At 34.7% G+C, this 72089-nt stretch overlaps 1 protein-coding gene, 1 long non-coding RNA gene and 1 pseudogene across 3 annotated transcripts; 2 read left to right on the plus strand and 1 right to left on the minus strand.

Annotated features, from left to right (window-relative positions):
* Positions 1-37445: 37445 nt before the first annotated feature.
* Positions 37446-41206, plus strand: LOC139858609 (uncharacterized). 2 transcript variants are annotated; one of them, XR_011763011.1, is made up of 3 exons: positions 37446-37890; positions 40029-40173; positions 40783-41206. It is a non-coding gene; the product is annotated as an uncharacterized lncRNA (long non-coding RNA). The 2 variants fall into 2 exon arrangements; XR_011763010.1 differs by having other exon boundaries at positions 37447-37890; positions 40012-40173.
* A 2742-nt stretch (positions 41207-43948) lies between these two features.
* On the minus strand, positions 43949-50570 carry LOC139858057 (epoxide hydrolase 2-like; annotated as a pseudogene).
* Positions 50571-58110: 7540 nt separating this feature from the next.
* Positions 58111-59218, plus strand: LOC139860291 (uncharacterized). Its single transcript, XM_071849056.1, has 3 exons — positions 58111-58171; positions 58578-59100; positions 59172-59218. The coding sequence occupies exons 1-3, from the start codon at positions 58157-58159 to the stop codon at positions 59216-59218; spliced, it is 585 nt and encodes a 194-aa protein (XP_071705157.1). The 5' UTR covers positions 58111-58156.
* The last annotated feature ends 12871 nt before the right edge of the window (positions 59219-72089 follow it).

Genomic DNA, 72089 nt, shown 5'->3' on the forward strand with positions numbered 1-72089 from the left:
AAATCTTTAGCGAATACCTTGCTTCTGACTCCAAACTCTTATGGACAAATTTTCTTCACCATCCTTCGATATTAGAAATTCCAAGATATCATCGTATCTTTTATTATAAATATCCTCCATATTTCTGAAGATATTTTCATAACTATTCTTATCTGAAATCATTAATCTCTTCGTGCTATTAGTGTTACATCATAAAGAAACTGTTAGTTTCTATATTCTGTAAACTTTCGAGCTTAAAATATGAATGTTATTGAAGTAATGTTGGTAACTGATGCATGAGTTAGTATAATATAATGACACTTGATCAACGTGATTATATTACAGTAAGTCATGCTGAGTTTCTAATGGAACGTGATGATTCACGGATCTTAACGTCATCATGTGCCATGTTACATAACTCTTTCATTCTGATTAACTTCTGAACATATCAAGAAAATATATTCTTGATAGTTCTATTCTCAGTGATTCTGGTAATTTGACAAATCAGATCGTGCTACTATGTTACTTTCTACTTAGGACATTAGGATTATTCGAAACTCCATACCTACAAATTCTGGACCATTATTCGCTTGATTTAAAGTCGAGAAGAGAAAACAAGAGCATGCAGCTCCAATATATAGGGGAAAATATAAAGCCCAACAATAACACCGAAATTACAAACCGTAGATATTAATGCGTATAGCAATATAAAGACACGGGAGAATTATTAAAACAATAATCCCTAGAGCATAATAGAAATAAATAGATTCTTCCGGGGGAAGTTGGAAAAGAGGAACGATCATTGCGATAGTAAGAATAAGAACAATGATCAGAACTAGATTAAGCATTTTCATAATCTTTTGAATTTGGGAATTGAGTATAGGAGTGAAAAATAATAGAACGGAAAAAGTTTAATTTATAATGGAAATATCAGACAGAGTAATCGAGGCAGATCACCGTATTTAATTATAGAGATCTTAATTTTCTTATTCGCCGAAGAATCAAATCTTTTAGATTTCGAAGATTTTCTTCAAATCCCTTGAATTCTGGAATTCAACCAAAACAACGTCAAAAATTAGGACGCATCCTATATTCTAAATTCAATCGTGACTACGTCAAAAATTAAGATGAAACTTTTCATTCTTTTGTAATAGCTTCACTCGTACTCTTCAAGTAATCGAAATATCTTATCCATATTTCGCAACAGAAATAAAACTCTATTTATCAGCTCATATTCGTCCGGAAAACATTTTTATTGTTAGCCATGACGACCTCACTCAAATTTCGAGACGAAATTTCTTTAACGGGTAGGTACTGTGATGACCCGGGAATTTCCGACCAAATTTAAACTTAATCTTTATATAATTTCGACATGATGAGCAAAGTTTGTACTGGAGAGTCTCAAAAATTTTAAAACTATGTTCATATAATCAATTACCCTTTGACAGTGCCCGACGATTCACGAACAAATTTGTGTAAATAAATATGTAAATATATATGTATAAACAAATTCTATACATAAGAAATATTAATTTTATTACCATTAATTTCACTATTATTATCACTATTTGTATCATTAATATTACTATATAAGGTTTATATATAAAACATGACATATACAAGTATTACTATTAATATTAGTATTATTATCATTATTTATTCTACTGTTATTACTATTATCTGTTTCATTAATATTAGATATTAAAATTGGTATAATTAATGTTACTATGATTCTTTATATACTTAAAATACAGATATATAGATATACATGAAATTTGACATAAGGTAGTGTATTATCAAAATTATTAATATTATTATTTTCAAAATATTAAAATTGATACATGAGAGTTGTTATATTATTATTTATTACTAAAGATATTTTTTTAGCATTATTAATATTATTATTATCTTTATAAGTATCATTACCATTATCCTTAAAACCATTACTCTTATAAATATTCTTAGAAAATAATACAAATTGTTAATTGTATCATTAATCATATTATTATTAACATTCTTATTGATGATTATTAATAACTTAATAAAAATTATCATTTTGGGTTATTACTAATATCGTCATATAATTATCATTATTTTTTTTATTTATTATTATAACTATCATATTAATAATGATTAATATAAATAATATTTAATAGTAATAATATTATAACTAATGTATTATTAATTATTAAAAACAATAAGTATATAAATTACATATAAAATCAAAAGGGTACATTCCAATCCACATCCCAAATTGTGTTATATATAATTTTTTTTAAATGTCTGATGTGATTATAAATCATTGTCAAACACAATTATAATTATAAATCAGTAAATAATCACGATGGAAACAAAAATAATAGATATTAGAATCAATCATACGAAGATTTGTTACCTTTCATTTTCTGCTTTCATTTTTTTTTTTGGATTGTTCAGTTTGGATTGGTCGACTGCACGTTATGATCTACCTTATCTTCAGTTATCAATCTATATCACTTTTTATATATTTTGTTTATTTTATTTTTTTCATGTAGGATTGATTAAGCCTGTCAAATTTTTATCTGCTATAAACCACCAATTAAGTTATGATATTTGGAAAGAGTCATTCAGTCTTTCCTTATCATTGTCAAATAAAATTTTTACAGCCCTTTATCTGCTTGAATTTAAACAATTTTTTTAAAACAGTCGAATACCTCTGTTTGAAACCCAAACTGCAAAACCACGCTTTTGAAACAAATTCAAAAATGTAAAAATGCAGTTTGGTTAGGAATTAGCTAGTAAATCTTTCTTGAAAATCCACTTTCCAATTCTTCGAAACGAAGACGAATTTTTGAGTCAAAGTTCAATTTTCAAAAGTCAAAATATTTGTTCATCGTGAAATTCATAATCTTGTTGAAGTTTCCAGTTAAACTGATGATTCCAAAAGTTTTTAAATATGTTTAGAAAAATATTTCATGTTGTAACCTTAAGCTATAACCTTATCAAATTGCAAAACATATAATTTTTTTTTGTTACCCAACAGTGACGGGTAGGAGAAGCATATATATATATTTTTTATTTTTATTTTTTTTTATTTTTTTGGCTTTTGAACTAATTTCCAGATACAAGTCGTTGTAATTAAATTTCAAGATTTAAATCTTGATTGGAAGTTGTTTTTATAAAAATCAAAACCTGGTCGATTACGTTTTATTTAAAGAAGAAGAACAGAAACGTTATATAGGTTAAGAATATTAAGCGGCTGGAATAATTCAAGAATAATGTAACGGTTCAGCGGTATGGTGGGTGTTTGATAAAAGAATAGTCCTGAGTTTGAATCTAGGCATCGATGGTTTATATTTTTTTTTATTCAAGTAACTACACAAGCTTTTGGGCCACTTACACTTTCTTGGATTGTAACTTGGGCTTCATGAAAACAAATAGATTAAAATGGAGTTGGGCTCTAGTTAAAAGGGTTTTGCTATTTGGGCTTCAAGTGTTATTGAACTCATATTAAGCCTACATGTTTCTAAATGATATATTTTCTTTATTAGTATTTATTTAATTTAATTATTTATTTACGTCATTAGTATTATTAGTATTATTATATTATTAATATTATTAAAACTATCATTTTTATTAAGAGTATCATTTTTATTATTATCACTATTAGAAAATTATCACTTTTTATCAAAATTATTATTATTATTATCATTATTATTATTTTAACAACAATATTATTATTTATATATAATTATTGTCATTTTTAATACTAGTACCACTATTATTATCATAATAACTATTATTATTATTATTATTGTAAAATAAAATAACTTTTTATTTATTATTATTATCAACACTATTTTGTCACATAACTATTAGCTATATAAAAATCATAGTTACCACATATAACACAACTATATTAATACCTATATAATAAATATTAATAAATGTAATTAACTAGGTTATTAATGAATCACATAATTAAAATAACAATTAAATCACTAATGATATATATAAATTTGTTCGATTACAATTATGTGTGTTAATATATATAAATAATATAGGTTCGTGAATCCGAGGCCAACCCCGCATTGTTCAATATTGTCGTATGTATTTTTACTACAAAATACATTATGGTGAGTTTCATTTGCTCCCTTTTTACTTGCTTTTGCAATATATATTTTTGGGACTGAGAATACACGCGCTGCTTTTATAAATGTTTTACGAAATAGACACAAGTACTTAAAATTACATTCTATGGTTGGATTATTAAACCGAATATCGCCCTTCAAGTCTAGTAACCTAAGAATTTAGGAAAATGGCCCCTAATTGACGCGAATCCTAAAGATAGATCTATGGACCTTGACAAGTCCCATTCGGGGTACGAATGCTTTAGTACTTCGAGATTATTATTATACAGACGAGAGGTTCTGCTTGGGGATATTCTATACATTTAAGTTAACGTCGGTTACCAGGTGTTCAATTCATATAAATGATATTTTTGTCTCTATGCATTGGACGTATATTCATGAGAACTGAAAATGAAAATCTTGTGGTCTATTAAAATGATGAAAATGATTATTTATGTTAAACTAATGAACTCACCAACCTTTTGGTTGACATTTTAAAGCATGTTTATTCTCAGGTATGAAAGAAATCTTCCGATGTGCATTTGCTCATTTTAGAGATATTACTTGGAGTCATTCATGACATATTTCAAAAGACGTTGCATTCGTGTCGTTGAGTTCATCAAGATTATTATTTAGTCAATTATAGTTAGATATATTATGAAATAGTATGCATGCCGTCAACTTTCGATGTAAATGAAAATTTGTCTTTTAAAACGAATGCAATGTCTGTAAAATGTATCATATAGAGGTCAAGTACCTCGCAATGTAATCAACTATTGTGAATCATTTATAATCGATGTGGACTTCATCCGGATGGATTAGGAAGGGTCATTAGAGATGACTTCATTAGTTATACTAGTTCGGAAACTTTGTCTCACAGGTTGTTATTCACCACCGTCCCAGCTTACTATCCACGAGTACTATAAAGTTTCCACCACTATGGAAATCATTAACCACTACCGATGTTACACCGGTGATCTTCACTATCTACCACATCTTGTTACTATCACCAATACTCTAGATGAGTATCGTCATCACTACTTATCACTATGGTTGCGTACTACTCGTTATCCAAATTCGTTACTCTTTTCATACCTAAATACATTATTGTTTGACTTGAACCGCATTGACGTGAACAACCGGTTATACACTCCCCTCGGGGAAACGCATCTTCAGAGTTGCGCAAATTCTTTCGATTAAATACGAGTCACGTTAGAGATGCCGTTACACTTTATTCATTTTTAAATCTTCACAATTACACGAACTTGATTCTATGGAGTGATGTGGGAATGGAGGTATGAGTTAGCGTAATATAACGACACTCGAACAATGTGGTTATATTATGGTAAGTCATACCAAAGTTCGAATGACGCGTGATGGTGATTGGACTCGATCAACCCAGTCACCACCATGTGCCATGTACATGACTTTATATTTTTATTTTGAACATCCGAAAACTCCGTGAATATTGTTAACAACCATACCAAGGACACACCTTTGGCTATTGCCAAACTATATTGATGCTTCTGAATAAACGACTAATTCTTCCAACCTCAAAACATATGTTACACGTGTATACTATCTCGTTTTCGCACTCTTTTATCGACGAACTAGAAACGCTTGATATGCTTACATCGAGGCGGAAACTTCTCTCGCATTACACTCGTACTTCCGTGTAAGGAAATCCTTTATCTAAATTCTCAATGGAGAGAGAGAATCTTCACGTTATACAAGTATTCGCCACGAGGGTGAATAATCCTAACAAATGTTTTTTAGAAATCGATAAGAAAATTGTTCTAACAAACGCCTTTCAGAAATTGACAAGATGGGAAGGACTTGTACAACTATACATTATAGGAATTCTATCTCAACACCGTGTGCCATTGTCATTTATTTCAGATCGAGATGCTCGTTTCACTTCTAGACTTACAAAAAGCCTTAGGGACACATTTAAACATGAGTACCGCGTACCATCCACAAACCGACGGACCAAGCAAACGTACGATTCAAACCTTGGAAAAACATATCACGAACTTGTATTGATTCCTCTTACAATGATAGTTATCATTCGAGTATTAACGCCGCACTTTTCGAAACTTTATATGGCCGCAAATGTCGTTCTCCTATTCATTGGCCGACGTAGGTGTCAAGCAAACCACCGGAATCGAACTCATTCATGAAATAACCGTTAAGATCATTCAAATCCAAGAAGGACTCAAGACGGCCCGTAGTCGCCAAAAGAGCTATGCTGATGTTAAACGTAAGCCTCTCGAATTCCTGGTGGGTGACCGCGTAATATTAAACATCGCACCTTGGAAAGGTGTAATCCGTTTTGGAAAATGTAGAACGCTAAATCCGCGATATTTTGATCCTTTTGAAATCTTGGAGCGTATTGGACCCGTTGCTTACCGTTTCGAACTCACAACTCAATCGAATTCCGTTCATCCTACATTTCATGTATTAAACTTAAAGAAGTGTCTTGCCGAACAAGAACTCGTTATTCCTTTCGATGAGCTTATTATCGATGATAAACTCCACTTCATAGGAGAACCGGTTGAAATTATGGATCGTGAAACCAATCCTTTAAACGAAGTAAAATTCCGATTGTCGAAGTTAGTTGGAACGCTATAAGAGGACCCGAGTTTACGTGGGAAAGACAAGATCAAATGCAAAAGAAGTACCCTCACTTATTCGTAGAATTTGCAACGCAAGGTCTCGACGAAGAAAAAACGACTACTACTTCTAACTAAATTTCGGGACGAAATTTCTTTTAAGGTGTAGGTAATGTAATAACCCGCCTTTTTCCATTAAACTATTTTTAACGCCGTCTTTTTTTTAATAATATCTTTCTTAATCTAAATTCGTATCTTCCATTGATTAGCATTTTAATATTTCTCGTTATTTAATTATAACATCTCTCGTTGCCCTAGCGTATTTAAAATAACTCATTCGGTTAATTCACGCACCCGCTTTTAAACTCGATGGACTAAATTCGCCATTTAACCAAAGTGGTAACTAGTTGAACTAGTCACCACCTCCCCTCCCCACCATTCATTATCCACCACCCTTTTCAATTTCTTAATACTTCCATTATTTCTCTCAAACTCACAATACAAAGAATCATCATCTAAATCATTTCAAGGAAGCAAACATCAAAACAATTTGTACTTTTGTAATCCTCTCATCATCCTCTACGTTTTGATACTAATTTCACTACTTGGGGTAAGGTTTCTAAAAACTCTAGATTTCTCTAATTCATTTTATAGACTTAAAAGTGTGTTAGTTAGTGTCTATGGCTCAAGTCTAACATGAATATGTGATTCGTTTGCTCGATCTTGTCATTTTGGTGTAACTAGCATGAACTTGAAAATGGGTGTATTTAATCTTGAGTTTTGGTTGATTAAATGTTGATTAAATGTTAAAGTTCATGTATTAAATGTGTTACTAGCATCATTAGCTACATTTTGGTATGTAGGTTGACTTGGAAAAACATCACTAACAAGATTATTGATTTTGTTATTCTTGGTTAGGGTTTGATAGAATTTAAAATGAACTTTTGATGCCTTGAATGCTATGAGATGTTAGTGGTAAGTGTTTAGTTGTATTTTATGCATAATTACCTACGAAACGGCATATCATATGTGTGCGTTCAATTCCCGAATGATCAAAATACAATTTTGAACTTGGAACGTTAATAATGAACATTAAATGATCATTCGACGAGGATTCAGTTATTGTAAATGATGTTTTTGTTTGATGAAATATGTTTATTTGTATTCCTCATTAAATTACCTTTCCAACGATATAAGATACGTGTTTTGAATGTTTACGGTTCATAAATTGTAGTTGAAAGAGTTTTGGTTCGTGCACATGAAAAATTCAGCAAAACAGCTCCTGAGAACATCACCTTCACGATCGCGGAGCCTAACACACACAAACCCTCACGATCTCGTAGCAGGGCCTGAAAGGTCTGAAACTGGCTGTCCAAATTCACTTTGCATTTACACGTTTTCACCCCCGCTTACTCGCAACTCCGATTAACATGAAACTTGGCCAACATGTTTATATATGATTACTAATTGAAAAAAAATTGTCGGACACCCGACCCGACCCCGTTGACTTTGACTTTAACCAAGTTTGACTTTTAGTCAAACTTAACCAAAAGCTTATGCAATCTTTCTAATTTTCTTTTATACTTGATTCTTGCATGAAACTTGACAACGTGACTCACATACTATATAATCGAGTCATAACGAGCCATAGGACTAATTGAACACATTTCGACCGACCTTGTGTCTTATCTGATATTGATATAACTTACTTGTTTAGGTCAAGGCTAAGCAATTTTCATCGCACAATGTTTAATTACAAGTACTTTGGCATGCAACTACGGTGAGATCATAGTCCCACCTTTTCAATAAATTTTACTCTTTAAATTATGGGATGAGAAACATATACGTATCATACTTTTATGCTTTGAACATAAGTACGAAAACAAACATTCCACAGCGAGTTACAAAAAAAAAGCCTCAATTCAATTATCATTAGTTACACTTGTAGGGTGTAAACGTGAACTTATGTTGTGTGGATCCATACGGGCTTGACGCGCCCTCATTCGGATGGTTCGCTACCATTAGCGGATGGAATATATATTCGGGTATAGTGTATGTTCTAACACTACGTAACAGGGTACAAAACAGTTAAGTCTTGATAATTGGGTGCTCGCGAACGTACAACAACTTTGGAATGCAAACGATTTGGATAATCAACTTATACTAAATCTTGTGGTTCAAAAACAACGTTTACAAATACACCTATGATTTCACCAACATTTTTCGTTGACAGTTTTCTATATGTTTCTCAGGTTCATACTTGGCTACTTGGTACATGATTCCGCACACTTTGATAACTTGGTTGGGTTCAAGCATACATGCATACGCTAGTGATAGCACCTTTGGATTCAAACTTAAATCATATATACATACGCTATTTAGAGCAACCATGATTTTCAACTTATATTATGCCGCAAGTTATTTCATTTATACTTATTAACTTTTGTAAAATTATACATGTTATCGAATCATTTGGTTTACTTAAAACTTTGCAAGTCCTACACGTTTCAAATGAATGCGACATAATTTTGGTCAAACGCGTCTCATTTAGGGACTATGACCATGTAACGGGACCTAAATTGACGGCGCCGTCAATGGCGATTTTGTCGGGTCGTCACAGAGACAATGCGTAATCGTTTAATACCTATGAAGGTTGAAGTGTTTATTTGGAGGACAAGGAAGGGACGGCTACCGGTGTTGACGGAACTAGATAAACGTGGTATTGACCTTCCTTCGGTGCGATGTCCTATTTGCGATGAAAATGTGGAAACGGTAGATCACTCACTAGTCTTGTGTAAATTAGCTTATGAAATTTGGGTTAAGGTATACGATTGGTGGGGATTAGGTAACGTGTCGAATCTAAGTGTTGGCGAAATGTTCCATGGGAACTCGAGCACTAATATGTCAGATTTAGGTGCTAAGATTTGGCAAGCGGTAGAGTGGTCATGTGGGTACCTCATTTGGAAAAACCGGAACCAAATGATCTTCAAAAATAAGTGTTGGTCTACTCCGATTGCATTGTGTGAAATTTAAGTTAAAAGTTACGAGTGGATCGCGAAGAGATGCAATGCAAAACCTATCGATTGGCATAATTGGCTTCATAATCCAAAAGTTTTCCTTGATTAATTGTTGTGGTTTGTTAAGTTTGTAACGACCCTGGATTTTTCCAACGTTTACTTATTAATAATAATTATTATTAATACGTGTGATTAAACGAATGTATGTTATTACATTTACATGTTGCCATGATTGCCCGTACTTGACTTTAATTGCCCGAAACATCCTTGTGACACGCGAAACTTACACGAATAATATTTTCAAGTATTATTTACATTCATGATTAGTTTTATTAATCATTTTAATTAACTATGGTTATTAGTCAATTACTTGGGCTTTAATTGGATTTAATTGTTACTTACATGAAACTTGGGTCTTTTAATTGTACATGGGCTTAGAAGCCCACCCTACCCATATTAATGGACTTAGTTAGCCCACTAACACTTGTAAGTATCACTTTTAAAATGAACTAGTTAGTTTAAGAGACTTGGAATCTAGTTACTACACAAACCCCATGAAATCAACTCCATTAACCAACTTTTTAAGCTTTAACATGCATAAACCTCATGGACATTTCCTTCCCCCCCTTTTTTTTTTCTTTTGAACCGTCAATTGGAAAGGGAGAGAAAGAGATCAAATTTCTTTTTTTTACTTATCTACTTGTTCCATTCTCTCATTACAACAGTACACTTTTACTTGCATCTTCATTTCTCTCTTTTCTCTCTAGACTTTGTAAGTAACAAGGACCTTCTTCTTCTTTTCTTTTGGCCTAAAAACCGTAGCAAACCATCAATTATCATCATCATTTGTTTATTGTTTTGATACTTGTCTTTGTTAATTACTTATTAGTTGTTACTTGTTTCATATTGTTGTTGTTTACTTACTATTTTCTAAGAAGCAAACTTGTTAGTTTGATTCTTCATCTATCTTGTTCTTACAAGACATACAAGAACAAAACTCTTTAGTTTATGTTCTACATGTAATACTTTAAAAAGAAAGAAAGTTCATAAGTTGTAAAGTCATACTTGTAATTCATGAAGTAAACTTAAAGTTTACTTTCTAAAGATCAAGACTTAGGCTTGAATCTTTAAAGTATGAACAACCCATGAACTTGTTTCTTGTTTATTTAGTTCACTACTTCATTTACTTGCACTTTAATTTTGTGATTTTGGTTGTTGTTGGTCAAGTACTACAAGTTAGTCTTGATCTCATTTCTCTTGAACTAAAAGTTAACTTTACTAGTTCAAGAACATGTAAATGAAACTTTTTAATTATAACTTTGTACACTTATGTTTGATCTAGACTTTTGGGTCTAAGATCTTCAAGATCTAACTAAGAACTATGTTCTACAACTTAAGATCTTGTTTACATAAGTCTACTTTCAAGTTCATAACTTAATATTACTTTTATAACTCATGTAGGTGTTAAATCTAAGACTTTGATGCAACTTTGGTTCATCAAACTTCATACAACTCTTAAGTGAGTTGTGATATACATCTTAGACTTACACTAGTGTCACGATAAGTCAAACTTGCTTAATATTACTTTATAGTTCATGTATGTGACAAGCCTAAGATTTTGATGTAACTTTGGTTCATCAAACTACATACAACTCTTAAGTGAGTTGTGCTTCATGTCTTAGACTTACACAAGAGTTATGATGGTCAAAACTTGGTCAAGATGAGGTAAACATATCAATGAGTTGTACACTTGAAGCTATATGCATCAAGGATGAGAACCATGATGAACATCAAGCACCAAGACCACCGGAACCCACTATTTTTCTGTTTTCTGTCTTCTGCCTAATGTTTTCTGGTTTCTGTAACAGACCATTACACTTGGGCTACTATAAATTTTATTTTCAGATATATCTTTTCGAGTAGATAATTTTTCGTTTAAGACTCGTCTTCATCCGAGTTACGGTTTAGGATTTATGGCCCTCCGATCGTTACTATGTCCTTTAACGTTGTGCAGAAATTTCTGACCTACTCGCACTTAGACCATCGCCATGGTCAAATGAAGATGATTTTGCTTCTGTAAATTTTACCACAACTAAAGGACTCATATACGGAGCCACGACCACTAGTATCACCTTATTTCAGTAGGTATAGAGGCCGTGGTGACTGACCGAACTCAGCCTTTGTTTTAAACTCTTTTCACGAACGAAACTTACTTTACACCTTTTGTTAAATGATGAATGATGATGACCCTTAAGACCTTATTTACATATTTTTAAACCTATTCAGACGATTTACTGACTTAGTACTATTTGACTTAGGTTGAGGACCCGTTTGGACAACCTTCATTACTTGCTTACTTTCCGAGTCATACTTTACCGCTACTTTATCATTGTGAGTTATAGCATTCCCTTTTTACTTTAACTTATTTTGGGAACTGAGAATACATGCAGATTTTATGTTTTACATACTAGGCACGAGTACTTAAACTTATATATGTGTGGGTTATACAACGGCATAAACATTCCCTTTAGCTCGGTAACGTGTAATCATTGGTTTTTGAACCATGAACGCGAATCTTAGATATGGATCCATAGGGTTTAACATCCCCACTCGGGCTAGTAGCGCTAGCATTTAACGAGTGTTTAATACTTCGTAAACATACGCACTTGCCAAGTGTACTTTCAGGGGGTATAAACGTTAAGTTAGTTACAAAGTGCCCACGGTTAACATATACTTTATCATACTGTTTTGAAACGCTCTTTGTAGCACTGAAATCTCGTGGCCTACCTTACTTACTGTTATACTTAAACTATAGCTCACCAACCTTTGTGTTGACGTTTTTAAGCATGTTTTTCTCAGGTGCTTGAGGTTAGCTTCCGCTGTGTACTAGTCTTGCCGTAGACACCCGCTGCTCTTGTGTTATCACCGCATGAACTATTTATCTTGCATTCAAACTTTAATACATTTGAAACTATGTTTTGTAACGACCTAAGGGTCTCATACATTTATTCATGCTTGCTATTCGTAGAAGCATACTGTTGGTGTAAAACATTTGATATCGATTATGACATCACCTTTTTATCGTGAATGCAACTTCTTTTATTACAGCATATAGTACTTAACCTTGTAATGATCCTGTTGTTGATGATTCGTCCACGATGGTTTTGTACGGGGCATCACATTTGGTATCAGAGCCTTGGTTGTAGGGAATTAGGTTGCATTAGTGAGTCTAAGACCGACCCGAGTAGGATTCACTAATAGGACTAATCTACAACTTGCTAGTTTACTTGTTTTCGCTGAACTTACTGCATGCTGCTGCTTACTTTTACTGCTATATGCCGTATGCTATTACATAATTTCACTACTGCATGATATTACTTGCTTTCGATTGTATGCTACTTCTGTACGATTCGTTATTATTGTCATGCTACTTATTGTTATACATGATTTAAACTGTTGGCCTAATACGTGCTTGCTTTATGACTTACTGACATGAAAAAATTTATTTTTCCTTGTTTAGATGTCGGATACTCCACCTGCTATCGTTTTGGGCAGTCCAGACTCGTCAGCCACCCCACCTGCTGCTGCTGCCGACACACCTATCCCGCTACCCACGAGTGACCCCGGCGCTTTATCTTTCGGGACTAGCAGCCAGGCGCCTGCCCCAGTGGTTACTATTAGCGAAGCCCAGGACTCTTCGGAGATTCCAGCTCCATCTGCCCCCGGACCCTCAGGATCACAGCCCCGCTCCAGTGAGATTGTGATTCCCGCGGAGTTCGGGGAAGGTCCATTCCGTAACCGGTATCGCCATTGGTGCCGACGCACCCCTGATGGACGTCTCATTCCGATCGGACCCGCTAGGTACAGACAGATGATGGCCGCTCAAGGACGGCCAGTTCAGCCACCCGTACAGCCACCACATGATTCGGACGACCCATCATCTACTGATGCTTCATCCGACGACACCTCCTCAGACGACTCCAGTGATGATGAGGACCCTGCTGATGTAACTATACAGACATCCTCCACCCCGCCGAAGAAGCGGTACCGTTTTTACGGCATCGTCATTCCAGGGGTGAATGGAGGTCGTGCTTTCACTGACGCATTTGGTCGGCGTCGTAGGGTTACTGCTCGTAAGCGGCATGTGCCGTACCCTGCCGACCCACAAGTGCGTAAGACACCCCTTTACGTACTGACTATTTCTGGAGCCGGAACATCTGCACCCCGTTATGTGAGGTCTGCACCACCCGCACCACCTGCCCCACCATCTCCCACTGTCGAGGAATTGACAAGGGAGGTGGAGATCCTCCGAGCTCGGCTAGCTAAGCTTGAGAAGCAGATGTCTCAGGTTATGGACATCCTTCACCCACCTTCACCGTAGGACTTTTGTATTTAGATTTCATTGTGTAATCTAGTTGTAGTTTTATGTTTCACTTATGTATTGTACGAACTTATTCAGATGTATGAAACTTATTATTATTAATGAATGGAACTTTGTGTTATTTAATTGTTGCACGATGTTCTATTTACATTACTGTACGATGATTCTGTGGTATTTGTACCTAGATGTGTTACTTAATAAGCATGTGATGTGTTGATTCCATGTTGGTTGTTGTATATTGTATTATTATATATTGAATGCTGGATTTTGACTTGAGTCAAAAATTTTGTTTAGAACACCATGGACAACGGACGATCAACACCTACCACCGCCCAAATTGAAGAGATGATTGCCGAAAGGGTAGCCGCAGCCATTGCGGAAATGCAACCCCAAGCTCCACCGCCACCACCACTGGTTATCCCACCCGTCCAAAATGGGTGTACTTACAAGGAATTCCAGAGCTGTAAACCACATAACTTCAGCGACACTGAGGGACCGGTTGGTCTCACCAGATGGTTCGAGAAACTTGAATCAGTATTCCGAGTTAGAAACTGTTCGGAGGACAACAAAACCAAATTTGCTTCTTGACAGCGCGCTCACGTGGTGGAACACAATGGCACAGGCACAAGGCATTGATGAGGCGTATGCTACGCCATGAGAAGAATTTAAGTGTGCCATGATTGAGGAGTATTGTCCAAGAACTGAAATATAAAAGATGGAGATGGAATTCATGCAGTTGAAGGCCGTTGGGAACGACCTTGATAGTTACAACAGGAAATTTTTGGAATTAGCCTTGATGTGTCCGACAATGGTCACCCCGGAATTCAAACGAATGGAAAGGTACTTCTGGGGACTCCCTAAGAGCATTAAGGGAAACGTCACCTCATCCAAGCCACCAAATGTCCCGGAGGCGATGCGCATGGTGCATACTTTAATGAATCAAATAACCATCGATGAACCGGAGAAAACTAAGTCTGAAGCGGGTACTAGTGAGAAGCGTAAATGGGATAACCACAACAACAACAACAACAACAACAACAACAGGGGAAGGAACTATGATCAAAACTCGGTGAAACGGCATGAGGGTTTCAGAGGAAACAACAACGGTGGAAATCCCAATCCAAACACCAACACGAACCCGAACTACAAAGGAACCTTACCACAATGCAAGAGGTGTTACAAACACCACACGGGGTATTGCAATGTTGTCTGTGAGAAGTGCCAACGGGCTGGGCATATCGGGAAGGACTGCAAGGTCACCACTTTGAATGGGAAGCCGAATACTAATGGACCCAAAAAGTGCTACGAATGCGGACAAACGGGCCATTTCAGAAATACGTGCCTAAACAAGAGAAAAGACGGCGGACCACCCCGTGGTAGAGCTTTCAACGTTAATGCAAGGGACGCACACGAAAACCCCGACTTGGTGACAGGTATATTCACAATCAACAATCTTTTAGCTTTTGTCTTGTTTGATACCGGTGCGGATAGAAGTTATGTATGTAGACATTTTTGCGATAAGATTAATTGGTAATTAGTCTAGTTTAAAAGAGAGTATCCTTGTCGAGGTCGCCAATGGAAAACTTGAAAAGGTTGACCATATTAATCGTGGAGCTATTATTAACATAGCTGGTGCAGATTTCGAAATTGATTTGATACCTATCAAATTGGGAAGTTTTGACGTGATCGTCGGTATGGATTGGTTGAGTAAGATAAGGGCCGATATTATCTGTGGAGATAAAGCTCTTCATATATCACAAGGAAACGGTGAGCCACTGATCATCTACGGAGAGAGATGTACCTCGAAGCTGAACCTCATTAGTTGCGTGAAGGCGCAAAAGATCATGAAGAAGGGACGTTTTGCTGTCCTAGCGCATGTGAAAACGGTAGAAACTGAGGCGAAAAGTGTGGACGATGTTCGAATTGTGAACGAATTTTCCGATGTCTTCCCTGAAGAATTGCCTGGATTACCGCCGCCAAGAGCAGTAGAGTTTCAGATTGATTTAGTGCCAGGAGCTGCACCTGTAGATCGCGCACCATATAGACTCACACCTTCTGAGATGCAAGAATTACAGAGTCAACTACAAGAACTACTTGACCGAGGATTTATCCAACCAAGCTTCTCGCCTTGGGGCGTACCAGTTCTATTTGTGAAGAAGAAGGATGGATCCTTCCGTATGTGTATCGACTACCATGAACTCAACAAATTGACTATCAAGAATCGGTATCCTCTTCCTAGAATTGACGATCTTTTTGATCAACTACATGGATCGAGCGTTTACTCAAAGATCGATTTGCAATCCGGTTATCACCAGTTGAGGGTGAAGGAAAGTGACGTGATGAAAACTGCATTCAGGACCCGTTATGGTCATTATGAGTTTCTCGTGATGCCATTCGATTTGAAAAATGCACCTGCCGTGTTCATGGACCTCATGAATCGTGTCTGCAAGCCGTACTTGGATAAGTTTGTTATCATCTTCATAGATGATATCCTCATCTATCTAAGAGCGAAGAGGAACATGAAAAACACCTCCGACTTGTACTTAAACTCTTGAGGCAAGAGCAACTTTACGCCAAATTCTCCAAGTGTGAATTTTGGTTGAAGGAAGTTCAATTTCTGGGTCATGTTGTGAGTGACCAGGGTATCAAAGTAGATCCCAACAAGATAGAAGCTATCAGCAAGTGGGATACCCCCACTACTCCGACTCACATTCGCCAATTCCTAGGTCTCGCCGGTTATTACCAAAGGTTTATCGAAGGTTTATCTCTGATTGCGCTTCCTTTGACCGCGCTGACTCACAAGGGTACGAAGTTCATTTGGGAACCCGCACACGAATCAGCATTCCAAACTTTGAAAAAGAAGTTAACCACCGCACCTATCCTATCACTTCCTGAGGGCAGTGACGACTTTGTTGTTTATTGTGAGGCATCGAAAAGTGATTTTGGTTGTGTGCTGATGCAACGATCAAAGGTCATCGCTTATGCCTCCCGCCAATTGAAGATTCACGAGCGGAACTACACTACTCACGATCTTAAACTTGGAGCCGTTGTCTTTGCGCTTAAATTGTGGAGACATTATTTGTATGGAACTAAGAGCACTATCTTCACCGATCACAAGAGTCTCCAGCATATCTTCGATCAGAAGCAACTGAATATGAGACAGCGTCGATGGATCGAGACGCTCAACGACTACGATTGTGAACTCCGTTATCACCCTAGCAAGGCCAATGTTGTAGCTGATGCTTTAAGCCGAAAGGAGAGGACGGCACCTCTTCGTGTTAGGGCTCTGAACATCACCATCCATTCGAACCTCAACAGCCAGATCAGAGTAGCCCAAGATGAGGCTCTCAAGGAGGAGAACATATCTCACGAACATTTGAACATACTTGTCTCTCGATTCGAGGTTAGGTAGTCTGGACTCCGATGTTATTCCGGAAGAATTTGGGTACCTTATTATGGAGATCTACGGAACCTTATACTTGATGAAGCACACAAATAGAGATATTCGATTCATCCTGGAGCGGGCAAAATGTACCACGACCTTAAAGAACAGTATTGGTGGCCGAATCTTAAGAAGGACGTTGCAACTTATGTTGGGAAGTGTTTGACTTGCTCGAAGGTTAAAGCCGAGCATCAGAGACCTTCTGGTTTACTTCAACAACCGGAAATCCCACAATGGAAGTGGGAAAGGATAACAATGGACTTCATCACCAAGCTACCAAAGACGGTGGGCGGATACGATACTATTTGGGTTATTGTTGACCGCCTTACCAAATCTGCACACTTTCTAGCGATGAAGGAAATAGATACAATGGAGAGACTTGCTCAATTATACATTAAAGAGGTTGTATCTCGTCATGGTGTGCCTTTATCGATCATCTCCGATCGCGATCCCCATTTTGCTTCTAGATTTTGGCGTTCTTTGCAAGAAGCCATGGGAACTCGTCTTGACATGAGTACTGCTTATCACCCTCAGACTGACGGACAAAGTGAACGAACAATTCAGACCATGGAGGACATGTTGCGTGCATGTGTCATTGATTTTGGAAAGGCTTGGGAAAGACATTTGCCACTCGCCGAATTTTCGTACAACAACAGTTATCACTCGAGCATTAATGCTGCACCTTTTGAAGCTTTGTATGACCGTAAGTGCCGATCCCCTATTTGTTGGGCCGAAGTAGGCGAGAAGCAAATCACCGGACCCGAGGTAGTCCATGAAACAACGGAGAAGATTGCTCAGATTCAAGCTAGACTTAAGACTGCCAGCGATCGTCAAAAGAGTTATGCCGATCTTAAACGTAAGGACTTTGAATTCAACGTGGGCGATGTGTAATGTTGAAGGTTGCACCTTGGAAAGGTGTGATCCATTTTGGAAAACGTGGAAAGTTAAACCCACGATACATTGGTCCTTTTGAAATCTTGGAACGTGTTGGACCAGTTGCTTACCGTTTGGATCTACCAGCACAATTGAGCTCAGTTCATCCTACCTTCCACGTGTCAAACCTGAAGAAGTGTCTTGCTGCACCCGAACTTATCATACCATTAGAAGAACTTACAATTGACGACAAACTACACTTTGTGGAGGAACCTGTTGAAATTATGGATCGTGAGATCAAAACTTTGAAACGCAACAAGATTCTGATCATCCGAGTATGATGGAATGCCAAACGAGGACCTAAGTTTACTTGGGAGCGAGAGGATCAAATGATGCAGAAGTATCCTCACCTTTTCCCGACTCCTCCATCTACCTCAGCTTAAAATTTCGGGACGAAATTTTCTTTAACAGGTGGGTAATGTAACGACCCAGGATTTTTCCAACGTTTACTTATTAATAATAATTATTATTAATACGTGTGATTAAACGAATGTATGTTATTACATTTACATATTGCCATGATTGCCCGTACTTGACTTTAATTGCCCGAAACGTCCTTGTGACACGCGAAACTTACACGAATAATATTTTCAAGTATTATTTACATTCATGATTAGTTTTATTAATCATTTTAATTAACTATGGTTATTAGTCAATTACTTGAGCTTTAATTGGATTTAATTGTTACTTACATGAAACTTGGGCCTTTTAATTGTACATGGGCTTAGAAGCCCACCCTACCTATATTAATGGACTTAGTTAGCCCACTAACACTTGTAAGTATCACTTTTAAAATGAACTAGTTAGTTTAAGAGACTTGGAATCTAGTTACTACACAATCCTCATGAAATCAACTCCATTAACCAACTTTTTAAGCTTTAACATGCATAAACCTCATGGACATTTCCTTCCCCCTTTTTTTTTCTTTTGAACCGTCAATTGGAAAGGGAGAGAAAGAGATCAAATTTCTTTTTTTACTTATCTACTTGTTCCATTCTCTCATTACAACAATACACTTTTACTTGCATCTTCATTTCTCTCTTTTCTCTCTAGACTTTGTAAGTAACAAGGACCTTCTTCTTCTTCTTCTTCTTTTCTTTTAGCCTAAAAACCGTAGCAAACCATCAATTATCATCATCATTTGTTTATTGTTTTGATACTTGTCTTTGTTAATTACTTATTAGTTGTTACTTGTTTCATATTGTTGTTGTTTACTTACTATTTTCTAAGAAGCAAACTTGTTAGTTTGATTCTTCATCTATCTTGTTCTTACAAGACATACAAGAACAAAACTCTTTAGTTTATGTTCTACATGTAATACTTTAAAAAGAAAGAAAGCTCATAAGTTGTAAAGTCATACTTGTAATTCATGAAGTAAACTTAAAGTTTACTTTCTAAAGATCAAGACTTAGGCTTGAATCATTAAAGTATGAACAACCCATGAACTTGTTTCTTGTTTATTTAGTTCACTACTTCATTTACTTGCACTTTAATTTTGTGATTTTGGTTGTTGTTGGTCAAGTACTACAAGTTAGTCTTGATCTCATTTCTCTTGAACTAAAAGTTAACTTTACTAGTTCAAGAACATGTAAATGAAACTTTTTAATTATAACTTTGTACACTTATGTTTGATCTAGACTTTTGGGTCTAAGATCTTCAAGATCTAACTAAGAACTATGTTCTACAACTTAAGATCTTGTTTACATAAGTCTACTTTCAAGTTCATAACTTAATATTACTTTTATAACTCATGTAGGTGTTAAATCTAAGACTTTGATGCAACTTTGGTTCATCAAACTTCATACAACTCTTAAGTAAGTTGTGATATACATCTTAGACTTACACTAGTGTCTTGATAAGTCAAACTTGCTTAATATTACTTTATAGTTCATGTATGTGACAAGCCTAAGACTTTGATGTAACTTTGGTTCATCAAACTACATACAACTCTTAAGTGAGTTGTGCTTCATGTCTTAGACTTACACAAGAGTTATGATGGTCAAAACTTGGTCAAGATGAGGTAAACACATCAATGAGTTGTACACTTGAAGCTATATGCATCAAGGATGAGAACCATGATGAACATCAAGCACCAAGACCACTGGAACCCACTATTTTTCTGTTTTCTGTCTTCTGCCTAATGCTTTCTGGTTTCTGTAACAGACCAGTACATCTGGGCTACTGTAAACTTTATTTTCAGATAGATATTTTCGAGTAGATAATTTTTCGTTTAAGACTCGTCTTCATCCGAGTTACGGTTTAGGATTTATGGCCCTCCGATCGTCACTATGTCCTTTAACGTTGTGCAGAAATTTCTGACCTACTCGCACTTAGACCGTCACCACGGTCAAACGAAGACGATTTTGCTTCTGTAAATTTTACCACAACTAAAGGACTCATATACGGAGCCACGGCCACTAGTCTCACCTTATTTCAGTAGTTATAGAGGCCGTGGTGACTGACCGAACTCAGCCTTTGTTTTAAACTATTTTCACGAACGAAACTTACTTTACACCTTTTGTTAAATGATGAATGATGATGACCCTTAAGACCTTATTTACATACTTTTAAACCTATTCAGACGATTTACTAACTTAGTACTATTTGACTTAGGTTGAGGACCCGTTTGGACAACCTTCATTACTTGCTTACTTTCCGAGTCATACTTTACCGCTACTTTATCATTGTGAGTTATAGCATTCCCTTTTTACTTTAACTTATTTTGGGAACTGAGAATACATGCGAATTTTATGTTTTACATACTAGGCACGAGTACTTAAACTTATATATGTGTGGGTTATACAACGGCATAAACATTCCCTTTAGCTCGGTAACGTTTAATCATTGGTTTTTGAACCATGAACGCGAATCTTAGATATGGATCCATAGGGTTTGACATCCCCACTCGGGCTAGTAGCGCTAGCATTTAACGAGTATTTAATACTTCGTAAAAATACGCACTTGCCAAGTGTACTTTCAGGGGGTATAAACGTTAAGTTAGTTACCAAGTGCCCACGGTTAACATATACTTTATCATACTGTTTTGAAACGCTCTTTGTAGCACTGAAATCTCGTAGCCTGCCTTACTTACTGTTATACTTAAACTATAGCTCACCAGCCTTTGTGTTGACGTTTTTAAGCATGTTTTTCTCAGGTGCTTGAGGTTAGCTTCCGCTGTGTAATAGTCTTGCCGTAGACACCCGCTGCTCTAGTGTTATCACCGCATGAACTATTTATCTTGCATTCAAACTTTAATACATTTGAAACTATGTTTTGTAACGACCTAAGGGTCTCATATATTTATTCATGCTTGCTATTCGTAGAAGCATACTGTTGGTGTAAAACATTTGATGTCGGTTATGACGTCACCTTTTTATCGTGAATGCAACTTCTTTTATTACAGCATATAGTACTTAACCTTGTAATGATCCTGTTGTTGATGATTCGTACACGATGGTTTTGTACGGGGCATTACAAAGTTGCTACCTTAGCATCTTAACTTATCCATATTGTGTAGGAATTGCTTCTGTTTTATCACATGTAGTTACAGAATGTTGATGTAATTACAGCTAGACTATGAGCTTTGTAAACCAAGTTGTAAATTGTGGAAGTGGAAATAAAATTGTTGCTATTCTAAAAAAAAAAAAATATGACTGAGACGCATGAGTTTTTTGTGTGGAGTAGTGGTGGTGTTGATTTCTGGTGTGAGTTGTTAGTGGAATACTGATGTGGCATTTTTTTTTGTTGTGTCATTTGTTTTTATATTATTGATAGTTTTTAACAAATAGAAATAATAATAACGTTTTTTTTTAAATGACAAACGGCTATTTTTTAAAAATTGACCAACAGATATATTTTTTTCTATAAATACTCCATTTTACCTGAAATGTCCCGTTCTTATTGATTAAAAACGTTCCATATTAATTGATTTCGTTGCGAGGTTTTGACCTCTATATGAGACGTTTTTCAAAGACTGCATTCATTTTAAAACAAACCATAACCTTTATTTCATCAATAAAGGTTTAAAAAGCTTTACGTAGATTATCAAATAATGATAATCTAAAATATCCTGTTTGCACACGACCATTACATAATGGTTTACAATACAAATATGTTACAACAAAATAAGTTTCTTGAATGCAGTTTTTACACAATATCATACAAGCATGGACTCCAAATCTCGTCCTTATTTAAGTATGCGACAGCGGAAGCTCTTAATAATCACCTGAGAATAAACATGCTTAAAACGTCAACAAAAATGTTGGTGAGTTATACGTTTAACCTATATATATCAAATCATAATAATAGACCACAAGATTTCATATTTCAATACACATCCCATACATAGAGATAAAAATCATTCATATGGTGAACACCTGGTAACCGACATTAACAAGATGCATATATAAGAATATCCTCATCATTCCGGGACACCCTTCGGATATGATATAAATTTCGAAGTACTAAAGCATCCGATACTTTGGATGGGGCTTGTTGGGCCCAATAGATCTATCTTTAGGATTCGCGTCAATTAGGGTGTCTGTCCCTAATTCTTAGATTACCAGACTTAATAAAAAGGGGCATATTCGATTTCGATAATTCAACCATAGAATGTAGTTTCACGTACTTGTGTCTATTTTGTAAATCATTTATAAAACCTGCATGTATTCTCATCCCAAAAATATTAGATTTTAAAAGTGGGACTATAACTCACTTTCACAGATTTTTACTTCGTCGGGAAGTAAGACTTGGCCACTGGTTGATTCACGAACCTATAACAATATATACATATATATCAAAGTATGTTCAAAATATATTTACAACACTTTTAATATATTTTGATGTTTTAAGTTTATTAAGTCAGATGTCCTCGTTAGTAACCTACAACTAGTTGTCCACAGTTAGATGTACAGAAATAAATCGATAAATATTATCTTGAATCAATCCACGACCCAGTGTATACGTATCTCAGTATTGATCACAACTCAAACTATATATATTTTGGAATCAACCTCAACCCTGTATAGCTAACTCCAACATTCACATATAGAGTGTCTATGGTTGTTCCGAAATATATATAGATGTGTCGACATGATAGGTCGAAACATTGTATACGTGTCTATGGTATCTCAAGATTACATAATATACAATACAAGTTGATTAAGTTATGGTTGGAATAGATTTGTTACCAATTTTCACGTAGCTAAAATGAGAAAAATTATCCAATCTTGTTTTACCCATAACTTCTTCATTTTAAATCCGTTTTGAGTGAATCAAATTGCTATGGTTTCATATTGAACTCTATTTTATGAATCTAAACAGAAAAAGTATAGGTTTATAGTCGGAAAAATAAGTTACAAGTCATTTTTGTAAAGGTAGTCATTTCAGTCGAAAGAACGACGTCTAGATGACCATTTTAGAAAACATACTTCCACTTTGAGTTTAACCATAATTTTTGGATATAGTTTCATGTTCATAATAAAAATCATTTTCTCAGAATAACAACTTTTAAATCAAAGTTTGTCATAGTTTTTAATTAACTAACCCAAAACAGCCCGCGGTGTTACTACGACGGCGTAAATCCGGTTTTACGGTGTTTTTCGTGTTTTCAGGTTTTAAATCATTAAGTTAGCATATCATATAGATATAGAACATGTGTTTAGTTGATTTTAAAAGTCAAGTTATAAGGATTAACTTTTGTTTGCGAACAAGTTTAGAATTAACTAAACTATGTTCTAGTGATTACAAGTTTAAACCTTCGAATAAGATAGCTTTATATATATGAATCGAATGATGTTATGAACATCATTACTACCTTAGGTTCCTTGGATAAACCTACTGGAAAAGAGAAAAATGGATCTAGCTTCAACGGATCCTTGGATGGCTCGAAGTTCTTGAAGCAGAATCATGACACGAAAACAAGTTCAAGTAAGATCATCACTTGAAATAAGATTGTTATAGTTATAGAAATTTAACCAAAGTTTGAATATGATTATTACCTTGTATTAGAATTATAACCTACTGTAAGAAACAAATATTTCTTGAGGTTGGATGATCACCTTACAAGATTGGAAGTGAGCTAGCAAACTTGAAAGTATTCTTGATTTTATGTAACTAGAACTTGTAGAATATATGAAGAACACTTAGAACTTGAATATAGAACTTGAGAGAGATCAATTAGATGAAGAAAATTGAAGAATGAAAGTGTTTGTAGGTGTTTTTGGTCGTTGGTGTATGGATTAGATATAAAGGATATGTAATTTTGTTTTCATGTAAATAAGTCATGAATGATTACTCATATTTTTGTAATTTTATGAGATATTTCATGCTAGTTGCCAAATGATGGTTCCCACATGTGTTAGGTGACTCACATGGGCTGCTAAGAGCTAATCATTGGAGTGTATATACCAATAGTACATACATCTAAAAGCTGTGTATTGTACGAGTACGAATACGGGTGCATACGAGTAGAATTGTTGATGAAACTGAACGAGGATGTAATTGTAAGCATTTTTGTTAAGTAGAAGTATTTTGATAATTGTATTGAAGTCTTTCAAAAGTGTATAAATACATATTAAAACACTACATGTATATACATTTTAACTGAGTCGTTAAGTCATCGTTAGTCGTTACATGTAAGTGTTGTTTTGAAACCTTTAGGTTAACGATCTTGTTAAATGTTGTTAACCCAATGTTTATAATATCAAATGAGATTTTAAATTATTATATTATCATGATATTATCATGTATGAATATCTCTTAATATGATATATATACATTAAATGTCTTTACAACGATAATCGTTACATATATGTCTCGTTTAAAAATCATTAAGTTAGTAGTCTTGTTTTTACATACGTAGTTCATTGTTAATATACTTAATGATATGTTTACTTATCATAGTATCACACTATATATATATATATCCATATATATGTCATCATATAGTTTTTACAAGTTTTAACGTTCGTGAATCACCGGTCAACTTGGGTGGTCAATTGTCTATATGAAACATATTTCAATTAATCAAGTCTTAACAAGTTTGATTGCTTAACATGTTGGAAACATTTAATCATGTAAATATCAATCTCAATTAATATATATAAACATGGAAAAGTTCGGGTCACTACATTACCAACTTCAATTCACACTTCACATTTTCTACAAATTCTAAACTTTTAAAACTCTCTCAATTGTTCAAAATGAGTCCGTTGAATGTTGGCTTATAAGTTAATTATGGAGGTGAATTTAATCGGGAAGTGATGAATTATCAATCTTGCCAACAACAAGAGTATTTCATTGATGCGCGTGAGTATGACTGATGTGCGTAGAGGTGTATACGAAATAGTTATATTTTTACTACGAAATACGACGAAATATGATACAAGTTTACACAAGTTATTTATTTATTTATAGAGTATATATACCTAAACTCTGCTACAACACTATTGGCAGTGTACCTAATCGTAGAGTAGTATAGTTTTTAGTAAGTCCGGTTCGTTCCACAAGGAGAAGACTTATTTTACACTATATTTTAAACAACTATATTTTTACAAAATATATATTTTTATATATAATAATAATATAAAAGGGGGTTTACCGTTTAATGACCGGTTTGTCGATTTTATATTTTAAGTCATAATTAAAACCTAATGAAAAATATAAGTTGCAATAATTAAAAAGTACGATAATTAAAAGTGCAATTAAATACAATGACAGTAAATAAAAGTGCGATAATTAAAAGTGCAATTAAATATGAAATATATAAATTATGCTTATTTAAACTTCCATAATCATGATGTTTGACGTGTTGATTTTAGTTTATTACCATGGGTTAATTGTCCTTTGTCCTGGATTATTCAATATGTCCGTCTGGTTTTTGTCCATAACAGTCCATCGGTCATAAATTTAAAGTGCGAGTGTCCTCGTCAGATTTTCCTTATATCCGAAGTCAAATATTCCAACTAATTGGGGACTTAAACTGTAACAAGGTCTTAATACTTTGTTTAATAATTACACCAGGATATCGACTGCGTGTAACCCAAGGTTTTAATACTTTGTTAACAATTATGCCAAGTATCCTTGTACATAATTCACCCCTGTTTTAATAAGTCTATTAACTATTAATCCATTTCCGTGTCCGGTTAAATGAACAATTATTCGTACATATAAATATCCCGCCCATCGTGTCCGATCGAGTGTATGTGGTTATTTATAGGTACGTCCAATTGTAAATCTTTATATTAAATTAACAAACTATCATTTAATTAAACAAATATAAAGCCCTTTAATAGCCCATAGTCTAATTTCCACAAGTGTCGTTCTTTTGTCCAAACCCCAATTATGGTACAAAGTCCAATTACCACATCTTTAATATTTAGCCCAACATCATGATTACTTCGATTTAAATAAGCATAATAATAACTTAGTTACAAGACATTAATTTAAAAAGGAGAACATAACTTACATTGAGTATTTATCGCGTAGCTTTACACAGACAGAACTTCGACTTGAAAACCCGTAAAATAAACGTTACGCTACCCAAACTTGTATAAATGTAACCACTAAATTAACCTACTCCTACTCCTAAAACTAAATTACATAAAATAAAAATTAAAAACTGAATTTGAAAATATAAAAGAGTGTGTTTTAAGCTCGAGCACAGGCCTGGTATTTATAGCATTTTGGCCTGCTACAGTAACCCATGCGATCGCATGGGTTTTATGCCTATTTCCCATGCGATCGCATGGCCGCCAGATCCAGCTCACATATTTTTTGTACACTAGCTTGTCGACATATTTAATAAATATATATAATATATATATAATTTTATATAATTATATATATATATATATATATTATATTCTTGTGCATAGTTGACTCGTAATTTTGGCTCCGATGTTTCGTACATTTACGCCCGGTTTATGTCTCGGTTCCGGTTTCTCGAACATCTTTTCGTACAATTTAATATCATGCAATTTGCGTTCCGCGACTTGCGTTTTTGTTAATCTTTAGACGTTTTTCTTCGATAAATTAAACCACTTGGAGTGTAACTTGTACGTTTGAGCATTTTGGACGTTTTCGCCTTTTAAATCTTCGTTTTCGACTTTAAATCTTCGTTTTCGAGCGATCTTCGTCTTTCGTCTTCACACTTATTTATTTTAAACAATTACAACTAAAAATAAGGAAATTACAATTAAAAACATTACATTTTGGAATGATATTGCGACTAAATATATGTTCTTTTGGAGCAATATCAATTATCCCTACACTTGAGCTTTGCTTGTCCTCAAGCAATACAGAACTTGAAATTAAATCACACGAATCACTTCTTTATTCTTCACACTTTATACATTAGTGATTTTGATACGGCGGTATAAACAATGATAGTAACGATGTGGTTTACAGTCCCACATGACTATAAAAATTTAGATCCTTAAGGAAATTGGATCTTTATGAAAACATTTGATATTTTGAAAATTCATTCTAGCTTTTACCCTAGATAAGTTTTCCAGAATAACCCTTCACCGGTGTATGCAAAATGTTTTTGTGGGTTTGGTGGGTTTCAGATTTGAAAATTTTAGCTCAAAACTTATGGTTTTGTGTCACCCACTTGCTAACCTTGTATTAGGAAAGCAACACGTCCAGTATACTTGCTCCGTATATTACCTTTCGGTAAACTACCGTCCGGTTGTAAAGGAAAGCGTTGAACAAGCAACTGTTAGGGCGATGTCTAATGACATGCAGATGTTCATGGTCTACAACGTGTCGGATGCAATTACTATCCTTTGTAGGAGCAATAGTAAAGATCACCCTATAATTGTTTTCGGTCTGGCACAAGGTCCTGTCTTCGACCATGCTATGTAACCACCATTCTTACGGTTGACACCCGAATTGGTTCAGGTGACCTAATGAATTCCAGGTGAATTCCTAGGATTTTACGTTCAATGGTAATGAACGCATTGAAAATGGGTTTTCAGAAAACAAATCGGTTTTAATTTGATCAAAATATTTTCTCGTTCAAGCTCGAGTTTAGATATCATCGAATTCCATGAGTTTGTAATTCTCAATCTTTAAAGTCAATCTCAAGGATTGAGTAATATCAGTCTTAAAAGCTAATTTTTAATCTTTAAGGAGATTATCCTTTCTGGGGGTCTGATTCATTAGTCTTATCAAGCTAATTTGCACGGCGCCCTCCCTATTTTACGAGACAGATCCTCTCATGGTTAGGATAAGTCTGACCACTTGGCAACCCTGTTTGATGCTAAGGTCCGTGGATTTCCTGCTGATTTTAGAGATGACTTTTCTAGATTTTTCGTCAACCTACAGCTGGTCTGGACGACAACTTCTTGACCTAAATCAAGAAGCGCGTGTCTTTTTCCGGAAGACTTTACTTCCTTTTAATGATGGAATTGATTCATCGTGTAGATCCATCTTTCTTTCAAATATATTACAGTAAATCGGGTAAAACTGATTAGTATCGTCCAAAACAAAAACACCTGCAATAACTTTACAGAAATATATGATTGATAGTTTTTTAATTGAATAACTTGGTACTTCTCCCCACACTTAGTTTATTTCTTTGCCTTTTTATTCTCTTTTATTAAATTTTAAATGAATTCAAGTGTTTTAGGGTGTTTCTCAATTTATGTCCTTTCCGAGGTAACGATAATTTCGGTATTAACACCTAGTTTTCATCGTTCATAAATATGTATAAACATGATTTTGAATTCATTTATTTGAAAATTTTTAAAATTTTCACAAAATTTGGCAAATAAACTAAGTGCAAACCCGAGAGAATTTATAACCCTTTCCCACACTTGAGATTATGCAATGCCCTCATTTGCATGAAATCATACTATAATTATAAATTCACGAGGGTGATAAGTGTAGAAAAGTGATTAAAAATACCCAGTTTGTAATTACAAAGCTCATCAAATGATAGATGGCGCGCCTCATTGTTAATTCCTTCTTGTTTTATCACACATGTTTTTCTTCAAAAACGGTTGCTTTTCTGAACTGTTTGCTAATCTTTGAAAATGCGTCTTTTACCCTAACTTATTATGCATGTTTATTAACGAGTTATGCACTAACCCGAACCCCGAATTTAACGTTAAGTGGGGTTAGACTTCCCCATACTTAGCTGACGACATGTGAAGTCGGTAGAATAAGTTCCACGAATTAAAATAGTGAGCCAGTTATTTGCATCTCGGGTGGTATAAAATATATCAATGGGTTTAAAGTTTAGACCCACCCGATCGTCACTACTTAATTCTTTTTTAAGTGTAGCTTTTAGTAAATGGATATGTCTCTTTTCTGGTTCTTGGTCAAATGGATCGATATACACCGACATACATATTATAGGGTGGACAATTCCTAATATTTTCTTCCTTTTATTCTCGGGATCAAAGTTTTCACCTCTATTACCCAATTGGGTGAAATTCGAGGTGTCATTATCTATTACAGCTCGTAGTTCATCTTCGGTAGATGACTCGTCTATTAAGAATATTGAGTTGGAAGGTTGTGGCTGGATTGAAGCAAATTCTTCTTCATTAAAGGTCCTTATCGGTTCCTCCACTTTGGTCTCGGGGGTAAAATTTTCAACGTTATCGTTTTCCCAAGAGTACCAATTTGTCACCCTTACTTCTTCTTCATCCATTGATGGATCGATGATTTCGTTGGTAGAGGCTAATGTGTCGATATGTTGTGAAATTGGTAAGACTGAATAAAAAGTATCATCAGGATAGTTGGTGATTTCGGAGCTCTCGAATTCATCAAAATTCGATGATATGAGATTTTCTTGCACATGACTCCTCAGATTAACAGGTGTGTAATCTGATAGAGTTTCAGCTTGCCGATTTACAAACTCTCTCATTTGTTCATTTTGAGCATCAAGTTCTTCGAGTTTGATTTTCATATAATCTAAAGAATTTTCAGGTACATAATTTTCCTCGTCTTCTGGTTGTTGAGTTTGGATATATTCTTTAAAATAATCCCAATTAGAATTGTATTCCTCATAATCATCCCATTCAGGTTCCATGGGTGCAAAATTTTCCATAGGAACGTAATAATAACATTCCCATGTTGAGTGATAATCTCCACAGATTTCACAACCAGTTATTGTTTCATCATTCGTGATCCAAGATTGACCGAACGAATTGTCATCAACACCCGTTTGAGAGTATTGATTAAATTGATTTCGGATGTCATAAAGAGTTTCCAAAATATTCTCGAGATTTTCCATAATGCGCTTATTACCAAATTTTAGCTACAATGTGGTGCATTTACTTAATTATCCTATTGGTTATAAAAATAAAAATTATATAAGTAATCAAATTAATAGACTTTTCTGCTTTTGCCCATGTTTCGAATAGCCAATAGATGCAGCAGGGAGCCAGAACCCTTTAAATTGGAAGCTCACAACTCAGCCACTAACAAATCCAACTATTACTACGAAGTAGAAAATTTGGATGTCTATCAATTTAACCGCTTAAAATAATTTTTCGTTTTGAATTATTAGAGAAGAAATAGAGAAAATTCTAAGTCCTAAAAACTAGAGTGGCGAGAAATAAGAAAGAAAAAGAGCGCGTCAAAAAATGTTGAAAAATAAAAGGTCAAAAAATAATAGGCGTCGAAAAATAAAAATTAGAAAGTAGCGCGTCGAAACTTAAAAAAAAAACTAAAAACTAAGAATTAAAAGTTGCGTCTTAAAATATTAAAGCTTAAAAGAAATACTATATCTCAAATGGCAATAACTTAAAAAGATACTAAAATATAAAAACGGCGTCGCAAAATTCTAAAGCACCAAAATATTAGTCTAAAGAAAAAGTCTTAAGGGATTTTACGGCAAAGCCTAAAATCTAGAAATAAAAATAACTACGGCAAAAACTATATCTTAAAACTAAATACGAGCGAAAAATACAAATATTACGAAGAAACGATTAAAAAGATACAAAATATAAAAATAAAACTTAAAGTTGTAAAAAGCACAATTTTTATAAAAATATTATTTTTATATTATTTATATAAAGTATTAATATAAATATGTAAATAATAATAACTAAAACTTAAAATACAAATTATATTAAAACTATATAATAATTAAACCCTAATAATAATAATAATAATAAAATATTTTAACCTAATTTCGTAATTAATGCTCGGATCAGAGTTGTCAGGTTAACCCATGCGATCGCATGGTTTTACAACACTCGGCTCATGCGATCGCATGGGCCTGGGTGCCAAGTTTTTTTTTTTTTTTTGTTAAGTTTTATATCGTTTTTCTAAAAATTATATACAATTATATTTTTACAAATATATATTAAAAATATAGCGTTTCGCCGATTCCCCGGCAGCGGCGCTAAAAACTTGATGTGCATAGAGGTGTATACGAAATAGTTATATTTTTACTACGAAATACGACGAAATATGATGCAAGTTTACACAAGTTATTTATTTATTTATAGAGTAGATATACCTAAACTCTGCTACAACACTATAGGCAGTGTACCTAATCGTAGAGTAGTATAGTTTTTAGTAAGTCCGGTTCGTTCCACAGGGAGACGACTTATTTTACACTATATTTTAAACAACTATATTTGTACAAAATATATATTTTTATATATAATAATAATATAAAAGGGGGTTTACCGTTTAATGACCGGTTTGTCGATTTTATATTTTAAGTCATAATTAAAACCTAATGAAAAATATAAGTTGCAATAATTAAAAAGTACGATAATTAAAAGTGCAATTAAATACAATGACAGTAAATAAAAGTGCGATAATTAAAAGTGCAATTAAATATGAAATATATAAATTATGCTTATTTAAACTTCCGTAATCATGATGTTTGACGTGTTGATTTTAGTTTATTACCATGGATTAATTGTCCTTTGTCCTGGATTATTCAATATGTCCGTCTGGTTTTTGTCCATAACAGTCCATCGGTCATAAATTTAAAGTGCGAGTGTCCTCGTCAAATTTTCCTTATATCCGAAGTCGAGGTGACACAAAACACAAATACTAGAACGAAGGACTCTTGGACAATTCAGTTCAAGACTCAAGATTCAAAGAAAGTTACAAAGCTTTCTCTACTCAAGATTCAAGTTTCAAGAATCAACTAAGTACTCACTATTCAAGTTGCTTATGCTACTGGCGTGTGGGTATTTATATGACTATACCACTCCTCATGTATCTTATCAAATATTCCAACTAATTGGGGACTTAAACTGTAACAAGGTCTTAATACTTTGTTTAATAATTACACCAGGATATCGACTGCGTGTAACCCAAGGTTTTAATACTTTGTTAACAATTATGCCAAGTATCCTTGTACATAATTCACCCCTGTTTTAATAATTCTATTAACTATTAATCCATTCCCGTGTCCGGTTAAATGAACAATTATTCGTACATATAAATATCCCGCCCATCGTGTCCGATCGAGTGTATGTGGTTATTTATAGGTACGTCCAATTGTAAATCTTTATATTAAATTAACAAACTATCATTTAATTAAACAAATATAAAGCCCATTAATAGCCCATAGTCTAATTTCCACAAGTGTCGTTCTTTTGTCCAAACCCCAATTATGGTACAAAGTCCAATTACCCCATCTTTAATATTTAGCCCAACATCATGATTACTTCGATTTAAATAAGCATAATAATAACTTAGTTACAAGACATTAATTTAAAAAGGAGAACATAACTTACATTGAGTATTTATCGCGTAGCTTTACACAGACAGAACTTCGACTTGAAAACCCGTAAAATAAACGTTACGCTACCCAAACTTGTATAAATGTAACCACTAAATTAACCTACTCCTAAAACTAAATTACATAAAATAAAAATTAAAAACTGAATTTGAAAATATAAAAGAGTGTGTTTTAAGCTCGAGCACATGCCTGGTATTTATAGCATTTTGGCCTGCTACAGTAACCCATGCGATCGCATGAGTTTTATGCCTATTTCCCATGCGATCGCATGGCCGCCAGATCCAGCTTACATATTTTTTGTACACTAGCTTGTCGACATATTTAATAAATATATATAATATATATATAATTATATATAATTATATATATATATATATATATATATATATATATATATATATATATATATATATATATATTATATTATATTCTTGTGCATAGTTGACTCGTAATTTTGGCTCCGATGTTTCGTACATTTACGTCCGGTTTATGTCTCGGTTCCGGTTTCTCGAACGTCTTTTCGTACAATTTAATATCATGCAATTTGCGTTCCGCGACTTGCGTTCTTGTTAATCTTTAGACGTTTTTCTTCGATAAATTAAACCACTTGGAGTGTAACTTGTACGTTTGAGCATTTTGGACGTTTTCGCCTTTTAAATCTTCGTTTTCGACTTTAAATCTTCGTTTTCGAGCGATCTTCGTCTTTCGTCTTCACACTTATTTATTTTAAACAATTACAACTAAAAATAAGGAAATTACAATTAAAAACATTACATTTTGGAATGATATTGCGACTAAATATATGTTCTTTTGGAGCAATATCAATGACTTATCGAAGTTGATTGAGTTTCTTAAGGAAGACCTACCTTTATTTTTTAAACAGGTTTGGTATTTCAAAAAACCCAATGTTCTCGCCTCGCTACTTGAAGATGGCCACGATTGGTTTGCTTTGGTAGGGCGAGCATTGGTACGTTATGAAACAATTAAGCCTTATATTGAATTTAGGGATGAAAGCGAAAATATTGTTGAAAGGAATCAAGAATGTACCTGAATCTCTAAAAGGGTTTCAGCAATACGATATTCGCGATTTCGAAGATTGATCAAGGTGTATGTTGAACATAACCGATAGGAATTAATGTGATCGCTTTAGGAACTAAGTTGTTGTTCTGTTTAGGAAATACTGTAATCGTTTAAGAATTAATGTAATAAACGACTATATTGTAAGGAATCACATTATTAAATATAATATAAAGTACATTAATTTAAATTACTAAAACATAAAATTACATAATTTAAATAAAAAAATACATAACAAATAATTAATTATTCATTAGCGGTACGAAAGTAAGGTGATAGTAAAAGAAAAGAAAAAAGAAAAAAAGAAAAGAAAAGTAAAAAGAAAAATGAAAAATGAAAAGAAAAAATAAATTAAATTATTTAAGGGAAAAAGATAAAATTACATCGGTCGTCCCGAACATTCAAAGAGAGAAAATGACATAATTGCCCTCACATGTTTGGAACATGTTGAAGGTTAACGGGGGAAAGAGACGAACAGTTAACAAAAGGACGACACAAGTTATAAAATGCAAGTTCAGTGACGACGAACGCAAAAAAAAAAAAAAAAAAAACTTTGAGGACGACGCCTATGATTTCGGTATATGTTCAAGGACAACGAGAGTAATTTTGTCATATATTTATTACTATCTCCGATTTGACTTTTCAAAATATCTATTTTTATTTTTTAATTTAAATATTTTTATGTATCTATATATTTAAGGAATTGATATTTCCAATTACATATTTGATAAATCCATTTAAATTATATAATAAAAGTAGATTTAGAAAAAATGCAAGTGAATTTATTATCTCCCACATATTTATTACTATCTCTGACTAGGGGTGTTCAAAATATCCGAATCCGAAATCCGAATCCGAATTATCCGAAATCCGAATCCGAAAATATCCGAAAAATCGGATATCCGAAAACCGGATATCCGATTTTTCGGATTCGGATATCGGATGGAGTTTTCAAAATTTTCGGATATTCGGATATCCGAATATCCGAAATTTCGAAAAGAATCCGAAAAAATCCGAAAATTATTTGAAAATTATCCGAAATATTCGAAAACTATCCGAAATATCCGAAATATCCGAAAAATATCCAAATTATCCGAAAATATTGGAAGTTCTTAAAAATATCGGATATTCGGATAATCCGATATCCGAATCCGAAATTTCGGATATCCGAAAATCGGATATCCGAAATTTCGGATTCGGATTTCGGATGGGGTTTTTTTCTATCCGAATTTTCGGATATCCGAAAATTCGGATATCCGAATTTCGGATATCCGAAAATGAACACCCCTATCTCTGACTACCGTTTGACTTTTAAAAATATCTCTTTTTAAATTTTTAATTTAAATATTTTTATTTACACTGTATAATATTTAATGAAATTTATATGAATGGATTTGATTTTAAATTGTCATTTCATTTATATCTTTCATCAAATATTAGATAAAACAAGCAAAAATATATAAATTGTAAAAAAAAAAAAAATTTGAAAATTCTACATATACTCTACGACGTGGATTCTTTTGTCGTTCCAGGCAAACAAATTGTCATCCCACCACCTCTTTTCACACTTAAAATTTTCACCCAACCCCCTCAACAAACAAACTTATACAATTCCTCCGGGGTATAATTCGTACATTCCAAAAGTTTAAAAGGTAAATTCATTTTTTATTTACATATTAGCTAACACACAAAAGTTATGAATGGTACTAGGGGCATTTTCGACTTTTCACTTTTTTTAACTTTAACTAAATTTCATTTTACCAACACATATACTCTACGACGTGGATTCTTTTGTCGTTCCAGGCAAACAAATTGTCATCCCACCACCTCTTTTCACACTTAAAATTTTCACCCAACCCCCTCAACAAACAAACTTATACAATTCCTCCGGGGTATAATTCGTACATTCCAAAAGTTTAAAAGGTAAATTCATTTTTTATTTACATATTAGCTAACACACAAAAGTTATGAATGGTACTAGAGGCATTTTCGACTTTTCACTTTTTTTTAACTTTAACTAAATTTCATTTTACCAACACATATACTCTATGACGTGGATTCTTTTGTAATTCCAGGCAAACAAATTGTCATCCCACCACCTCTTTTCACACTTAAAATTTTCACCCAACCCCCTCAACAAACAAACTTATACAATTCCTCAGGGGTATAATTCGTACATTCCAAAACTTTAAAAGGTAAATTCATTTTTTTATTTACATATTAGCTAACAGACAAAAGTTAAGAATAGTACTAGGGGCATTTTCGACTTTTCACCTTTTTTTTAATTTTAACTAAATTTCATTTTGCCAACAAAGGCCTCACATTTTTTGAAAAATTCAAACCGACCCCCCAAACAGGGGGTAAAGTATCAAATAACTATTTTCATAAAAAAATCTTAAATAAACTCCATCAAAATATTCAACGGGTCATATCTTCTCGCTCGCAACGAGTTAAATTTTTCCCACAACATCGTAAAAGTCGAAATAATTTTAGGAACACAATGTCACTAGCTATACGCAAAACGGACGCTTTTTAAAAAACGCTAAATATTTAGGGTACTTTTCATACACGTTGATTTTGCGTTAAATTTTTAAAAGTCGACAATTCCATAGCGAAACGCGGAGATGCACATATATTGTTAATTTAAAATAACATTTAAATCTCTCACGGGTTATACCTTTTAGTTCGACTCGAGTTGCGCTTCAACGACATCATCATTAGCCATAAAATAATTTTACTAAACGCATAAAATACATTAAAAATCGAACACCCGGCGCGAAGCGAAGGTTCAATAACTAGTTAATAACAAAAGTAAAAATAGATCATTTTAAGAAGCCTAAACTAATCCTAGTCATCCATTTAATTAACCATCTTAGATCTTAGCCCTCAATTTCTTTCTAATTTTTCTGATGACATCATAATCCTAGAATGATTTGTTTGATTACAAAAAATACCGTTTGAAAATCTGTTTTAAGATTGACATGAATCATAAAGCTACAAAAAAAACCCTAAATCATCGTCATCCACCATCAAGCGCATGTGGATTTTCAAGATATAACTAACATATCAAAGGATTTTAAATTCGTATGGTTAATTCGTATGGTTTGAAAATCTGTTTTAAGATTGACCTGAATCATAAAGCTACATAAAAAAAACCCTAAATCATCGTCATCCACCATCAAGCGCATGTGGATTTTCAAGATATAACTAACATATCAAAGGATTTTAAATTCGTATGGTTAATTCGTATGGTTTGAAAATCTGTTTTAAGATTGACCTGAATCATAAAGCTACATAAAAAAACCCTAAATCATCGTCATCCACCATCAAGCGCATGTGGATTTTCAAGATATAACTAACATATCAAAGGATTTTAAATTCGTATGGTTAATTCGTATGGTTTGAAAATCTGTTTTAAGATTGACCTGAATCATAAAGCTACATAAAAAAACCCTAAATCATCGTCATCCACCATCAAGCGCATGTGGATTTTCAAGATATAACTAACATATCAAAGGATTTTAATTCGTATGGTTATGAAATTTATGATAGATGGATTCATATTTGTTCAAGGCTTTCCGTAAGTAATTCATGGGAGGGAATCACCTTCAAAATCAGGTAATTCAAGTTCGCTAATATTGTTATTTAAATTTGTTAATTGAATTTTGGATCTTTCATTGTTCTCTGATTAAAAGTTTATATACTTAATTGAATTCTTTTCTTGATTGAGTTTTGGGATTTACGTGTTCATTCAACAATACTATATCTTTGTGTTTATATTGTTGCTTGATTTATTTAATTATGATGATGATGATTGTTGTTATTATTATGTTGGAGTATTTTTAATGTCAATTGTGAACTCTCAAGTCTTTTTTTTTTTTTTTTTTTTTTTTGAAAGGCAATAAAATTATATTAATAAGTAAAACTAGCAAGATGCTAGGAAATACAAACTCGAATTCAAAATACAAAATCACACGATTCACGACATCAAACTCGAATCAAACACGAATCGGCTACCAAATAAGTCTAAACACGATAGAACATACAAATCTAAACACGAGTAGATCTACCCACGACAAGATCCGGCTGCAGATACAACTAGACCCAAATAAACCCACGATATGAAGCAAGACCTCCACCGTCTGCTGTACCCAAATGAAACCACAAGAACTTTCACCACGATTAACGCACACGGCAAAAACGAGACAACATCCACGTCCGAAAACACGAACCTGCAACCACGAATCCCAACACCTCGAACACGAACCCAAACCACGAACCAACCAACGAAAATACCTGTAGTCAAAGGTAGGAAGACGGTGAAGGAGAGAAATCTCGAACAAGCCGCCGGCCGGAGAAAGAGGCAAGATCCGGCCAAACCACTTGAATACCCACGAAAGCATTGATTGATAACTCGAAATGAATACACCCGAAATTGAATAACCACGATCTGAGTTCCTGAAATCAGCTACCGAGAACCACATACACGATTTGAACACACCCGATTGAATACACTCGATTTGACAGACCCGAATTGAAATACACTCGATTTGACAGACACCTAAAACGATTCAAAACAGAGAAGGGAAAACAAGGAAAAAGAGTGAAGGACAGGGTTCCTCCGGACCGCCGGAGATAACCGACGGCCGGAGGAGAGAAAGTTAGTGATGGCGGCGAGTAAGTTTAGGGTAGGGTGATAGGGTTTTCTGGTTGTGAGAGAGAGAAAAAGGGGAGTATTAGTTAGTTTTTCAATGAACTCTCAAGTCTATGTGTCATCTTATAATTGATATGAATGTGCAATAATTTCCTCTGTGTTGTCAATTTTAGAAGTTTAAGTTCATTCGAAATTTATTGACAATGATGATGATCTGCCAAATGGTTTCCCACAATGTAACTAAATGTGGTGTGTGGTTTCCCACAATGATTTGCCAAATGATTTAGGGTGTGAGTGTGTGGTTGTGTTTTTCGATTGTTTGCATGCTCTACTTGGATCTACATATTTCTGCGCATTATATCTACCATGCTATCTGTCTTACTCTTGTGCAATACTGCTATTTGTGTCTTCCTTTATGGCTACTTTGTATGGTTGCATCTTTCTAGGCGCACATAACTCTTACAGGTACGTATGCCCGCACTATTTCGTTTTGAGGAGCATTCCTGGCCGGAGGTCCTTTAGGAAGTAATCTCTTTGCTCTCGATTAGAGGGAGGGACGATCTTATCTAGTCACGGGTTCTATACCCGCGGGTGGAGTAGTGACTTCCATCTAATCTGGGGTTCGAGGAATGATTGTCTACACTCCACCTCCCCCATACCCTACATTCGTGGGATTGGGCATTGTTTTTGTTGTTGTTGTTGTTGTGTAACTAAATGCATATGACTTCTTACATTATACTATCCGTCTGAAGTAAGTTTGTTTGTTTGTTTGTTTGATATTATTCAATTATTATTCTTATTATTGTTCTATTTTTTTTTTAATTATTTATTATTGTGTAAATTTAGAGATTGGCTTAGTTTTACAGTAATAATTGTGTAGATATATGGTTATGTTATTAATGATCGAATAATGAGTTTGTAATCTCAAGAAGGACAGTCAATCTTCGTGTGTTGTTCTTTTCTTTGAAATTAGCAGTTAGTGCTTCGCCCTTTATGTTATCCAAGTTATATCTTCAAGTATCAACTTTTCTTAACTTTTATGTTATGAATGTAACAATATGTTATTTGATTTCTGGATTTAATAGACATCACAACTTTATAGATCATTTTGAAGATGATAGTGGGGTAAGATGGTGGCTTTCTTTGATCATGATGAGGTTGGATTGAGTTCGGCACAAGGATCTGGATCTACAGTCAAATCTGATGCCTTATCGAGCATTACAACCTAATTTTCCTCATATTCACAGGTATTAGTAGCTTTATATTTTAATATAATCTATCAATGGATGGGTTGGGTAGTGGGAAAATGTCTGACTTTTAGCCCTGGGTCAAATGGTCAAAGTGGTTAAAAGAAGGTATGTGTTGAAACGTGTCTAAATGGGTTATAATTAAGTATATGTTAAAATAGGTTAGATTGAGGTGGAATCATTCTCCCACTTATCTATGAATCATTAATGTGATTCTCAATATGGTTGAAAAAGTAATTTTTTATTATAGAGAAATAGACCCGGCAGGTCATTGCTAAGGAACTTCTCATTGATTCAATTTTAATTGTAAACAATTGATTTGCAAATATGTTATCTAAACTGACGAAGTCAGAATATATTCTTAGCTTTGTGTTTTTTGAAATTCGTATGTTAATATTTCAGAACATACTCATACCTACAAATGGATAGATATTATTAACGGTGTCATTTTTTATTTGTTTGGTAATTATAGGTGATTGAGTTTGTTTCGCGTTAAATGGCCAAAGATAAGTTTATGTTAAAACGGGTCAAATGGGAGGATCTCATACCCTTCCATCGTGGGATTTTGTGGGATTTGGGATAAAATTGAACACATTCTTAATATCGCAGGAATTGAAGATCACACAAGAGTTGACGAATAACAGGAAGCTGAAACAATATTTATCTATACGAGATATTATGGCAGCCGAAGATGGCGTAGACATAAGAATCCTTATAAATTTTCCCACAATAAAAGAAATCATAAATATTGAAGATATTAAAGAACCATCTAGAGCATCTTACAACACATGCAACACCTCATATAGGGCAAAAAGTCTTTTACAGTTTTACATCGGTCTCTACCTATTGTAGTAAAAGGTTCCAGGTGGCTAAAGAAGCTTCTGTTTAGACGTTGTAAGAACATGAACAGGAAAAAAAAAAAAATGCTTAAATCTGTTTCATCATTGTAAGTGTATAATACAAGTAATAGGTACCAATATTAACGCATGCTATACTACATTTTTATTTCATCATTGAGTATTGTGGTCTACGATTAGAGCTTCCTTCTTCAGAAACGGGAACATTTTCGAGCCAAATAAATTTAAGAAATGTCAAATTATCGACTCTACTGTTTTATCCTCTTTTGATTGGCTTTCGTCTCGTTATAAGAAAGCTAATCTTAATTGGATAACGTGGTTACAAAATCCTTTACTGTCTTTGTAATTCTCTAGCTACTTGCTAGTTTTAATAAAATTTTCAGCTGTTATAAAAAAAAAGCTTCCTTCTTCAGATATGTTGTGGCAATCCGATTGGATTTTAAGTGTATGCCTTTTAACTTTTATTAGGGTACATATCAAAAATGTGATTTTAATTATACTTACCTTAGACTTTAGTCATTCTGATACTATTTTTATAGGTGCAAGTTGTTTAGGTGTATAATGGGTGGGTCTACTAATAGGTGATTTGTGATACAGGCTGAAACAAATATGTTGTCTCACTAGAATCTGGAAGAGTATTTTTCAGCCGTTGAATCAAACTTGATACATATCGTTTTCTGTACTAATACCCACTGAATCAGGTAATTTTAGTATATACTTGCCTGATAGGTAGGTCACTCTAATACGGAGTAATATTTAAAAATATGTTGGTTGTTTAAGGGGTTTGTCAACTTACATTCTGTGGTAAGGGTTGGATAGAGTCACTTTTGATGCATATTGTTATTTTTTAGGTGATCCCCAAGTGAGCAACTAGTTTTTTGGATTCAGTATTTTACAATAACGAACATGTACATTGATGATCAAGTTCTTTGATTTTGAAATTTGGATCGCACCTTTCGTTTGCTAATATTGAATCATACATTAATACACCATTAATTCTAATATTTGTTTTGATTTTGCCAACAACTATACAGCCTCATTATATGATTTCGTCCGTTAACTCGCAACCAAACAAATACTATCATATTAGTTTATCGAGTTTCAAATTTATTCTAGATTAATTAAATAAGCCCCGCGAATTCGCGGGCATTAAGCTAGTTTAAATTAAAAAATAAAACCCACCATAAACTTTAATGACCTTCATCTTCCTACTCGGCGCGATAATATTTTCACCCGTACCACCATTAAACTTGAAATAATTTTGCGAACAAAACGAGACTAACTACGTTCGAAACGGACACTTTTTCAAAAATAGTGCGTACACCTACATCTAAAACGGGACTTAACACATGAGCTGTTTTCCCCTCTGTACATACACAACGCTACGTTAAATATGAATACGCAGGCCGAAAACCCCCGCCTCATCGCACGGGCCGATCCGGACTAGTTCAAACTGAAATAGTAATTCTGAGACAGATAGAATATTACAATAATACATAAGAAATAATTTTGGATTGTTTGAATTGACACATAGTAGGAACCATTAGAGTTTAGAGAAATGACTTTTCTAACGACAGTCATATTATTAACATGAAAAAAGACTTGTATATTTATGTAACCGTAGCAATTGGTGATTGAGCCAATTTGTACGGGTCAAGCTAGTTGGTTTGGTATTGTTTCGAGTTTGGACCAAGATTAAAGAATTTAAGAATGTTCGGAGTGATAATTTGTTAAATGATACTGTGTGGAATAGGAAAAGGCCAAAACTTGACTATTGAATAGCCCCAAGAAAAATTGGTACCGTTCTATGATATAGTAAATGAGCCCAAAATCGGTAACCATGGATCAAACTCAATTACTAATATCGGTTTGTTTGATGACCTGTTAATAAACATCGGGTGCTGTATGCTCAGCATTCAACACATTTATTTGTATACTCGAGAATGATAAATGATGTTGAATGAAAAAAAATTGAATACTTAATCATTTGGTAACCATTCATCAAATCATTCTTGTTCAATATGCTTCTTAAATTATATTATATCCCCTCTTATGGTAAAAAAAAAAAAAAAAAAAAAAAAAAAAAAAAAAAAAAACTGCATTTACAGTGACTATTTTAGGATCAGAACTTAATAGGGTCTCAAAAAAATTTCTAGCACTAATGATATTGGAATGTTATTTTAGTTATTTTAGTGGTTATTTACCTTCAAAAAATTACAATTTCGAAAAATATACGTGGTCTAAGAAGCTAAAATTAATGGTGTCCTATACAATTCAAAGAAAAAAACTATAAATTCAAAAAATATATGGGATCCTACACTTAAATTCAATGGTGTCATGTATAATTTATAAAGTATTTTATACATAAAATTTTAAAACTAGTGGTGTCACGTGACTCCACGAACTTTAACCTAGAGTCGCCCCTCTTCATGTATCTACTCTGTATTAATGTAAAGGGTTCATACGTAAATTGTCCAATCATAATCATTACTCTCCCGTCCTAAAATAATTGTCACGTTTTGATTTTTTAAGTTTTTTTTTTTCAACTTTAACTTTAAATATTTGTTTGTGATATATAATATTGAATGAAAGTTATACAAATAAATACACATTTAAAAATTAATACATTCATATATTTTTAATCGAATAATATATAGCAAAAGCCAAAAAATAATTAAAGTCAAAATTAAAAAAATTGACACTGAAAAGTCAAACACGACAATTATTTTGAAACATATGGGATATTAAATACGATTATCAAAAGGATCATTGTCATTTAGAGCTAGATTTCATTATATCATTTGACATATCGAAGAAGTATTTTACATCACTCGGTCACACATTTGTGCTTAAGTTATAATCTCCGCACATAATTACATTAATGAAGCATAAACCACCATTGATTAGATAACAAAAAGTTAAAATTTATTGAAAAACTCAATAATGTGCTTGTTGGTCTCTTCAGGCTTCTCTTGGTTAATAAAGTGTCTACACCTTCCATCACAACAACTTCATCTAACAATGGGATATCATTTTTAAACCCGCCACCGTGTATGTAGTTCTTGGTGCCTGGCATATGATACGTCACATCTAGGTCCCCGATGATGAACTTTGTTCGCACTGTCACTTTAGCACCACGCCACGCTGAAGTGAGTTCCCAATTCCTATATAACACAAGTAAAAAATAATATATGTAACACATTAAGATTAAAAGTATAATGTAAGTAGTGTTATGATCAACTGACAAAGGAAGAGCGCGATAATAGTTAAGTCCACCAGAAAAACCAGTCTTTTCAATTTGGGTAGCGAAGTATTCAATATCTTGTTCTGATAACCATGGAGACAATGTGATTAGTGTTAGAATAAGTCATAAATGGTCAACTTACCATTTTTAGGTAAGTTGACTTTGGGATCAGAAGTGGTCCACTTCATCATATCCCTTTTAGGAAGCTCACAAGACAACAAGTTACAGCCATGTCCAACGACTACAAACAACAGCCTTTTTACCCTTTATGTAAAAGTGGTTCCATATTGTTTCATGGAGCCTAACTCAAACAGGAAATAGCTGTTGCAATGTTTAGAATATATAGGGCCATTTTATCAGCTTGTAAAAAACTTAATCAAGTTTGTATCAATTCAAGTTTAACCATAAACCGATCAATACAATTTACAGTTTGTTAAATCTATTAATTATCATGGTATCAGAGCTAACGGTGTAGATCATGAGATCAATACAACCGTTTTCTGCTTCAATCATTTACCAGAAACGAAATCAAGCTGCCATGTCGAGAATTGACGGTAGCTCAGAATTAAAACAAGCTGCCATGTCAATTTCTGACGGTAGCTCAACACATAATGGAAAGAGTTACCTGGAAGCTCTTTGTCACCATAAACCGTCACCAGTTGCCGGAATAGAAAGCATCACCACCAACCATCATCAACCACTGCAACAATTGAATTGTGTTTACTGTGGTATGACAAAACACACCATAATCCAATGTTTCAAACTCATTGGTTATCCTAAATGGTGGAACGAGCAGAAACAAAGCAAGATGGTAATAACGGGAGCAGAGACCACCGGCGGCCACCAAGAGGTTACCGGCAACGGCATCTCAAAACCATCTCTAAATTTAAAAAGAGGTACTTCAAACCTTCAATCTTCTTATCAATTGTACAAATCGACCAAATGGGTGAGGATTCAATCCTCAAACCCTAAAATCCCAAACTCCGTTCACAAATCAGTGAAAAAGGAGAGGCCTGATATTGATAAAAGAACGAACAATCGATTCTATTGTCTTGGGGAAACGATCGAAGAAGAAGGATTAAATCCTCCTTTTAGATCAAAATCGCCAGAGATCGATAAAAGGGAAATGAATAACTCGAACCCTAATCGTTTCCATCACCGGACCATAGATGAAGAGTTGAAAAACTCTAATCTAGATCATAAATTCAACTTACCCGTAGAAAAATTTAGTGAAAGGGAAAGTGTGACTGATGAAAATAATATGAACCCTAATTTGGGTGTTACCGGCAAAACGATGGAATATGATATGAGGGATACCCGTACTCTTAAAGGATTACGGGTTAATGGGAAAAGGGAAGTGGGCTCCTTTAAAAATTCGGCCCAACATTATTATAAAAGGTTAAATAAGGCTCAAAATTTTAATGGCTTTGTTATAAAAGCCCAATCCCAAAATCGTATGGACTGTTCACTTAATTCAGTCCAAACTCAAAATCATTTTTTGAATAACAATTTTAAACAGGCCCAACATGATATTTTTCCGGAAAATAAACACTTAAATAATGATTGCTCTATAGGAAAAGCGAAATCGTTTCAGATAATACAAAAACTAACGAATGGATTTTTGACTGCGGTGCTACTCACACCATGACCTTTGATAAATCCGACTTTTATTCCAAATCAAAACCTCGGATTAATAAAATTCAAACGGCCAATGGGGATGTTGTTCAAGTAGAAGGGAGTGGTAGAATTGAAATTACTCCGAGTATGAAATTGTCTAATTGTTTATACATTCCAACATTGTCTCATAAACTATTTTCTGTTAGTCACGTGACAAAGGAACTAAATTGTTCTGTTTTATTACACCCCACCTTTTGTATTCTTCAAGACATTAGGACTGGGGTAATTATTGGGCGTGGTACCGAACGGGGTAGGTTGTACTATGTGGACGAAGTAACCCAACAAGGTACCGTGATGCTTGCTCACGGAACACCTACGAGGGAAGCTTGGTTATGGCATAGGAGGTTGGGTCACCCATCTGCCGGATACTTACATGCTTTATTTCCGAGTCTTTTTCCATCCAATGTTACCTTAAATTGTGAAACTTGTATTTTGGCTAAAAGCCACCGAATTAATTTTAAACCAAGTAATACGAGAAAAGATGTTCCTTTTGCTTTAATCCATTCGGATGTTTGGGGCCCTGCACCGGTCATTGGGGGAATTTTTTTTCGATATTTTGTCTTGTTTATTGACGATCATACCCGAATGACTTGGGTTTATTTTCTAACTCACAAATCAGAAGTTTTTGAGAAATTTTCTCACTTTTATAAAATGATACAAACTCAATTTAATAAAAACATACAAATGTTAAGATCTGATAATGGGGGTGAGTTTGTAAACTCATCAATGAAATCTTTTTGCGAAAAATGAGATTATTCATCAAACCTCGTGTGCTCATACCCCCGAGCAAAATGGCGTAGCCGTACGTAAGAATCGACTACTTTTATAAATGACAAGAGCTTTGTTAATTGAATCCAAGGCTCCGAAAAGTTTTTGGCCCGAAGCCCTTGCCTCCGCTACCTATCTTATCAACCTTTTACGCACTAAGGTTTTCGGCACGAAAACCCCTAAAGATACGCTTCCCAATTCCATACCCTTCCGACTTCATTTAGCATTGAACCTCGGATATTTGGGTGCTCGGTCTTCGTCCATATTCCAAAACATGAGCGTACCAAACTAGATCCATGTGCGAAAAAATGTGTCATGGTTGGCTATGGAATAAATCAAAAAGGATATCGGTGTTACGGTCCCAAAAGACGTCATGTTTTTACCACAATGAACTGTGATTTTGTTGAAACTGAATATTTTTATCATAATAACCAACTCACGAATGAGGGGGAGATGAAAATAATGACACTCTCAGTTGGATGACATGGGTCCCACATCAAATACCTCAAACACAAAACCCTGAACCACCTCAAACACAAGAACCCGAGCCAACACAAAACCCCGAACCTATACAAACACAAACACTAAACCCCGAGCCAACACAAGACCATGAACCCACAGAAACTATCCCACCAAACCATGAGACTACTGAAACCTCCTCGAACAATGAACATCAAACCTATGAGGAACAAAATGACACAAATCCCGATGAAACCACCCAACGATATGTCCTACCTCAAAGAGTCAATAGAGGTGTCCCACCAAAACGATATTCTCCAGAAAAAGAAGCGCAAAGATCTAGATATCCTATGGCTAATATAGCACAAGGAAATCTGTCGAAAGAAGCTCAAAAATTTAATTCCGTAATTTACTCTGAAAATATTCCAACTTCTGTTGAACAAGCGTTAAAATTAAAAAACTAAAAAAAAGCAATGGATGTTGAAATGGAAGCTTTGAATGATAATGACACTTGGGAAAAATGCGTCATACCTCAAGGAAAGAAACCAGTGGGATGTCGATGGGTATTTACGATAAAGTATAAACTAGATGGAACTATTGAAAGATACAAAGCTCGACTGGTTGCAAAAGGGTACACTCAGACATACGGGATTGATTACTCCGAAACCTTCTCACCAGTTGCAAAAATTGATACCATTAGAGTTCTCTTCTCTATTGCTGCAAATGAAGATTGGCCACTTCATCAATTTGATGTGAAGAATGCTTTTCTCCATGGCAAATTAAAAGAGGAAGTCTGTATGGAAGCACCACCTGGATTCACTGACAACTTTAAAAACAAGGAAGTTTGTCGACTTAAAAAGGATCTATATGGGCTAAAACAATCGCCACGGGCTTGGTTTAGGAGATTCACACTATTTATGAAAAAATATGATTTTAAACAAAGCAACTCGGATCATACTCTCTTTTTTAAACAAAAAGGAAATTTAATTACATGCTTAATCATTTATGTTAATGATATGATAATAACAGGAAATGATAAAGAGAAAATTTCTAACTTAAAAACGAACTTATTTAAAGAATTTTAAATGAAAGACTTGGACAGACTTAAGTATTTTTTGGGGATTGAGGTATTACGATTCCAACAGGGAATATTTATCTGTCAAAAGAAGTATGTTCTTGATTTTTTGTGTGTGCAGAAACAGGTATGATTGATTGCAAACCAGCTGATACTCCAATGATTCCAAACCAAAAGTTATATATGGAAGACGAAGCTGATCTTGCTGACAAAGGGCAATACCAAAGGATGGTGGGAAAACTCATCTATCTTGCTCACACTCGACCAGATATAGCACATGCAGTTGGAGTTGTGAGCCAGTTTATGCATCAACCACAAGTTCACCATATGGAAGCTGTAATAAGGATCATCAGATACTTAAAGAAAACAGCAGGCAATGGAGTTGTATTAAAAAAGAATGGGCACCTTGAAGCACAAGTTTATACGAATGCAAGTTGGGCTGGAGAAAAAGGAGATAGACGATCAACTTCAGGTTTCTTCACAATAGTTGGAGGAAACTTAGTTGCATGGAAGAGTAAGAAATAAAAGGTCGTTTCCTTATTAAGTGCTGAATCAGAATTTAGAGGAATCGCAAAGGGAGTGGTGGAAGCTTTATGGATTCGAAAACTCTTGACAGAAATAGGATTCCCTCCAAAAGAAGCTATTCAGATCCTCTGCGATAATGAAGCAGCAATCGCTATCTCAGAAAATCCAGTTCAACATGATCGAACAAAACATGTTGAAGTGGATAGACACTTTATCAGAGAAAAGTTGGATGCAGAAATAATTTCTTTACCACATATAAGATCAGAAGACCAATTGGCCGACATCCTCACCAAATCTGTCAATGGAAGACTCTTCAGCGAGTTCTTGGCAAGTTAAATATTGGAAACCCCACTATTCAACTTGAGGGGGAGTGTTAGAATAAGTCATAAATGATCAACTTACCATTTTTAGTTAAGTTGACTTTGGGATCAGAAGTGGTCCACTTCATCATATCCCTTTTAGGAAGCTCACAAGACAACAAGTTACAGCCATGTCCAACGGCTATAAACAACAGCCTTTTTACCCTTTATGTAAAAGTGGTTCCATATTGTTTCATGGAGCCTAACTCAAACAGGAAATAGCTGTTGCAATGTTTAGAATATATAGGGTCATTTTATCAGCTTGTAAAAAACTTAATCAAGTTTGTATCAATTCAAGTTTAACCATAAACCGATCAATACAATTTACAGTTTGTTAAATCTATTAATTATCAATTAGTGCATCATCATCATGTAAAAATCCTTTTCCTTTCGGAAAACAATTTTGGTTTGGATCTCTGATTGTCAAGAACTTTTTCATTACTGTTTGTATACTCATTTGAGCTAGCTCGCTTTCAAATTCCCCTGGTTTCTGCAAGATAATATATATGAATTGATCTTTAGCTAGAATTCAATCATAACGTAAGTATAATCCGTATCCGGATTATTGTCACATTTAGATAACTTATATACCACAAACAAAATTTGAAAGTTTGCGTTGTAGTCAATTACATAGTATTGATAACCTTTCCAAACTAGAGACCTAGTCTCTCTGTTCCATCTCCATCTCCATCTCATTATAAGTATTCATTTTTTCAATTTAGAGTCTCATTATAATTGTTCACTTTATTATTTAACCAGTTAGAAAAGAATTTAGACGATAGAAATAAAACTTTATTGGTGAAAATTGTATTAGTAAGATTTTTTAAAATTGTGTATTTTTAAAAACTGTGTTCACTAGACACTTTGACCGTGACAGAGGGACTATATTATCTATCTCTAATTGTAATTTGTGCCCATTTTACATCAACTAATATTTGTGAGCAACAGATATTAACCTGAAATCTGGTCATGTAATGATCCTCTCCATATGCACTTTTCAACAATTCAACCATGTCTCCATTTGGGTTCCATGGATTAAACGGCACGCTGAGGTTAACTAAAGCTTTGACTCTATCGGGCCTAAACATGCACAAGTGCCAAGCAATATATGCGCCCCAATCATGACCAACAACAAACACCTTTTCGCCTTCACAAGTGATGGCATCAAGAAGCCCAATCAAGTCGCCCACCAGATGATGAATGGTGAATTTGGTGTGGTCGTTGACCGGTGCACCAGTTGTGTGACCATATCCACGAAGGTCTGGTGCTACAGCTCGCTAACCATGATCGGCTAAATACATAATTTGGTGGCGCCAAGAGTACCATAGTTCAGGGAAACCATGAAGGAACAAGACTAAGGGACCAACTCCCTTTTCGGCTATGTGGATGTTTAGCCCATTTGTACTTATTGTCATGTGTTTTATTCCTTCCATCTTCTTTATTGCTTCTTTCTGAGTGTGAGGCTTGAAAATGGATCTGATTTTATGTCTTAGGTATGGACTAATTTAAGCATATGCTCTTAGCTAAAATAGAAATATGATACCATGAAAGAAGACAAGTGTAGGTTGTAATATTATTAAGCTAAAGCATCTCCAATGACGGTTTTTTTATCTGTCCCATGATTTAAATTAGTTGAATGCTCCAATATTTTATGAATTTAAATTTAAATACTTATTTGATAAATTGGTGGCAATTATTATAAGACTTTGGTAAAACAAATATAATTTTTTTCTCTAATTTGTATGTGTTGGTACTAATTGAAGAATATTGTTAAGTGCATAGCAATTTTATAATTACTAAAAAGTTGTTGAAATATGTTAATTATGTTATAATTTAGTAGGCTTATAACTACCTTTAGTGTCTTGATTCTTGACTGTAGATTTGGGGAAAGAGACGAACGAAAAATAGGATAGATGTTGAATTCGACAACAATAACAAATATAAATTAGAAGTTGAATAATATCAACTTGTATGTGGTAGCATTGCACGTGGAGCAAAACAAAAGCACTAAATTTAATTAGGTTGTGATGATTGACTTTTGACTAAGGGGTTTTGCAAAGTGGGTGTCGATAAGCACAAGAAGGGATTTTTGAGTGTTTTATATATTTTTTTAGCTTATCAACTTTCTGCACCACACACACATATATATACTACATATTTATCACTGTACAACTATTTAACAAAATTGTCTATACATGTAATTTTGTAACACTCCCCCTTGAATAGCAATTTTGTTTTGTTAGAGATCAACAGTAAGTTACTGCCTCGTTAAAAACCTTGCTAAAGAAAACCCAGTGGGAAAAAAACTTTAGCTTAAGGAAAAAGAGTGCAGCATGGAGTTGACTCCCCCTCAAGTAGACATCGCTTCAGTTGTTACATCTTTTGAACATGTCTCATGCCAATGTTATGAACGTGTGTTCTGAAAATAGCAGTTGGAAGTGCTTTCGTGAAAAGATCAGCAGAGTTTTTGCTGGACTGCACATATCTCATTTCAATCTGGTTGTCTTTAATGAGATTTTGAGTGTATGAGAAGAATCTAGGAGGTATGTGTTTTGTTCGGTCACTTTTGATATACACTTCTTTCATCTGTGCTATGCAAGCTGCATTATCTTCATAGATAGTTGTTGGACTTTTATCGCGTTCTAGTCCACAAGAATCAGTTATGAATTGTGTCATTGATCTCAACCAAAAACATTCCCGAGTAGCTTCATGTAATGCAATCACTTCAGCATGATTTGATGATGTTGCAACAAGTGTTTGTTTTTGAGAACGCCATGATATTGCGGTACCTCCATTTAGGAATACATATCCATTTTGAGATTTAGCTTTATGTGGATCAGATAAATAACCTGCATCTGCATAACCAACCAAATCTTGTTTTGATTCGTTAGAATAAAATAATCCTAAATCAGTAGTTCCTCGAAGGTATCAAAATATGTGTTTGATCCCATTCCAGTGTCTTTTGGTAGGAGCTGAGCTGAACCTTGCCAACAAATTAACTACAAAAGAAATGTCAGGTCTTGTACAATTTGTAAGATACATAAGAGCTCCAATTGCACTAAGATATGGTACTTCTGGTCCCAGGATATCTTCATGATCTTCACAGGGACGAAATGGATCAGTGTCAACATTAAGTGATCTAACAACCATAGGAGTACTTAATGGTTTTGCCTTGTCCATATTAAAACGTTTTAAAATCTTTTCAGTATATGTTGTTTGATGTACAAGTAAACCATTAGGCATATGTTCAATTTGTAAACCAAGGCAATACTTGGTTTTTCCGAGATCTTTCATTTCAAATTCTTTCTTTAGAAGTTGAATGGCTTCATGGATCTCTTTATTTGTACCTATGATATTAAGATCATCAACATAAACAGCTATGATCACATATCCGGATGTTGTTTTCTTAATGAAAACACATGGGCAAATAAGATTATTGGTATACCCTTTGCTTATCAAGTAATCACTTAATCGTTTATACCACATGCGACCCGATTGTTTCAACCCATATAAAGACCTTTGTAACTTGATTGAGTACATTTCTTTGGGTTTTGCATTGGTTGCTTCTGATACCTTAAATCCTTCAGGTATCTTCATATATATATCACTATCAAGTGATCCATAAAGATAAGCAGTCACAACATCCATGAGATGCATTTCTAAATTTTCAGAAACTGCCAGGCTGATTAAGTATCTAAAAGTAATTGCATCCATAACAGGAGAATAAGTTTCCTCATAATCAATTCCCGGTCTTTGAGAAAAACCTTGAGCTACAAGTCTAGCTTTATACCTTGTAACTTCATTTTTCTCATTTCTTTTTCGCACAAAAACCCATCTATATCCCACAGGTTTCACATCTTTAGGTGTGAGAATGATAGATCCGAAAACTTTTCTTTTATTGAGTGATTCAAATTCAGCTCGTATTGCTCCTTTCCAATGATCCCAATCATGTCTATTTTGACATTCCATGACAGATTTTGGTTCTGGATCATCATCATCATTCATGATGTCATATGCAACATTATATGAAAATATCTCATCAAGATTTTTCATTTCATTTCGGTTCCATAATATTTTTGAATGTGCGTAATTGATTGAAAATTCCGTATTGACATCATCAATCTCCTCTGCAGAAGGAGTATTGATTTGTAGTTCTTCTTGAACACTTTCTTTTACCTCATTATCAGCTGATTTTCTTTTCCGAGGATTTTTATCTTTGGAACCAATTGGTCTCCCACGTTTCTGGCGTGGCAAAGACTCAAGAATAACATTATTGCCAGTTTTTGGAATTTCAATTCGAGCTGGAGCATTTGCTGCTGGTATATATGATTTAGTCACTCTTTTTGTATCTGTAAATGCATCAGGCAATTTATTTGCAAGTTCTTGCATATGCATTATTTTTTGAACTTCGATCTCGCATTCTTTTGTGCGAGGATCAAGATACATTAATTGAGGTTCACACCATGAAACATCATTTTCCTTATTTTTTATTTCTCCCCCTAATCTAGGGAATAATGTTTCATTAAAGTGACAATCAGCAAAACGTGCTGTAAAAACATCACCCGTCATGGGTTCAATATATCTTATTATTGAAGATGTTTCATATCCAACATATATTCCCATCCTTCTTTGAGGACCCATTTTAGTGCGTTGTGGTGGTGCGATAGGGACATAAACCGCACAACCAAATGTTCTAAGGTGGGAAATATTTGGCTGATGACCAAAAGCAAGTTGCAAAGGAGAATATGTATGACTTGCGCTTGGTCTAATGCGAATCAATGATGCAGCATGCAAAATTGCATGGCCCCATACAGATACTGGGAGTTTTGTTCGCATTATCAATGGTCTAGCTATTAGCTGCAATCGTTTAATTAATGATTCAGCTAAACCATTTTGTGTATGCACATGGGCAACGGGATGTTCAACAATAATCCCAATAGACATGCAAAAGTTATTAAATGCTTGAGACGTAAACTCACCGGCATTATCTAGTCTCACCCTTTTAATAGTATAATCAGGGAAATGTGCTCTCAATTTAATAATTTGAGCAAGAAATTTTGCAAATGCCATATTTCGACTTGATAATAGACAAACATGAGACCATCTACTAGATGCGTCTATTAGAACCATAAAATATCTAAATGGTCCACATGGTGGATGAATTGGTCCACATATATCACCTTGAATTCTTTCAAGAAACATTGGTGATTCTTTTTCAACCTTAAGAGGTGATGGTCTTATTATCAACTTTCCAAGTGAGCATGATGTACATGGGATAAGTGCATCATGAGGGATCCTTTGATCCGCCAATGGATGTCCATGTGTATTTTGTATTATTCTTTTCATCATTGTTGATCCTGGGTGACCTAATCTCTCATGCCACAAACTGATCATTACAGGATCACATAATTTTTCTTTAACTACCACATTTACTTCAGGTACATTTATATGTGTATAATGTAAACCAGAATGAAGTCTTGGTAGTTTTTCAATTACACGATTCTTATCAGTGATACTTAAATATTTTTCATTTTCTGTTGTCACTGACTGATAATCATATCCATTTTGGTATATGTCAGAGAAACTTAACAAATTTCTCTTTGACATGGGAGAAAATAAGGCATTATTTATCAGAAAATTCGTACCATTTGATAACATTAATTTTGCCTTTCCCATTCCTTTTATTAAGTCCACAGGACCTGATATAGTATGTATAGTTCCTTCCGTTGCTTTCAAGTCTGTGAAATATTTTTTAGATGTGAGTATGGTGTGAGTGGCACCACTGTCTGCAATACAAATATCTCCACCATTTGACTGATTTTTTACTCCAGCAGTATGCATCATGAACTTCAAAAAAAAATGAGAAACAAATAATGAGTATATAATTCATCAATATATTGCATTCAAAACATGTTACAAACGATAGCACATAATAAGGAAATATGTAGTAAACTAGATATGGTGTAGATTGAAAATCTACAACCATTTATTTAACGAGAACATATAATAGGATATCTATATATATATATATATATATATATAGATATTAGAAATTTATTCATTAAAGTAGTCACAAGTTGGCTCAGTGATTTTTGTATCAAGGTCATCCACAAGATTTGCTTCTTTTCCTTTTCCCTTTAGGGATTCTTGATACCGATTAACAGAATGCTGATTTGTTCGGCAGTTTTTAGACCAGTGGCCAATTTTACCACATCGGTAACAAGAATCTTCAACATTCTTTGAAGAGCCTTCTTCAACATTGTGATTTGTGGGATTGTATGGTGTTTGGATTTTATAATTTTGTGGATTATTATTTCTTTGTCCACGACCACCACGACCACCACGACCACGACCACCACCACGACCATTACCATAAGGGTGATTTCGAACATAGTTATGATTTTTATTATTGTTATGGTAATTTCCATAATGATGGTTTTGGCCAATATGGCTACGACCTCTTCCACGCCCTCGTCCATGTGCATTTCTTCTTTTATTATTATTATTATTATTATTGTTAATAGCATTAGCTTCAGGAAATGCTAGCGCACCGGTAGGACGAGATTCTTGATTTTTCATCAGTAATTCTTTATTAACTTCTGCAACTAAGAGATAAGTTTGAAGTTTGGAAAAAGTTTTATAATTCTGCAATCTTAAATTTTCTTGCACAGTTATATTTGCAGAATGCATTGTGGAGAAAGTTTTTTCCATCATATCAGCATCACTTATTTCTTGACCACAGAATTGAAGCTTTGAACGGATCTTGAACATGGCCGAGCTGTATTCACTTACCTTTTTGAAATCTTGGAACCTTAGATTTCTCCATTCTTCCCTCGCAGCTGGAAGTAATATTTCCTTTTGATTATCGAATCTACTCTTGATACTTTCCCATAAAACATGTGGATCTTTGATAGTGAGAAACATATGTTTTAAGGTGGTATCAATATGTTTGCGAATAAAAGCAATTGATTTTAATTTATCTTGATCGGAACAAGTATTATTTTCTTTTAAAGTTTCTAGAATACCCAATGATCCAAGATTTATTTCTACGTCCATAACCCATGATGTGTAGTTTGTTCCCGATACGTCTAAGGCATCAAACTCAAGCTTTGATAAGTTTGACATTTTCTATTTTCAGAAAGATGAACAATATAAATCATAATCATAATCATAATCATAATATTTTTTTTCGTAGATAAATAACAATATGCAATTAGAATTAGTTTAGATTTATAAGTAGTAAACAAAGGAATAATGGTATGATTACAAATAATAAAATCATAAGGGAATATAGGTTCATATTATATTATATTATTAATGATATTATTATAATATATATTAAGTTATAATATATATTATTATAATATATTTTTCTTATTTTAACTTTTAAGATTTACTTTTAATAAAAATACAAACTACTTTTCTTATTTTAACTTTTAAGATTTACTTTTAATAAAAATACAAACTACTTTTTTTATTTTAACTTTTAAAATTTACTTTTAATAAAAATACAAAGTACTTTTTTATTTTAACTTTTAAGATTATAAATTTAAGAATAAACATTAGTATGCATGAAATAAATAATGATTAATTGCATAAGTAATCATAAATGTTAGATAACATATAAAGACCCCATCGTATTCGTATTGATCGGAATTAATCTCGACCCATGGTACCGTGTTGTCAAATGACGTGTTGCGTACATAAAGTACCGTGTTGTCAAATGACGTGTTGCGTACAATCATGAGGTCTTATTAACATAAATATAAATGTTAGTGAAGTTAATAAGAGTTAGATTACAGAAAATATAATTCAGGTGGTATAACCGACCATATATAACTTAAATAACATAAATATAAATGTTAGTGAACATAACTGTAAATGTTAGTATACATAAATAAATGTTAGATAACATAAATGTAAATGTTAGTATACATAAATAAATGTTAGATAACATAAATGTAAATGTTAGTATACATAAATAAATGTTAGATAACATAAATGTAAATTAGGCGACAGTGTCGACCATATATCATTTAGGTGGTATAACCGACCATATATTAGTTAGGTGGCAGAGCCAACCATATTTAGTATAAATGTTGAGATAATCGTGCTGATAACGTGTTATAATTTAGTAGGCTTATAAATACCTTTAGTGGCTTGATTCTTGACTGTAGATTTGGGGAAAGAGACGAACGAAAAATAGGATAGATGTTGAATTCGACAACAATAACAAATATAAATTAGAAGTTGAATAATATCAACTTGTATGTGGTAGCATTGCACGTGGAGCAAAACAAAAGCACTAAATTTAATTAGGTTGTGATGATTGACTTTTGACTAAGGGGTTTTGCAAAGTGGGTGTCGATAAGCACAAGAAGGGATTTTTGAGTGTTTTATATATTTTTTTAGCTTATCAACTTTCTGCACCACACACACATATATATACTACATATTTATCACTGTACAACTATTTAACAAAATTGTCTATACATGTAATTTTGTAACAAATTAAACATATTTAATCTAACTTGGAATATCTATTTTGGAGTATTATTTAGTTTGAGGTTAAGAAATGTGCAGGGATTAAAGATGGACATTTCTATTCTGGAGGGAGATTATCACCAAAATGCCCAAATATTTGTATCCCCTTGCACCAGAGCCCAAAAAAAAAAAAATTTGACAAAATGCCCTCTTTTTCTAAAAAAATTACGGTTAAATGACATTTTTAAACCTGTCACTCCACACTTTCATCCGACTTCGCAAACACGCAAACAAACATTCTCCAGGCGATTCGCAAAAACGCAAGCACAAACGCAAACCCTCTTCATCGCTTCCATTACCACTACCAGATTCTCCTCCTCCATCATCTCCACCACCACCTAACCCCTCTTGCCACCCCCGTGACCTCTTATACTAGCCTACAAGGGTTTTCACGAAGTATTAGGGTTTTCACGCAAAAGAAATCGGGTTTTCACGAAGTAATCAAGCAAATAATCAAGGAATCAACCTTGCAACGATGGCGAGCACCCAGGTTAGTGATTACTTTGTTATTTATGTGTGTATTATCGGTTTATTTTAGGTTCGATGCGAATTGTATAAATGTGCACACCAACTGCTCGATGAAATGTCTGTTCGAGGTGTATTTGTGTTTAATGAAGTACAACCGTTGTTTTATGACATGCAACTGTATTTTGGGTTATATGTTCGAGTGAAACATACATTAACTGCTCGTAAAATTATGGAAATTGACCAGACGCAAGGCCTAGTTTGCGTGGTTGCGTACGCAACGCTAGTGGACGCAAGGTTATATTTGCGTCCTTGCGTGTTCCCAGAAACTTGTCTTTGCGTCCTTGCGTTGGTCAATTAAACGGACACAAGTTTTATCTTGCGTTCTTGCGTCCTGATACTTTCTGCTGATTATATTGTTACTTATGCAGGGATTTGTGGAAGGAAAGTTAACGATGAAGAATAAGTTGAGCGTTATAGGGGATGTGAAGAAGGTCATGACTGAGAATCAAATTAAAAAGTTTAAAGAAACGTGTTTTGGTCCATGGTTAGATCTAGAATACTTTGGTAATGATCCCGGGCTTGTACATTGCATGCTCCAACGGAAGAGTGTGCGGCCGGAAAGACTAGATAATGTTAAGTACCCCGATGAGCATGAGGATATATGGTTTCATTTTCAGAACAATTTTTCGATTAGATTTGGTCGCCGTGAATTTTGTCTTGTGACGGGTTTTTTGTTTAGTAGCCGGACGGACATGGCACATTACATCCCGAAGAATTATGACGTCCAGACCGCACCTATTAGACGACGTTTATTTAAGGGTTTTAAAGATTCTCAAAATGTTTTGATTAGTGATGTTGAAAAGATGCTTTTAAAATCTGATCACAGCCTTATTAGTGACAATGATGTGGTGCGATTAGCAATTATCTTGATTGTAGAGAGAGGTTTTATGGGTAAACAAGGGATCCATGTTGTGAATAAAAAGTTTTTATGGCTAGTCGAAGAGTTATCGCGTGTTAATCAGTACCCATGGGGGTCTCGTATTTGGGAGCCAATTTACGAAGTGGTTAGTGAAGGGTTTGTTATTCGTGAAAGCCAATTAGAGAGTGGAAAGGCGTACACTTTGGCGGGATTTATGTGGGCATTCAAGGTAAATGGTTGAATATTTGTTATTTAATGTTAATATTTAAGATGTAACATAAATTAAATTAATTGTTTTTTATTTGTAGATTTGGATTCTCGAGTCTTACCGTCGTACCATTAAACCGTTTGCAAAAAAGACTGACAAGAATGGAGTACCGAGGGCTCTTTTTTGGAAGCGTTCATCTGCTGAGTCATTTGGAATATCTGAATACCTTAAACTCCTACATATTCAGGTTAGTTACATTTTAAAAATGTTAGCCTATCCTAAATTGTTGCATAGTTTATCTGTTATCTGTTTACAGACAGGTTCTGGTATGGGCGCAAGGTATGCCTTGCATCCTTGCGTGTGTTTTTAGGTAGTCGCAAGGTGGAACTTGCGTCCTTGCGTGTGGTTTTGTTCCTGGACGCAAGAGTTTCTTGCGACCTTGCGTACACGGAAGCAAGATTTTCTTTGCGTCTTTGCGTATTGGTTTCTGCTAATATTCTTATTTGATAATTAATTAATTAATTGTAGGATGAGTATCCCAAGAAAAAGAGACCTTTACGTGGTCTGCAGCTGAAACAACCCCAATCCGTTTAACCAAAAACGGAGTACATTTTTTTTTTTTTATATAAGATAGGTCCCAATAACATCCAAGTATACAAACCATTTCAAAATAGTTATCCGTATACAATTTATCATAATAACACGTTAGACGTTTTGTCTCGACTCTTGGTTTACAAATGACACCATAAATCCTTACGAGTATGTGTCTCGCATACAGAGTTTGACTCGACACAACCAACCAATGCGACCTCGAAACATTTATTCAATACCACGGTTAAGACACAATAGCCCAACCCGATACCAAGAGCATAATCCCGAGGATCTACCGAATCCCCAATCCACGTCCAATATCCAATAGCTACTCCATCGAGCCCGAGTGCTACTACGCATCTAGTCTAACGACTAACTAGCTTTACAATCACAATACCTGTAAAAAGGTAAACAACGAGAGGGGTAAGCTAACGCTTAGTGAATGCAATAATTATACATATACATATATAATATACCTACTTGCAAACACTTACACAAATACCTCATACACGCTAGCAATTCATAATTAGCAAACCATCTCAAGTATCAAGCTAATAATCTCCAATATCGCAAGCTAGCGTAACCAATAGCATATACCCAAACAATATAATATGCTACACTACAACACATACACAAACCATATGGTTAACCATAAACGCTATGGTGCTACCGGCTCGTGGTTCACACCATACATAATGATATGACGCTACCGGCTCCTTGGTTCACGCCACTACGCATTTGAGTCATACTCTTTTATAGTGCTACCGGCTCGTGGTTCACACTTCGATGCTACCGGCTCGTGGTTCACATCTCATTTTATAGTGCTACCCGCTCGTGGTTCACACTTTGATGCTACCGGCTCGTGGTTCACATCTCATTTTATAGTGCTACCCGCTCGTGGTTCACACTTTGATGCTACCGGCTCGTGGTTCACGTCTCATTTTATAGTGCTACCGGCTCGTGGTTCACACTTTGATGCTACCGGCTCGTGGTTCACATCATAACACTCGTCACATACATGTTATGGTACTATCGGCTCATTGGTTCATACCATAATATTCACAAATAAATACACTATATACATACATGCATAATTATTCCACTCACCTTGGAATGCTAGCACAAGTAGTGTATTATGACCTCCGTCCTCATATCCGAGCACGCAACCACCTATATCACACTTAGGCACAATATGCACATAAATAACAATTCTCTAAAAGAGAACCCGACACTCACATCCCTTAGTCGAGGGATCTCACCTTGCTCGCCAAAACCCGCCCATTTAACACCTAATGGACACAAACCAATTACCACTTCGGGTGGTAATTCAAACCCACTCAACAAAGTACGATTTAACCCAAATTGTACTCGACACCAAATAGACCAAACCTAGGTCTTAACACTAAATTACGACTTAGGTAGTAATCATTTCAAACGTCATTTACACCAAAACCCCAACACGTGCAATATTGACCCATATTGCCTTTGACCACATTTGACTTTTGTTAAAAATGTCATTTTAACCCAAAAACACTTCCCACGATTTCTTTCATTCAAAAACGTCATTTAACACTTAACAAAAGTGTTTAACATCCATTTAATCCAAATTAGTGTCATCACCAAATTCGACCCAATCAAGGTCAACCCATTTTGACCTAAGTCTCAAAAACACCCAAAATCACTAATGAATAGTGATTATATTACCAAAACACCAAATAACACCTAAAACGAGTATTTACATACTTAGTTCACCAAAACTTGACTCAAAACCCATTTTGACACATAAACCCTAATTTTGACCCATTTCAAAATTAGTCAACTCAAATACACCCAAAAGGATTCCAACGCTTCCAAAATCACTAAACTAAGTGATTACACCCAAAACCAAAGCCTAATCATGGCCAAAACATCTATCAACCCAAAACCCGCCATGTATCAAAAATAACTAGCTTCCATAAACCCACTTCATCAACTAAATGGGTTTTGCAACTAAAAAGCTAAAAACCCTAACTTGAATATCAAATCATAAAGATGAATTTCGGAGTTAGAACTTACCATCACTATCACAACGTAGCCGTGAATGAGGAGAACAACTTTAACTCTTGAGACCCGACCCGAATCACTCTTCTTCATCCCCGATTCGAGTTTCTCTCTCTAAACCCTTGACTCTCTCTCTAGGGTTTGGGGTGTGAGTGGGAGGGAAGAAATGAGAAGGAAATGAGGTTTGGATAAGATTGGGATCAGTTTTATGGCCAAAGACCCGTCCATATGTGAAATACCAACTTTGCCCCTCATTTAACTCATTAAAAGGCTGAAAAGTACCAGATCGTGCCTATTGTCGCGCCGCGGAGCAAATTTGTCGCGCCGTGGCCCAAAGAGTGATTTTAGATCACTTTTTAAGCTTTCTAACCCTCAAAATAGGCATTTGTCGCGCCGTGGCCATTCGGTCGCGCCGTGACAATTGCCTGTTTCATCCGAACTTCAGCAAACTTGTTTTGGCCATAACTTTTTGACCGTAACTCCGTTTTCGATGAATCAAATATCGTTGGAAACGTAATAAGATTTCCTTTCTAATGGTAAGGTTTTGAAATATCAACTCAAAATTTATTTGGGATCGAAAAGGTACGTACACACCTTGTAACTCAAACAACGTCTAGTTTTCTTCGACATTCGAACACGAAACACGTACACGCTTGGTACACTTCATGCACTCATCGTACAATCATTTTTATACTATTATACAACCAAGTATGAACATTCTAAAGTTCATCACGTACCTTGGACATGTTATGATGAAAAACGGGATGTTACAACTCTCCCCCACTTAAATTCAATCACGTCCTCGTGATCCTCATCACTTAACTAATCCGGACCTACACCCAACGGTCCTTCGACACCCTCTAAACTCGATGTCCATAAAAAATCCCAATAACAATTTCCATTAATTCGAAGTTTTCACCAAACGCTAATAATCACTAGCATGCATTACCGCAACAAGCGATATTTCCCGCGCTCAACGTTCAAACTGCCCCCATTAAAACTCTGTACTTTAACAGTCCATAACGCACCACTCAACCAGTCAATCAAGTATGTTCTCTATTTCAAGAACGAACTTCCCTCATTTCCGCAACCGGATTATTCCTTCAACGAAGAAATTTTGGTATCACCAAAATAATCACTCTAGGTAACACAAACTTTCCCATCGATCGATCCGCACACGACCACCAGTCTCTGGATTAATCCAGGACGACAATAATGCACCACGAACTAGGCAAAACATCAACACTCGACACAGGGTTTCTCCCTTTAAACCCTACAACACATCATACACTACGGCTTCCTAGTAATAGCATGGAAACTATTCATGTACTAGAATCTTGTCAACAGCGAATTATCATCATAACAATTCACGATTTGCCACACTACCCACAAATATATTCACCTATGCAGGGTGAATACTCCTTCCTAAACCGTCCGTTAAGGATGGCCTCGACATTTAAATAAAACTAACGGGTCACATCACTAGGGTACACACCCTTGCAACCAACAACATCCGTGTGTCTCGACGTGAGACAATCAGAACCGGCGCTCCCCGCCTCACAATCATCCACAAAGTGGAATAATCCACTAAAGATCCTCACGATCACGTTTCCCGACAGGGAAAATACAGCGAACACCACACTACTAACGTGTATCTACTCAATAGTACCATCAGTGTTTCATAGCAACCCAGATTTTCATTATGAGAGCACCCGCAATGACAATTTCATTCCCTCACTTCGAGATCTCAAGCTTTACATTTATTCTCATACCGCACTCTGGTACTACACGACCACCTTGCTTAAAAAGAATTACACTTCATTCGATCCCATCATCACAACTCTACACATAACATTCCGAAATTGTAACTAACAATCGTAACGCACGATCTCGAGTCAACATCAACAACCCGTCACTCTTCCTCGTCAGGGTCTATGAATCCCTGTTGAGGTCTAGCACGGTACACTCGGAGACTTCAGTATACAATACACCACCGGATCTTCCTCGGGCGACAGTAAAAACTCCCCCACTTAGGATTCATCTTCACATTCTCACCGCCATGATGATAACACCCCGCGGAATTACCATTTTGCAACACACGTGATCATTCTCATCATTGATCGTAAACACCGAATCACTGCAAATTCACTTTAGGCTCTCAGAGCTATCATACAAAATTACCAGAGATGTCGTACACGCGACGACTTCGCACCTTCATACCACAAATCACAACCGACTGCCTTAACCGTTCGCAAAGCGAACTCCACCAAAGTCCCACATACGTCTCTATGCCTAAGCATACGTCACTCCGATAAATCATTCATGCATCTCAGTCGAGATCACCCGACCTTCCACTCAACGAACCAGTATCCGCAATTGCTCTTAAACTTCGACTTTCGCAACCGTCGAATTACTTTCACCTATCGATCATTATTTAAAATCTTCGATGCTTCCAAGGGTATCTCACGAGAACCCTAAGCACAAAGTGATCACACCACTACCAGAGTTGAACATTACACCAGCAGGTATTAAAAGGCACCTGTCGCAGTGTCATGCAAACTCCCACCGCAACCTATCGAGATTTAGAAACTCGATCTTTAGGTTCCATACACCCGATGTCACCAACTTCTCCACGATAATGACCCGAAGTCGTACCTACCCGACAAACCTTAGGGTTTATTGTCTTTTCAAAATTTCCTTGCGATTACACGTCACCCGCAATTCCACAAGGCCAAACGATATAGCCTAATGAGGCCCTTCACCTAATACTAAGGAGATGCTCGGGAACACCAAGTCTTACACCCTTCTACATCTCGATAACACCACTACTACAAGGGATATTCCGTTAGGAATGTTACCCTATAATCCATAACACACTAACGCACTAACGCAATCACCATCATACGGGTCCCACTTCCATGAGTTTAACGACCCAAAGACTCCACGATTCGCCAATTCCAAGGTGACTCACAACAAGAATCCCAACACGATTCTCTAACCACACACTCTACCGAGTGTAACTCAAAACTACAATCATTAGACTTGTCGCATTCCATTACGGAATTTAAGTCCTCGACGCACACACACGCATACAATAAATCGGTCATCCTAGTTACGATGGGTAACTAAAACCAATAACAATCTCAATAGTGCACCCACTACTTAGGGTGACTAAGAACGCACCAAACTCCTGAGTTGGCTCACTCACTTAACTAACCGAATCCACTGTAATACTTCCCGACTCACAGAGAACCCGATGTGACAACAAGTACATAACTCGAGACTACTATATCCTAGGAACCAATAAAAGATTCCTAACTCGTCCTGATTCTACCCCAACCATGCCACGTTTCCTCCGCTCGGTACTCGTCATGTCATGCTTGGTGTCAAGATACACGTTCGTAATAATGGTGATCAGTCACTATTACAAATGCGTACCTTACCATTTCCACATGGTCATGCAAAGTACTTTACCTGGACTGACGCAACATTCACACAAAATAGCACGCGATAACTCCTCGTACCCGAATAACCCAAGTCCTTACCGTGAACTTGATCACTCAAACCGCCAAACATGCGAATCTCTCCAATAGATTCGTCTCTAGGACACCACACAAAAAGATACCTGTATATACACCTATATACAATATAATAATAAATATACACAAGTACACCGCAACAACAAGTCAACCTACAACCTAGGTGACTATCATTAAAACAACGTTCAAGTTCGCCTACTTACATTAGGCACTAGCTATCTAAGGCACTAATTTACACACGAAATAAGGCCCCACATAATCACACTTTGGACAAGCACAAGTCCTAGTTAGTCACCTACTCTAAGGCACTAACAAATCTCAATCCGACCCGTATTCCTACAAGTCCCGCAAATAACGCACCACTGTCAATAAGTCTAAGACTAGGCACCTACTCGAAGGTCACCTAATTCCCTTAGACCGCGCCCTGATACCACTTGAAACAACCCCAATCCGTTTAACCAAAAATGGAGTACATTTTTTTTTTATATATAAGATAGGTCCCAATAACATCCAAGTATATAAACCATTTCAAAATAGTTATCCGTATACAATTTATCATAATAACACGTTAGACGTTTTATCTCGACTCTTGGTTTATAAATGACACCATAAATCCTTACGAGTATGTGTCTCGCATACAGAGTTTGACTCAACACAACCAACCAATGCGACCTCGAAACATTTATTCAACACCACGGTTAAGACACAATAGCCCAACCCGATACCAAGAGCATAATCCCGAGGATCTACCGAATCCCCAATCCACGTCCAATATCCAATAGCTACCCCATCGAGCCCAAGTGCTCCTACGCATCTAGTCTAATGACTAATTAGCTTCACAATCACAATACATGTAAAAAGGTAAACAACGAGAGGGGTAAGCTAACGCTTAGTGAATGCAATAATTATACATATACATATATATAATATACCTACTTGCAAACACTTACATAAATACCTCATACACGCTAGCAATTCATAATTAGCAAACCATCTCAAGTATCAAGCTAATAATCTCCAATATCGCAAGCTAGCGTAACCAATAGCATATACCCAAACAATATAATATGCTACACTACAACACATACACAAACCATATGGTTAACCATAAACGCTATGGTGCTACCGGATCGTGGTTCACACCATACGTAATGCTATGACGCTACCGGCTCCTTGGTTCACGCCACTACGCATTTAAGTCATACTATTTTATAGTGCTACCGGCTCGTGGTTCACACTTCGATGCTACCGGCTCATGGTTCACATCTCATTTTATAGTGCTACCCGCTCGTGGTTCACACTTTGATGCTACCGGCTCGTGGTTCACATCTCATTTTATAGTGCTACCCGCTCGTGGTTCACACTTTGATGCTACCGGCTCGTGGTTCACATCTCATTTTATAGTGCTACCGGCTCGTGGTTCACACTTTGATGCTACCGGCTCGTGGTTCACATCATAACACTCGTCACATACATGTTATGGTACTACCGGCTCATTGGTTCATACCATAACATTCATAAATAAATACACTATATACATACATGCATAATTATTCCACTCACCTTGGAATGCTCGCACAAGTAGTGTATTATGACCTCCGTCCTCATATCCGAGCACGCAACCACCTATATCACACATAGGCACAATATGCACATAAATAACAATTCTCTAAAAGAGAACCCGACACTCACATCCCTTAGTCTAGGGATCTCACCTTGCTCGCCAAAACCCGCCCATTTAACACCTAATGGACACAAACTAATTACCACTTCGGGTGGTAATTCAAACCCACTCAACAAAGTACGATTTAACCCAAATTGTACTCGACACCAAATAGACCAAACCTTGGTCTTAACACTAAATTATGACTTAGGTAGTAATCATTTCAAACGTCATTTACACCAAAACCCCAACACGTGCAATATTGACCCATATTGCCTTTGACCACATTTGACTTTTGTTAAAAATGTCATTTTAACCCAAAAACACTTCCCATGATTTCTTTCATTCAAAAACGTCATTTAACACTTGTATACGTCCAGACTCACTAATGCATCCTAACGACTATCAGTTAGACACACTAATGCAAGGCCCGGTTCGCTAAGACCACCGCTCTGATACCAACTGAAAGGACCCGTCCTAATCCATCCGGACAAAGTCCACATCGATTACAAACGATTCACAATAGTTGGTTACATCACGAGGTACTTGACCTCTATATGATACATTTTACAAACATTGCATTCGTTTTGAAAAGACAAACTTCCTTACATCGAAAATTGACAATATGCATACCATTTCATAATATATCTAATTATAATTATCTTAATAATAATCTTGATGAACTCGACGACTCGAATGCAACGTCTTTTAAAATATGTCATGAATGACTCCAAGTAATATCTTTAAAGTGAGCAAATGCACAGCAGAAGATTTCTTTCATACCTGAGAATAAACATGCTTTAAAGTGTCAACCAAAAGGTTGGTGAGCTCATTAGTTTAACATAAATAATCATTTCACAATTTTTAATAGACCACAAGATTTCATATTTCCATTTCTCATAAACATACGTCCCATGCATAGAGACAAAAATATCATTCATATGGATTGAACACCTGGTAACCGACATTCACAATATGCATATAAGAATATCCCCATCATTCCGGGATCCTCCTTCAGACATGATATAAATTTCGAAGTACTAAAGCATCTGGTACTTTGGATGGGGCTTGTTGGGCCCGATAGATCTATCTTTAGAGTTCGCGACAATTAGGGTGTCTGTTCCCTAATTCTTAGATTACCAGACTTAATAAAAAGGGGCATATTCGATTTCGATAATTCAACCATAGAATGTAGTTTCAATTACTTGTGTCTATTTCGTCAAACATTTATAAAAGCAGCGCATGCATTCTCAGTCCCAAAAATATATATTGCAAAAGCATTTAAAAAGGGAGCAAATGAAACTCACACATATAAATATTGTAAAATAGTTAATAAAGAATTTGCATGTATTCTCAGTCCCAAAAATGTAAAGAGTAAAAGGGATTCAAATGAAACTCACCTAATGTATTTTGTAGTAAAAATACATATAACATCATTGAACAAGTGTAAGGTTGGCCTCGGATTCACGAACCTATATTAATTGCATATATATTAACACATATCCCATTTAATCAACTAAGTTTACTTATATTTTATAATTTATTAAAATTAATATCTTTATATATAATTATACTTATAATAAATATATGATATACATATTTTAATTAAGGTTTTATCAATATAAATGGTAATATATTCGTTAAAAACATATTAGTATGTAATATTAGTTGCCTTGTAACATATTTTATATAGATAACATTTGTTTGTTAAAAATAATAATTATAATAATTCTAAAAATAATAATAGTAATGATAATAATAAAAATGTTATATGTTAATAATGATAATAATAATAAAAGTGATAAAAATAATATAAATAATAATAATAATAATAATAACAATAATAATAATAATAATAACAATAATAATAATAAAAAGATTAATAATAATAAGAACTACCTTAAGGAGTTCTCCCAAAAAAAATTTGACAGAGACCGGCTCGAACCTGAGACCTCTTGGTTACACATAACACGCCTAACCATTTTACCATCGGTTTCTTTATATTTTCATACATAGGATAAAACATATATCCTATAGTCGCTAGTCATTCTTCACGACCCAACAACAAAATAAACCTCGGCTCAAGTTATTCTTAAATTTGTAAATTGTTAAAGAACAGCAAACATATACAGAGTACTTATATTTAGTGGTAATTGAGTCACCAACCATCATAATCATATTTCTTTATGTTCCCACCTCATCATCAATAAAAAAAATACATACGCAGCTGTATCCTGGTGGGGCTTCGAGGTTAAAAAGAAATCGAGTGTGGGCTCATAATGATATTGGTTAGTCTGATTCAAAAACAGAAATAATTTAAAACCAAATGTGCCATTAATCATGCGTTTTTTTTCATCATCTCCTATTGTAATTGACCTCATAAAATAATAAAAAGATAACCCATCCATATGGGTGACCCATCAACATGTCTGCCATAAGATAAAAAGACACATTCAATATTACCTTTAATATGCTTTTTAACATCCTCTTTATAATTATATGTGTGCAAGTTTGGAAAGAAAAAAATTTACGCAGATTCATAATTGATAATGGAAGCTGGCTGGACGCGAACATGAATTTGCAACAGTAACAATATGTAGCAGTTTCATGGTGATTGAAGTGGCGGTTTAGAGTGGGAGAGGGTGGCTATTGAGGTGGTGCTCCGGTGTTGTGGGTGGTTTACACGATAGTAATCAAGTTGGTGGTGATGTGATCGACTATGAACACCAAAACTACGGTGGTGGCATGGCTTATCAAAAGAAGCAAGAAGATCCAAGGTGATGGTTGCTCGTTCAAGATAGAAACAGAAATAATACATGGTGGTCATCAAGGTGGTTTGATATTAGGTGATCACGGTGGTAACTCTTGTTTATGTTTACATAATTATAGAGAAAGGGTGATCTTTGTGGAGGTTTCATCTAGTAGCAACCATAGGCGATTACGGGTTCACAGAAAAATTATAAATAAAAGAAGTATGCGTAATGAAGCACAAGTGGTGGTTTTGATAATATACGCAAGTGTGGTTTACAATAGTTATTTTGAGCCATGATGGTGGTTGATGTTTATAGGTGATGGTGGTAGCTGTGGAGGTGGTTTCTTGGTGACCGTTTAGGATGATGGGGTTTATCATTGTGGTGGGTGACGGTTGACTTTAAAACAGCAAAACATGGTGGTTTAGTGGTAGTCATGAAACAAGAGGTGGTTCATCGAGGAAGGAACCGAAGACAGATTAAAGTGGAAATGAGTGTGGTGATTTCATGTGGTGTTCTTGCATTTTTGGTTTTAAATTACCGATTGTAGTAGAGACTGGCAATATGTAGAGATAGTATTCCAATTAGTGAAGTTAGCAAAGATGATATGATTGGTTGTTATCCACAATTGAGGGAATAGACAGCAATATTTTAGCCAAGGAGAAACAAACAAGAAAATAAAGTATATGATGACTTTCATCAAATTTTGTTATGTATCATATAATTTGATTGTAACGTGTAACAATCAGGAGACAGAAACAATATTTAGCTACAGGTTGATAGATACTTACAACTGAATTTGATTCTTGCTACATGATTCATCTTATAAAAAAAAATTAATAATAATAATAATAATAATAATATTTAATATTTATATAATAACATATATGATAACATTTATTGAATACTTAATATTTATACATCTTATATATATATATATATATATATATATATATATATATATATATATATATATATATATATATATATATATATTACAATATAATGATAATTATGTATAGAGTCATGTATATATATATATATATATATATATATATATATATATATATATATATATATATATATATATATATATATAGATTCATTTTAATAACAACTTTTATTATTTTGTAATTTATTTTACCTATTTAGTTCAACAATTAAATCGTATATTATTATTTCAAACTATTATATATACACATATATTTATATTTATATTTATATTTATCTGTATACACATTTATTTACAATTAATGGTTCGTGAATCGTCGGACACAGTCAAGGGTAATTGATTATATGAATGTAGATTTCAAAACTTTCGAGACTCAACATTACAGATTTTGCTTATCGTTTCGAAAACATATAAAGATTAAAGTTTAAATTTGATCGGAAATTCCCGGGTCATCACAGTACCTACCCGTTAAAGAAATTTCGTCCCGAAATTTGATCGAGGGCGTCATGGATAACAATAAGAATGTTTTCATGACAAATATGAGTTGATAAATAGAGTTTTATCATTATTGTGTAATATATATAAAACAATTCGTTTATATGAAGAGCACGAGTGAAGCTATCACAAAAGAGTGAAATGAAAAAGTTAAAGATTCGTTTTAACTTTTGACGTAGTCAGGGTTGAATTTCGGAATTCAAGGAATTTAAAGGAAATCTTCGAAATCTAAAAGATTTGATTCTTCGGCGAATAAGGAGATTAGGATCCTCTTTGGTTAAATGTAATAATGTGTTTTGATTGCTCTGTCGGATATTTTACTATAAATCCACTCCCTTCGTTTCCTTTATATTTTGGAGTTCCATCCTTTTGTTCTCTCTTCCCGACTTTAAATCAAGCAAATAATGGTCCAGAATTCATAGGTATGAAGTTTCGAATGAACATGACTAATGTTCTAAGAGAGAGATTGTAATAGCACGATTTTGATTGGTTAAATTACCAGATTCAAGAGATAAGATAGAATGTAAGAGTCGTGTAACATGGCACATGATGATGGTACTGTGAATCATCACGTTTCATTAGAAACTCAGCATGAATTACTGTAACATAATCACGTTGATCAAGTGTCATTATATTATACTAACTCATGCATCAGTTCCCAACATTACTTCAATAACATTCATATTTTAAGCTCGAAAGTTTACAGAATATAGAAACTAACAGTTTCTATATGATGTAATACTGATAACACGAAGAGATTAATGATTTCAGATAAGAATAGTT

This window comes from Rutidosis leptorrhynchoides, chromosome 7 (assembly GCF_046630445.1).
Source record: "Rutidosis leptorrhynchoides isolate AG116_Rl617_1_P2 chromosome 7, CSIRO_AGI_Rlap_v1, whole genome shotgun sequence".
Taxonomy (NCBI): Eukaryota; Viridiplantae; Streptophyta; class Magnoliopsida; order Asterales; family Asteraceae; genus Rutidosis; species Rutidosis leptorrhynchoides.

Coding starts and splice junctions, on each gene's coding strand:
- LOC139860291 (XM_071849056.1), top strand. Junction 59,101..59,171: donor TGTAGAGAGAGGTTTTATGG/GTAAACAAGGGA, acceptor CGTGTTAATCAG/TACCCATGGGGGTCTCGTAT.